A 71,476-nucleotide genomic window follows, 5' to 3' on the forward strand; every position below is an offset into this window, starting at 1 on the left:
GAAAGCATCCAGGTCGTAGCACATGATGGTCAGCAGTGAATACCCTGCTGTGATAAAGAACAGAAAGAAAAGAGCTGAGCAGCACAAGCTGAGTAGGAGATGGTGCTGGTGTCCCGGAGGGAATTGTGCATGGCTTTGGGGACAGTGGTGCAGATGGAGCCCAGGTCGCTGAGGGCCAGGCTGAGCAGGAAGAAGAACATGGGCATGTGCAGGTGGTGGCCGCAGGCTACGGCGCTGATGATGAGGCCGTTGGCCAGGAGGGCAGCCAGGGAGATGCCCAGCAAGAGGCAGAAGTGCAGGAGCTGCAGCTGCCGCGTGTCTGCCAATGCCAGCAGGAGGAAGTGCCTGATGCAGCTGCTGTTGGACATTTGCTGGGGCTGGCCATGGGGACCTGTTCATGGAGAAAGGACAGTGAAGAGTTAGAGGAGATCCCTGTAACCAAAATCAAAGCCATTTCCCATACACTCTCCCCAAAACACACACAGACACATCCTTTTGTGTTCAAGAGTTCTGGGGTTTTTCTTATAAGCTTCCCCACATCTCTTCTGGTGTTTTTGGATATCAGAAACCCTCAGCATTTCTGCTGCACTCAGGGAGAACAGAGCAAGTTCTGTGAGGCAGAGTGATGAGTGGAGACTGAGGAGAGATGGTCTGTCATTGTGACCTGTTCAGAGTTTCTCTGGGCTTTAACCTGTCTCAGGTGGAGGGTGATCACCTTCCCATGCTTCCCCTAAAATGTCACCAGGTACTGCTGAGAGCAGATGGATCCACCCCAGCCCAGCTGCACATTTGTAGCCAAGGACTGGCATTGCTCATTTCACCAACCCAGCAGCATTTTCAGAGTCAGAACACCTCTGCCTTTCCCCATCAATCTCATGACTCAGAGATGCTCTAGGACAGGTTTGCACCCTGGATTGGAGCTCCCAGCTTGGACTGAAATCTCAGGGAGACTCCCAAGTGTCCTTCGGATGGCATTGGATGAAGGGAGATGCAGCTCCTTCCCTGGCTGCACTGACAGCATTGCCCAGAGCCGGGCCCTGGGGACAGCGTCACCCTGAGCCAGCTGTGCCCCCTCCAGAGCCCCCAGGGCCGGGCAGCTGCTCCCAGCCCTGTGCTCTGCAGAGGGACCTGGGCCCGGGGCTGCAGAGCTGCCCCACGGCTCTGCTGCAGCTCTGCCTGCACAGGAGGGGCTGAGCGCCTTGGAGCCCCGGCCCTGAGGGCAGAGGCTTGGCTGGGGCACAGGAGGGAGGGGGCTTGTTCAGAGGGAGGGGCTGCACTGGAGGGGATCCTGTGCATATCTCTAATCTTAGCCTGCCACAGCATTGCTGGGTTTTGTTTTCTCTCCTTCCCTGATCTTCTCTCTTTTTCCTGGAGACTTTCCTCCTGCAGGTGTTTCCCTGTGCCCGATCTCTCCCTGCCAGCACTCACAGACCCCAAATCTCTGTGCACTCCCTGTGCCTCTACAGCCTGTTTGCAGGGCATGGGCTGGGGCCAGGTTCTGTTTGCAGCTTGGAGAAAGGACAGCTCAGACTGAATCTCATGGGTCCAGCAAAGGTGATGCTGGTCCGGCCATGGGCAGAGGAGTGGCTGAAAGCACATTAGGGATCTCCTGTGAACCTATTGATCACTAAAAGTAACAGTTCAGGTGTCTCAGGCACTTGTCAAAATCCATAATCATCCTTTAATATTTATCCCTCCTCCCTGCCATTCTCCAATAGTAGGAAACTGAATACAAAGTCTTAGGAAATTTCCTCATTTTTATCAAAATCCTTGTCTTGGGAATATTCTGTGACTGATCAGAACCCCTCAGTACATCAGAGCTTCATGAGCATTTCACCTCCCCTGCACCAGAAATACTCAGAGTTGTACTCCCAGAGTCTGCAGGCATTGGGATGTTGCAGCTTCAGGAGATCACTGCAGGAGCTGCAGCTGCATTGTCCTGCAGCCAGAGGTTGCTGTGCCAAGGGCTGGCAGTGATTGTGCCCCAGGCTCTTCTCAGCCCCTTCCCAGCCCTGAGTGCTTGAAGCTCTCTGTGCCTCTGTGCTGTGCCCGGGCTGGCTGCAGGCAGTGCCCCAGCCCTGCTGGACTGTGCACAGGAGCTGCTCCTGGCCAGAGCTGTCTCTCTGCAGCTCTGCTGCCCTTGCCAGGAGCTGCCTCTGGGCCAGGAGCCCGGCCCAGCTCAGCAGCACAGACACAGCACCAGGACTTCAATGAGCCTCTGGGGCTTTGTGCTGAGGCCCTGAACATCAGTCCCTGAGGGGGAGCTGAAGAAACCTCTCCAGAACTCCGAGTCAGAATCCAACTCCAAAGTTTCTTTGATTTTTAATGGGTCCCACTGAGGGACAGGACTGAGCAAGTGTCCTCAGGCCCCAGGCAGAGCAGAGAACTGGAGGCAGTGATGACAGGAGGGGACAAAGAGAAGCCAAGTCTTGGAGCTGTGGGGCACAGCAGGGTCTGTGCCAGCAATGGCTGGGAGGAGACACCTTGTCCTGAGGCCCTGGGGCCTCCTGGCACAGCCCCAGCCAGGCTGGGCACTGCCAGCCCCTTGTCCTGCCCTCAGCATCCCCCCCTAGCCCACATCCCAGTGGCCTCAAGGATCTGCTGGAAGGAGTCCCAGGGGAGCCTTGCTCAGGAATGGCCCTGGGGGCTTCTGAATGCTCCCTGCAGGGACTGCAGGTTTTTCAAAGGACTTTGGGTTTTGCTTTTGCCTTGGAGTCTCTGAGAGGTTTGTGCAATCATGGCCCCAATTATCTGCTGTAATTAGTCCCTGGAGAGGCTTTGTCAGCAACAACACTCAGTGGGTCTCATTACTACTTTGAGATACTCAAGATTTTTAAGGTACTTTGTGTGGAGGCTGGAGAACTGGCCAAGGAAAAGCCTGCTGTACTCGCCTGGAGGACCAACCCCTAAGCCATAACCTCTGGTTAGGGAGAGCAAAAAGATCACCCCCAAAATCCTTTGTTGCTTTATGTTGATCCCTTACAACCCATTGGTCCTTCCCCTTTGCTCTGCCCCCGTGCCCTGATCCCATTCACTCTAGTGTTCTGTCCTGCCCTTCGAGATCCCAATATAAACCCCTGCTTTCCCTGCCTGAGTGGCTTTTTGTCCCTGGACCCTTTTGAGGATGAAGCTCAGGAAAGGTTCTCCTTGGAACCCCACACCAAGACCCCGTCTCTCCTCCTGCGTCGCTGGGATCACAGAAGAGCTGAAATCCCTCGGCATGAGCACAGACATTGCCTGTGCCCCGAGGTGTCTTCTTCAAGAAGTTTCTTCGGGAAGGTTGCAGCGCTCTGAGCACCACCTGCCACAACCTGTGGCGCCCAGCGTGCGGCCTCTGCAAAGAGATCCCTGAAGAAGTGTCTCCTGCAGCCTCCCACTGCAGGACAAAAGTCGCTGTTGGTGCAGCCGCTTTCCCCAGGAGAAGCCCTCACGTTTTAGTGGGGGCTGTCCGAAGGGCGACCGGGACCCTCCGAAGACTGAAGAGGCCGAAGAGCTCCCGGAGTAGCGGAGGCCAATTGAGGGGCTGAGCACCTGCCCAGCAGATTTTCATTGACCCAATGGGCAATGGCCCAAAGAGCAACTGTATGTTTTATATATATATATATATATATATATATATAGGTCTTCTGCTTTTTCATTTTCCTTGTTCTGCTGGGTGTGGGAACAAAGTCTGAGGATGGGCAACAACCTTAGTCACCCTAAGCTGAGTCCTCCTCAAAGACACATCTATTCCAAGGTTGTGGGTGCCCTTGTTGATTGGAGAATTTGTTTTTCTAAACGAAATTGGAAAGCTTTTGTTCATTTTCTTTCCAAATACTTTGTGAATGTTATGAGGGAATCGGTTTTATTTCTTGAGTTTTGGATGTGGTTGGGATCAAGTTATTTGTTTTAAAAATGGAGGGCAATTTTAAAGTGGGGAAGTTTTATCCTCTTTTCCATTTATCCTTATTTTCATTCTATTTATGATTCAGTTAAAAAATTGGGGGAAAATTCAGGAAAAGTTTTTGGTCCCCAGTTCAAAACCACTTCCCCTTCTTCCTGTCCCCATGTACCCAAAACCCTTCCTCACCTGAGGGGCAATGGGCTGGCAGTCGTTGTCACTTGGCCCAGGGTTGCTATCGATCCCCTGACGCCTCCCGATCCCCTCTCTCCCTTTGCCTGGACAGAAAAGCGTCTGCTGCCCTGGACCTTCCCCTCATCCTCCCTCCTGTGCCCCTTTACCCACTTCCCCCTCCTGCTGATTCCCCACAAAACAGTGCCAGCAACGTATCCAGCCCCACCATTTTCTTGCCTCCATTTCCAAGTTTTCCTGCCCTTACACCCCAAAGTGGCCACCTCCCCACCTCTCCTCCTCCCTTTTCTGTGCCCTCCATTGCTCTCGTCTCCCCCCTTCCCCCCATGTTGATGGGTGTACCCACACCAGGACCCCCCATTGGTCAGGAATCCCCTGCCCATCGTGGACCCCATTGCAGTTGTGTATAAACAGGGGAGAAGGACAACATCACCCAGCTCCTGGGACCCCATCCCCTGCAGGGACACCTCCTCAGCAGAATGTCCCCAGGTTGTCCAGAGCTGTGCCCCTGCCCCAGGTGGGGATGGCGAGCTGGGGGGTGCCCTGCTGCTGCACAGACCTGCAGGGACAGCCCCTGCCAGTGCCCGTCACCAGCGGAGCACACTGCCCCTGGAGCAGGCAGGTTGGAGCTGGGAGACATCCTGCCCCGTTTGGGATTTCAGGAGGCAGCACCCACTCGGGGTCACAGGCCCATGGACATGAGCACTGGGTGGAGGAAAGATCTAATGTTAAAAACATCACCCAGGCAATGCTCTTTTGACAAGTTCTGCCCTGAGTTTTCCTTAAGAAGGTCTGAAACATTCAATGTCACCAGCAAAAGCTCCTGCAATGGCTGCAGGCCAGCAGAGCAGGGCTGTCAGCTGTGAAACAAGTGCTGCCACAAGCAGCAGCTCCCCCAGGGCAGCAAATCAAGAGCTGGGAAGGAGCTGATCTGAAGGCCAAACCTCCTTAGCTCCTTCTGAAAGAGCAGGAACAGTTCCTCATTCCAGTGAGGTGGAATGCTGGGCACCAGAGCTCCAGGTGAGGACTGGACACAAGTTTGCTCCCACTGAGTGCTGTGATGGGTTCTGCAGGAGCTCTGGGCTCCTGTGCTTGCCAGGCACAATGAGCAGAGAAGGAGCCAAGTGCACTGATGTGGGAAATGGGTTTGTAGAAAGTTTTTAGGGCCTAATAGAAGGCCCACACAGTATGAATCTGTTTATAAACCTTGAGACAAGAAATGCTAACTTAAAAATGCCATGGAATAGGACAGATATTGTTGAGAGAGGAAAGGAGCTGGAAAAAAGTTTCAAAAGATGGCCTTGCAAATAAGACTTTGGAAAAATAGAGCTATGAAAGATGCATTGTAGAGGGACCCACAAGGGGTAGTTTTAAATAATTGGCTTTAAGGCATCTACAACATGGCATGGCAAAAGGCTGATAGACCAAGAAACACTTATAATGTACTGTAATTAGGAAATAGTCAGCTTCTGATTGAATTATAACATCTGTATTGTCTCACCCTTCTCATGAGACTGAAAATGGAATACAAGTTTTTAAAACACCTCTCAGTGTCCCCATCTCTAGGTCAAGAAAAGAGTATTATCCAACACACTGACACACCTTTGCCTCGAGCACAACCCAGCCTGGACCAAACACACTGAAAGGTTTCCCCTTTGGGCCATGACTCGAAACGTCAGGTCTGCTGTTTGACAACTCAGGTTGGTTTGGTGTCAAGGAGTTTCCCTCAGAAATACATGACCTCTTCTTACCTATGGAATTGTGATTGAAGACACCTGTGAGCCAGATCTGTGGGAGATTGCAAAGGAGCAAAGCTTTGGCATTTGGGCACACTTCTCTTGGTTTCTTTGCTCAGGCCTTTGGTGAGCCCAGAACACACCTAGGTAGAAAACCTTTGACTAGACAGGATCTTTTGGATCCATTGTCCCCCAAACAGGTCAACAGGTGACCCTGTTGTAATGCCAAGTAACAAAGAGCAGCACAAATGACACAAAGAAAACACGGCCAAAGAGGAAGAGGAGAGGCCCAAAGAGGAAAGGATGTGGTGAGACACTGGCACATTGAGTGAGCTGCACTCCCATAATCTCTAGGCTAGCAGGTCCTGGTCTCACATTCTCCTTTTGGTTTATTTAAATTTTATTTATTTATTTATTTACTTTTTTTTCATCATCAAAAGAAAATATATACAATTAAAAATATGTCATCAAATTTTAAAGACAGAATCAAAACACATTAATTCAAAACTACATCTAAAGATCAGAACATATGTACAGCTTTAACTACGAAGCCTAAGGCATCAATCCTGTTCTTCAAACACTCTTCATACAGGTGGCAGCTTCTTCCTGAGCTTGGAGGAAAGAGAGCTCTTCTGGACGGGAGGCGAGGACTTTGTGGGTGAGGGAACGTCGGAAGTGTCCAGAGAAAACTTCTCGGTAAGACTGTAACCAGCCAGATCTGCAAAATGGAGACACAAAGTTTAACAGAGGCCACCATGCAAACCTAAAGCAGCTGCAGCTCCATATTTCATGGGACACATTTCCTGCAAACTTCTAAACAGCTGCACAGGGAAGCATGCTCCTGCTGGCAGACACTTGAGGCAGGCCAGGGCAAAACCCTGAGCCACTTGCCCAGAGCTAGCACAGGCACAGCCTGGCCTCTGGGCTGCCCTGGGACAGCAGGGAGCCCAGAGCCCTGTGCTCTCCAGGAATGGCTCAGCTGCACATGCACCCTCCTGCTCCTCTGCCTGCCCCACAGCTCAGCAGCCCTGCAGCTCCAGGGGCACTGGCAGCAGCACAGCTCCTTGCAGGGCACATGCAGGGCACAGCTGTTCCCTGGCAATGTGCACAGCCTCTCTGCGCTGCCACAAGACCCTTCCTCCCAACAGAGACTGGCCCAGCTCCCCCCTCACCTCTGTGTGAGGCTGAGCCATGGTTCCCTTCACCTTGTCCTCCATCTGGAGCTGCTCCAGGCCCCCCATGCCATGACCAGGAAGGGCAATGGAGAGAGCAGGGGCAGATGCAAACCCTTCCTTTGGATTTGGTCATTTTTGGCACAGCTAAAAAGGCAAATCCAGAGGTGTCCAACTCAGCGCTTCCTCAGCTTTCTGGAGAACATCTCGCCCTCACCAGCCCAGCATTTTGGAGAGGTTTTCCCGCACGTGTGCAGGCTTGCTGGCAGCACATTTCTTCAGCTGGGTGCCCATCACCTTGTAGAGGGCAGAGGCGAGCTTGGTGGCCACGGTGCGGACATTGGCGCTCCGCACGGGCAGCGCCTTGTTCTCCAGGAAGGACCAGAGCACGGGCAGGGCGTCGCGCTGGACGACTGCAGGGCTCCTGGCATGGACCCACTGCACAAGCACTGCCGGGACAGAGACACAGCTCCTTAGCCACAACCTCAATGCAAACAAGCATCTACCTCTGCTTTTGCTTCTGGCAAGCCTCTCTGGGCAAGATCAGCAAAACAGCACACAGAGCCCCTTGATCCAGAAACGGGCAAAGCAGCTGATCATCCTGGAAACAGAACCACCAACCCCTCAGGACTAATTGCTCCAACCAGAGCCTTGTCCCTGTGGCTGACTTTGCACCTTTACTAAATTATTTCACAATCTCTTTCTGCAGGAACAATGAATGAAATGTCCAACTGCCTTTTATTTCCATTAAGAAGTTGTCTAACCCCACCCTGAAGATTTGGAACTGCACCACAGAGAGGAAATGGAGAGATTTCTAATAAAAGGGATGATTCCATTTTTGTACCTTTGATGCCAAGTGCCAAATGCCTAATCTGGCTCTTCCCTTGGCTCAGTGGCACACAGCAAAGGGCAGGATTAGAACACACCTCAAAACTCCAGCCCACCAGAGATGGCTGCTGCCTGACAGCTGGATGAGAAACATCAGGGACCAGCTGGTGTCTTTGGCTGAATGCTTTTGGGGCTTCCTACAAAGAGCTGTTTCAAACCTCAGGGTGTCTTAGAGAATTACCCAGACCCCATTGCCCTGGCATTTGGGCATCTCCACATTTTAATGCCACTTCCCCTCCCAATGTTAATGGCATTTTTTCTTATACTGTCCACTGAAATAGGGGCATAGAGAAAGAAAAATGCTACACAGGGGACTGAAATGTAACCAAAACACAAGTGTTTTCTCATATTGTCTCTGAAATCTCTCTGCCCGTTTTCTGAACTGAACTGTATCAAACACAGACAAAAAGTTACTACCAACAGGCTTCTTGCATGGCAGATTTGGCTGAGAGATCAAAACCTGAAATGCTCTGGAGACCATTCTTATTTTCTGATCAGACAAAATGTTATCTGGCAGCCATTTAATATTCTGTGGTGGAAGAGACTTCATTTTCTCAATGCTGTTAATCCACCAGCAGTCATCAACATTGAAAGAGTTCCTGCAAGTACCCAAAACCAATTCTGCTAAGCAGGAAAGAGTTATGGTACCCATTTTAAAATGGGAATTCATTTGAGTTTAAATGCAATTAAAGACATTGGTGACTACTGAACGTGAGGAACAGCTGTCTGTTCCTACTAAATCTCAGAGAGAACATCTGCTCTTTCTAAAGTACTCCTAATTTATGGTTAATTCCTTTATTTGAAAAAGAGATCAAAAGAACTGCTAAACTAAATTCCCTATTGCTGGAGATCTACTTTATTCAAATGCTCTTTAAAGGGCCTTTGACATTCCCAATTGCTGAACATGCCCTTTTGAGATTCCTAATGAAGACACAAAGTGTATTAAACCTTGCATTCAAAGATGCTGGCATCATTAGCAGTGGATTTAGCCCCAGGTAAAGCAAGGCTATCAATCATCTTCTCTTCTATATATTGAGATTATCCTTTTTCCATTCCTTGGCTGTTGCTGACATAGCAAGCTCCTCTGAGGAATCAATTCTCAGCTGCATTTGTAGCATTTTGGACAGCGCTGGCACAGGCAGACACTGTTTGCACACCCTGAAAGGCTCAGTCCAAGGCCACTTGGACAGCACAGGCAGGGAGCCTCAGCCCTCTGCTTCTGTCCCTGTGCCCCAGAGGCTGCCTTGCACTAAACCCGTGCCTCTGATGCCTCTGTTGAGTTTTGACCTAAGCTGTGACCCCCAGGCTCTGCACGGTTCAGCCTCAAAACTTTCCAAGAGAAAAACAAGAATTCCGTGAGGACAAAACAAACTGATGCCCTGAAAGAGCATTTGCCACCATTTCCCCTCAAAGATCACAGATGTCCCTGAGCTTCCCAGAGAGGAGCCAGCTGGGGTATTTGTAGCCCCTCCCTTTGCTGGAGGTGGTTCTGAGATGCCCCAGTGAGAGCTCAGCCCCGAGGCCGAGCGCTGCCCCCATCTCAGATGCTGCCCAGCTCTGCAGCAGCCAGGGCAAACCTGCCAAATCCACCTGCCTGGGCTATTGGGCAGCAGGGACAAGCTCAGCACCTCCTGATGTGGAGGAGCTGCTCTGCTGTCTGTTCCCAGGCATTCCCTGTCAATACTCCCTGGGCAGAGCTCTTGCCTTAGAAGGGGAGGCCATACCTGTGATACGCTCGGTGACATCCAGCAGAGCTTGGCCACTCAGGTGATTCCATTGGTAGCTGAACTCTTTCAGCAGTGACACTTGATCTACAAGGGAAACACATGGTTCTGCTCACTTTTCTCAGGTCATAGGGGAAAGGACAGTGGGGAGGCAAAGGGCAGGGCCAACCCCATTTTATAAAATCAAGTACATTTCTGCTGGGTTTTGAATCCTTTTCTTCATTCCTTCCAGCCTCCTTGGCAGGGTTTTAAATTCCAAAAGAAAAGCTCTCCTTTCACATTTGTAAATGCAAACTTGTCTGCTGTAGCAGGAGCTGTGTTAAAACATTTCACATCAGGGACCTCAAGAGTTCAGTCACATGGAAGCAGTGAAAAGGTTTTGCATCCCAGAGCAAAAAGGAAGAAGCCCATACTTGGGTCACAGAAAGGCACTGAGTCAGGCAGTTCCTGAGTTCACAGAGCAACTGAGGAGGAGAAAGTGGAAACTCCCCTTGAAGACCTGCCTCTTCAACACTCCTTTTTCCAGGCATATTTCCCCAGTGCAGCATTCTCAGAGCTGACATAAATCTGTGTGGCAGAGGAATTTAGAGCAGCCCTTGCCTATGTAGTTAATTGCTGTGGCCATCTTGCCCCATGCAAAACAACATGTGGAACAAGGCATCATTGACAGCGGGGTTTATACCTGTTTGTTCTAAAGAAATGAACTTGGTGAATCATCAGTTCCCCTTTGAAAATAGAAGACAAAGAAGAAAAGTGGAAAATAGGCAGCTGATGCCTCTAATGTAGAGCCTTGCAGGTGGCTGCTCTGCAGAAGCTCTGATGGGTCAGTGTCCCTTCATGCCAACAGCAAAGCTGTTCATTTGGGAAGTCAGACGGGGCCCAAGCAAACTCCAAACCCCCTTTGCCTCTGAACTGCAGCAAAGCTGTAGCCCAGGACTTGCTCTTCAGACAAGCAGCACAGAGCCAAGGGCTCCTGGGACTGTTGGGAAATGCTGATCACATTCCAGCCTGTTGGGGATGGTGCATAAGGACTGCAGCTGCACAGCTTCTGGTGGGTGTCAGCTGCAGTGTTCCACAGACAAGAGCAGCTGTCAAGGCACTCAGAGCTCTCTTGTGCAGGAGAGACAGAGACGAAGTTGAGGAGAGTCCCTGCCAGGGCTCAGCCTTACCCAAATGAGCAATGGATTCTTCCAGTGCTTTCACAGCTGCCCCACGAACCCTGGCATCCTTTGAATTCAGGTTCTTTGTTATTCCTTCCACCAAACCAATGATCACCGGGTTCAGGGCATCTTTCAGGGCTCCTGTGATTTCAGCCAGCACGTCCAGCGCCCTCTGCTTCACTTTCTTGTGGCTGTCAGATATTCTCAGGACAAAATAATCAAAAATCTGTGAAGAGAACAAGCAACGTGAAAGCTGGATTCAAATGTCCTTGTTTGAAGAGTGGCTGTAGCAGTCAGCAATGTCAAAGATGAAAGTGATCCTTTCTCTCAGGCCAGCACTCGCTTGCACAATTGCACTGTTTTCCTGTGGGCCACTCACTGGAATGGTGGCACAACCTCATGCTGGTTGAAAGATTTTCTTCTGTTTTTAGGAGGTTTGGCTGGGGACACAATAGTTCCTATGGCATTTCTCTCCATCTCTAAATCATTAAATCAATTCCATTTATTAATGCTAAAGAGTACCTTTGCTTTGAATGGAAGCAGATGTTTACAATGCCGGTTTTCTATACAGTTGCCTCAAGTACTGAGGGCAGTTATGATTTTGCCAAAACTATGGCTGGAGGAGATCTGTGTTTTCTTTTGTTTGTCTCAGAGCCTGTGTCTGGAGAAGAGCAGGGCTCTGATCAACTCTTCCAGCATCCAGACCATTTCTCTAAGTAACAGGTGGACTTCTGAAATGTCATGTGCTGTACAGCTCTCATTAGAGCAGGCTCAGTCCCTTGACAGCCTCATTGTCAGGCACCTTTTCCTGGAAAAAGGGAAAAAGCAGCTACTGGGAGGAGAAGGCAGAGATGAGTCCTTTGCTGTTTTCCTCCTATTCCAAAGAGTAAAAAAGACCCCCAAGAAGGGTGAGTACTGTCTTTACCAAGAGGAATAGGAACAAGGGTGGAAATGAGTAGCCAGAGCTGTGCCTGTGTAAGACAAGATGGAGTTTACAGAAGTATTCTTTAAAAAAAAACAACTGGGTTTAAATCAACCAAACCTGATACTTCTTTTCCCTATGCAAACCCATTTTTGGTCTAGAGAACAATTGCCTTGCTTTCAGGGGCTGGATTCCCTTAACCCAACTGGGAGTAGGAGAGAGCAGCAGTTACACCAGCAGAAAATTCTGCCATCATCTGATGAACAGCATCAATAGGCACCTGCCAGACAAATACAGCTGGACTGAAATAACTTGTCCTGAAGCCTGGACCTGAATTACATTTGTCTGGGTAAGAGGGACCAGCATGTCCCAAACAGCCAGGACGGAGTGCCAAGACACACTGAATTAACTTTGCTGCTACAGGCTTAGGAAAGAAGCTAAAGGAAAGGAGCAGTGAAGATACCCTACATACTTGGACAATGTTAGTGGAGATGAGCTGGGGGTTTGTTCTGCACAGGTCTTGGAGGAGTTCCACTCCTTCCATCCTTGTCTGAAACCCCTTGGCTTCCAGGAGATGGTAAAGCTTCTGGAGCAGCTCCGTTTCTTCTACAGCTGGAGGTGACGTGACCTGGGCTTTTGCACGGTGTAGGAGGTGCCCATCAGAGAGAGATTTCACCCTGGAAAATAAAACCAAATGAGGACCTGGTGGTGATCATTATCATAGCATGGCATCCCTGTCGAGGAAATAATTAGCATTGCCTCCATGATTCCAGAAGGCTGAGGCTGATCAATCACTTTATTATACTATACTGTACTGTACTATACTATACTATACTGAAACTCATCACCCTTACAGACAGTCTGATATAGACAGACTAGGTTGGTCAATTGAATCCAAAACACCATCACCAGTGGCCAATTAAGAAACTACCCTTTGGTAAACAAATCTCCATAACACATTCCACATGTTCACAACAAGAGGTGCAGCAAGTGCAGCTAAGAATTGTTTCTCATTCTTTTCTCTGATCTTCTCACAGCCTTCCCCAGGACAATGCCTGGAAAAGTTGTGCCTGCTGCTCTCTGTGGAGAGAGCTGCAGCCACAGACAATACCTTCAGTTAATTGTGAGCAAAACATCTTGAGCAGATTTCCTAATTATGTGATTTCAAGCTGGAAAATCATCAGGCTCTGAAGAACAACGTGGACCTCATGACAATCATTATGGCAGACAATCTGCAAGTGACATTCTCAGCACTGCTCACTCAGGAAAACCAAGGATGAGATGCATCTGATCTATCTTCAGATGGCTGCCAGGGCACACAGGTCACATTGCTTTGTGGAGAAAGAGAGACACTACTTCCAAGTTTAAATGCCTCCTCATATGGGACGTGTGTGTCTTACAATAAGGAAACTCATCACTCTGGAGAAGTGTCTCTACAACCAGGCATGACAATCTGGAAAAGCAGCTCAGATGCATCTGAACAGGTAAACAGGGCCATATTTGAAGGATTCAGAAAATCAGTAAGAGAGATAAAAAGAGAAGCCTGACATGCCAGAACTACACTCACATTTCATTTGCTTCCCTAGAGACTAGATGCACAGCTTAACAACCCCACTGGGAACAATTCCCCTGATCAACCTGTCTCTTCCATGAGCACAGGAAGATGCTAGCTGTGCTACTGAGGCATGTGGTCACTTTCCTGCCTCTGCTGAGCAGGACAGAGCTAAAGAAATCCCCTCTGCTATCAGAGGAGAACAGGTACAAGTAGCTCTGCCAGTGGCATGAAGAGACAGCAAGGAGCAAATTCCTGTCTTAAATGCTGATTGCAGCACAGGGGGAAATAAACCAAACATGCTGTCCATCAAGCACGTTACATGAAGGACAGGAATATCAAGACAAAAAGTCCACATTCAGACACCTGTTGACTGAAGTTGTTCAGAAATTGCCTTGCTCCTTACTACTCAAACTTGGTACTGTTTGAGGGGAAGAAAACCATGATTCAGCCAGGCCAAAGCCCATGGATGAGAACTGCATCTTTGTGGAATGGCATCTTGCATCCAGACTGAGATTTCTCATCAAAACACCCATCTGAAAAAGACTCCACTCAGATGGAACAAAAGCCCTGGTTGAATTTACTTGTCCCAAGTCAGGCAGCAGAAACTTGGCCCTCTCCCAGCCTCCACAACACTGCCCTTGCCACTGCACTGCATCGTCTGAGCTGCAACCAATGGGTGTCTTTTTGTCTCTCCATTTTTGTGGAAACCCCTCCAGAGAAGTTGTGTTCAGCACAATGCAGAAGTCGACATTTTTTATCCTAGAGCATTTGTAGGGAAAGGAAACAATCTGTGGCACTGGTCATGTCTTCCAGGAAGATTTTCCTGAGGAAGAGACATGTAAAGCTTGTCATGTGCTTTGTCTCATCTGACAAAAGTGCTCAGTACCGTTTGCTAGAAGACAATGTGGCCTGGGGCTTCTTTGAGCCACCGTTCCTCTCCTTCACCGGCTCCTTGACAGATGGGCCTTCAGCCTTCTGGTTTGCCATGCCCTACAAAGACATAGAGAAACCCCATCCATCTTTAGAATATAAAACAGGAAATTCCCTGTTGAAAACACAAGTTAGAACCAGGATCACTGCTACCAAGGCTTAGGGAAACATTTCCTAACTTACAGATGGAAACAGAGCAGAGATTGAGTGATGCCAACTCTTTGTTTTCAATAGCCCAAGGCAGGTTATGGGTGCTACCAGACTGAGCAGCAGTCTAAAATCCCAAATTCCTTCGTCTTGAGCATAAATGGGAATAATGCAAACTGGCAGGCAATGAGTGTTTGTGAAGGAAGCAGCAGAACAAACTGGACTCTTTGGGGGTTGGCCCATTGTGTTGGAAGTTGATTTGGTTCAACAGTCACTCTCCCTGTGCCTGCACAAAGGCAGGCTTCCTTCTGTAATGTCAATAAAAAAAAAAAATCCTCCCCCTCAAACAAACAAAGGATTTTCCACTGGATGCTGCTGAATTCACCAAGCTTCTTCCAGCTCCACAGGGCTTGACAGCAGGGCAGCATTCCCAAAAGACAGACAGTCATTGTAGTAACTAGGATTGACTTGGACATCTTTTGTAAATTTGGAAATTTTCTTGGTGCTACTACTTCCAGTGTCCTTTGCAAAGACTCTGTTATCTTCAGAAGCACAATTCTCACTTAATTGCTTTACAGGGGGCAGAGTAGGGAGAGCATGGTGGGGGTTACTCTTAAATGTAAACCCATTTTCTCCTCTTTCCCTTCCCTCTTTGTGACCAATATTGAAAATATTCAAAACCCCACTTTTTCCCTAATAATATCAGTTCCTTTGTGGCCTGCTGATGAACAGGCTGAGGATCAACAGCTCATTCCCAGAAGCAAAATGATTCAGCAGAAGAGGAATGAGCTAAAGACAGATTGGGTATGTTTGATCTCATATTAGCAGTGGCAATACTTGCACAAAGGAGACATTTCTCCTGCCAAGCACTTACTTCCTTCTTAATTCTTGTCAGAATATCTTCCAGGTCACGGGGGGAAAGAGATTGTTCCAGAAGCATTTTAAATTGTTGATGAGTGAGCAACATCTTCACCATCTCCTGTCCATAATGCCTAAGGAAGGAAGGCAGGAAGGAAATGAAAAAAAAGTGAACAAACACAGGAAGAGTGTTAACAGAAGAGGCTGATACCTTAAACTCATCAGGTGTAATCCCTGCATGAGAAGGCATTACCTACTCAGCAAAGAGGGAGATTTACCTCACTTGACACTGCACAGTGCTGTCAGCTGAACACAAGAGGCAGGAGGAGAATGTGGGGCAACAGAAAAATACCATTTCACTCTGAAACTGGGGGTGTGCTTCTGTGGCATCAAGGGATCCCAGGGAACAAGCAAAACACATCTGCTTTGTTGTCAGAGCCTCTTAGCAGTGTCTTGCTGCCATTGCACAATAATTTGCCTTTCTTTAACTGGCAGGGAAGCCAGGACAAAACACCTCATGCATCCTCTTGATTATTCTATACTCTGTGTATGCACAGGGACAGCTAGTTGCTCTGGTGTTCTTGGCAGCTATTCATGGGAATTTCATCCCCAAAGGAAGGAGATTTTGGTGGTTTGGGTTGATTTTGCCACTAGGAAACCACAGTTTTCTTCAAGAAGAAATGTGGAGCTCACTGAGCCACAGATAACAGCATTCTAGAAATCTGCAGAACAAGTTTAGAAAGACTGAATATGTTGGCTAAAGACCCCTGAAATATTTCTAGGAAAGTCTGAAGTTAATGAGAAATGGATGTTTGGGATCCTTCAGTGATGAACATTAGCCAACACTTTGGCTTTGTGTTGTGCACCTAAGGCCAAACAAGACTGTTGGACTGGCTGATCTGAGCTCTTTTGATCTCAGTAAAGAATCCTTCAAGCCACAGGAAAAAGTTGGCAATGCTCCTTTTTGCTGGCCTGTGGTAGGCCAGGGACAGGCGTTCGGAAGATTTCGGGCTGTAACGGAAAGTTACAGGAATCCTTCTACCCCCCTCCCCATAGATAAGGATCACCCTTGGAATGTAGCCAGACGTGTAGCCCCCCTAACCTATGCATGCCAGTAACTTTCCACTCCATACTAACCCTAGAAAGTATAGCCAAACCCCTGTCTGACGTAGAGAGACCCCTTAGTCCATAAATACCCTAAAGACCCCTCAATAAAGGCCTTTAACCGTCCACCACATTGGTGTCAGCGTCCGTTATTGGCCACAAGGGATCCCACAAAGGAGATCGAAGTGCTGGGCCCCTGAAACCAGGTCATCGCGGCCTTCACAAGAAGGCAACATAGTGGTGCCGAAACCCGGGATCAGGACGGAGGGACGAGTCCGGGCGACGGGAGTACTCCTGGCCAGGGGACAGCACTCAACGCCGGAACGGCCATAGCGAAGAAGGGGGACGCCCCAGAGACCCGCGATTCGTATGGAAGCGATAGCGAAGGTCGTAAGTTTGATACATATGCAATGGGGAATCAAATGTGAACTCAGGAATTTTAATCTCGCTTTGACGAGACTCCTAGAAGTTGGGGTCATTTCTCGACCCATAGATATATTACACCCTGGGGTGTGGCAGAAATGTACTGTCGCGCTAGCAGAGGACACAAAAGCCACAGGCAGCAGCAAAAGCCTGAAAGCGTGGGGGAAGGCAGAAGCCGCCCTACGCAAAGCATTAGAAGAACAGGAGACGTGGAACGTTGCGCGCTCCTGTTTGTTAATCGCGCCACAGCAGGGGGAGGGGGCGGGAACGCGAAACCCCCCTGGTGGCGACCCGATTGAGAGCGGGGAGACGGGGGGGCCGGGCGCGACCCATCCCTCCTCCAGCCCAAAGCCCCCGGAGCTCTCAGAGCCCCCGGGGGACCCCCTGACCCCTTCAGGGGACCCGCCGGGGCCCACACCACCTCCGGAGCCCCCCGGGGTGCCCACGGACCCCTCGCCCAACCCTTCCCCGCCGCTAGCCGACTTAGCGCAAGAAGCGGAGGGACTCGCACGGTCCTTTTGGGAGGGGTTGGCGGCAGAAGCCCGAAATATCGAGAGGGCTGGCGCGCGGGCGAGCGGCGGAGGGGAACCGCCGCCCTACCCGTTTGAATATGGCGCGGGTGGCCGGGAAGAGGGGTGGAGCCCGCCGGCTCGCGGCGGGACGAACCCAGAACCGCGGCCAGCCGCGAACACGCATGCGCGGGAAACCAGCGCTGAGCCCATGCCCGGCCGAGAGCCGTGGATCCCAGCAGACGCGCATGCGTGGGGGTGCAACAGAGGGCAGGCACTCGCTCGGGAGCCGCGCCCACTGATGCCACCATATATGGGAGAGATCCCTCCCTGCGGGAGGCAGGGCGAGCCCAGGGGGCGGCACCGCCAGCAACATCAGCACCGCCCCCGAGGGGAGGAGCGGGGCCGTAGCCGGACAAAACGGCAGCAGAGACCGGAAGTATATTGGCAGTCGACTTCCGACTCTGAAGGGAGCCACAGCTCCCCGGATCGCTCTGCGGAGCCCACCGAGTCCAGCAGCGACTCGGACGCAGAGAAAACAGAATCAATGCGGTTTCGGACGAAACCAATTAAAACTTTTAACGCAACCGGGAACCAGCCCCAATACGAACTCACCGACTGGGGTAAAATCAAAATCGAATGCGCGGAATGGGCATCCGCAGCATCGGTGCATGCCTTTCCGGTGAGAATTACGGGACCCCAGGGGAACCAGCAAAGAACGTATACTCCCGTTAATTCCAAAGATGTTCAAACAATAGTAAAAGCCATTTCAGAAAAAGGAATTAACTCAGGGGTGGTTTCCACTCTCGTGGATGGTCTTTTTAGCAATGATGATTTACTCCCTTTCGATATAGTGCAAATAAGCCGTATGCTTTTTGATGGGGCGGGTTTGATAATATTTAAGCAGGAATGGACGGACCAATGTGCAACCATGCTCGCTCAGACGGCGGGGGAAGGGCAGCCACTCCACGGGTCGAGTTTATCTAGGTTGCTGGGGAAGCACGACGAAGTGGCCACACCCCAGCAACAAGCTGCCCAGCTCCGGATTGAGGAAGTCAGGGCGACTTCCCGGGCAGCCAGAGAAGCTATACGCGCCGCATCCAGGGTGGTGGCCAGACCGACACCATGGTCGACCATCAAACAGGGGGAGAGTGAAAGCTTTACACAATTTGTTGACCGCCTTCAGGCTGCCGTGGACTCTTCTAGTCTACCCGCTGTCGCAAAAGGCCCGGTGGTAACTGACTGCCTTCGGCAACAATGTAACACCATAACCAAAGATATATTGCGTTCCCTACCAGCCGGGGCCAGCCTGGCTGACATGATTAAGCATGTTGTGAGGGAAGAGCAGCTGACCCCACTTCAGGCAACCGTGCACACCCTAACCAGCGTGATGGCCTGCTTCAAATGTGGTCAGTCAGGTCATGTTGCGGCTAACTGCCCCCAGCCGGCACAGCGTCCCCAGGCAACACCCTCGCCCCAACAGCGCCCCAGAGGGATCTGCTGGAGCTGTGGGAAGAGAGGTCACCTCGCTAGGGACTGTAGATCCCGGCCCCGGGGAAACGGGAGAGGGGGGGGGCGTGCGGGCCATATTCAGCCCCCTCCCACTATGGATGCGAGACGGCCCATCTATGCCAACCCACAGTGGGGCAGGGGATCCTCATACCCTATGCTCCCACAGGAGACAGTCAGTATCGCACCCCCGCCAGCGATACAATGGCAGAGCTATGCAACTGCACCCTCGCACCCCCCATCATCACAAGCCACGCAAGCGCAACAGGGCCAGCAGGGGACGCCCCAAACCGGGACCCCTGGGTGGCCCTGGCCATGAGAATAGGGAAGGAACCCCCGAGGGTGTGGGGGACATGCCGCCTCTATGGCAGTCAGGACCCCCACACTGTAGGACTTCAGTTTTGGGTAGACACGGGATCAGACTGCACGATTCTCCCTCAGCGACATTGGCCCAGACATTGGCAGTTTAAGGAAGTCCCCCCAGTGAACGGGGTGGGGGGACAAACCCGGGCGTGGAAAAGCACCCAGCTGGTGGCTATCACACTTCACACAAACAAGGGACCAGAACAGACAGTAGCAATTTACCCCTACATTTTGCAAAACTCTCCGCCACTAATAGGAAGGGATGTCCTTGCTATGCTAGGAGTCAAGATTACAAATTTATCATAGGGGCCACTGCTGTACACCCTCAGCTGCCGATCAAATTGACTTGGAAATCATCAGATCCTGTTTGGAGGGAGCAGTGGCCTTTGTCAGAGCCTCGAGTGGCAGCTTTGCTGGAACTGGTCAACCGTGAACTGCAAAAGGGTCACATAGAACCCTCCACCAGTCCATGGAACACCCCTGTGTTTGTAATCCCCAAAAGGTCCGGAGAGGGTTATCGTCTCGTCCACGACCTGAGAGAAGTGAACAAGACGATTCGACCCATGGATCCAGTCCAGGCGCTGCTATGAGAATTGTGAGTTTCTATTTACAGGACATGCTTATCGGCCGTCCCCGGGATGCGTACGTTCCCCTCCCAGAGGAAAGTGACAGCCCACCGAGCCACCGGACAGCACCTGAGAGACCCACACGGGCGAGACCCAAGCAAGCGCGGTGTTTCTGCGTGATCATGCTATTGGGGCTTGTCACCGGAGGACAAGCCAGCCCAGACTACTACCCTCATCAGCCCTTCAGGTGGGTCATGCAACACGTCGCTGGTGACAAGGTGCTCAGAGTCATCACCACGCCGAACGCCCCGTCCTTCATGCTTCACATCACCGACCTGTTTCCGGGACAACCAAAGGTAGACCCCTATTCTTCACACGCCACGCACATGTACCTATCTTACTGGTGCCCAGCCTCAAACCCAGGAAAAAGTTATTGCAATCGCCCAGGGTGGGGATACTGTGGACACTGGGGCTGCGAAACAATAGTTACAGACGCCAGGCCGTCAGGACCTGGGTGGGACCCACAAGAGCCCGACAAATTCCTACAGTTCACCTGGGCACCCACAGGCTGCAAAACACCCGTCTTCCTCCAGGGAAGTTTCTATCGAAACCAACATAAAGTCCCCAAATTTCGGAAATGCACTCACTATAACATGACAGTTCTGCAGCCGAATCACCCTAGCTGGGCCGTGGGCAAAGCATGGACAGTAGTCCTTCAAGGGTCAGAAAAGTGGGTGAATGTGCGAATTACCAGATTCCCACCGTCAGCACCCAGAGCAGTCGGGCCCAACAAAGTGATCAAAAGCACACAGAAAGGGAAAAATATGACCTACCCCAAACCCTTACCCACAAGGGTCACCGACGTCCTGACTGGCGATGAGGAAGCCTTCCAGATAGGCCAATCAGCCAGCTCAGGCTCGAACCCAATCCTTCGCATGTTAGAAGCTACCTTTTTATCCCTAAATGAATCTAACCCGAACCTAACTGAGTCCTGCTGGCTTTGTTACGATGTTAAACCCCCCTTTTACGAAGGAGTCGCTTTAGATACCCCTTTTAGCTATTCCACAGCCGATGCCCCTCGCCAGTGCAGATGGGACACACCCCGCAAAGGAATTACCCTGAGTCAAGTCACAGGTCAGGGCAGATGCTTCGGCAACGCAACCCTAGCTAAGCGGAAAGGTGACATCTGCACCGAAGTAGTCGAGCCCGACAGAAAAAATAATAAGTGGGTAGTCCCATCCACATCTGGGATGTGGGTTTGCCAGAGATCTGGAGTAAGTCCCTGCGTGTCTCTTGCCAAATTCGATAACTCTAACGACTTTTGTGTTCAAGTTCTGATCATCCCTAGGATCCTGTACCACTCAGACGAAGAGGTGTATCACCTTTCCGAAAATAACAACCGGCTCCACAAGAGAGAAATATTAACAGGTATAACTATCGCAATGCTGCTCGGCCTAGGAGCAGCTGGAACGGCAACAGGTGTCTCAGCCCTGGCAACTCAACACCAAGGACTGTCCCAGCTGCAGATGACCATCGATGAGGACCTGCAGAGGATCGAGAAATCCATTTCCTTCCTAGAAAAGTCAGTCTCTTCACTCTCAGAAGTGGTCCTGCAGAACAGGCGAGGACTGGATCTCCTGTTCATGCAGCAAGGGGGCCTGTGTGCCGCCTTGAAAGAGGAATGCTGTTTCTACGCTGACCACACAGGAGTCGTTAGAGACTCCATGGCAGAACTCTGAAACAGACTGGCTCAGAGACAGAAAGACAGGGAAGCCCAACAGAACTGGTTCGAATCCTGGTTCAACCAATCACCATGGCTAACCACCCTGATTTCTACCCTAATAGGTCCACTGGCAATACTGCTTTTAGCTGTTACCTTCGGACCATGCCTGCTGAACAAGCTAGTCTCATTCGTTCAGGCCCGCATAGAACGGGCTAACATCCTGTTCCTGGGGCAGCCACAATTCCTGTGAATTCAACAGGAGACGCTGCCAGTCACGAGAGACTTGCCTGGCAGAAACTTACTCAGGTTTCCCAAGACCCTTTTCCCTAATCAGATCTCAACTTCCTACCTCATTTCAGTGCCTATGTATAAGACTACCTCGTTCATTTGTGAAAGAGGGGGGGGAAGTGTGGTAGGCCAGGGACAGGCGTTCGGAAGATTTCGGGCTGTAACGGAAAGTTACAGGAATCCTTCTACCCCCCTCCCCATAGATAAGGATCACCCTTGGAATGTAGCCAGACGTGTAGCCCCCCTAACCTATGCATGCCAGTAACTTTCCACTCCATACTAACCCTAGAAAGTATAGCCAAACCCCTGTCTGACGTAGAGAGACCCCTTAGTCCATAAATACCCTAAAGACCCCTCAATAAAGGCCTTTAACCGTCCACCACATTGGTGTCAGCGTCCGTTATTGGCCACAAGGGATCCCACAAAGGAGATCGAAGTGCTGGGCCCCTGAAACCAGGTCATCGCGGCCTTCACAAGAAGGCAACACTGGCCAACCTCAGGTTTCCCAGTACAGCCATTTGCCCAGGCAGCCCAGAGCGGTGATCACAGCACCAAGGCTGACAGAGCTCAGGAAGTGTTTGGACAATGCTCTCAAGCACATGGAGTGACTCTTGGGGTCACTGCACATGGCCAGGGGATGGACTCCATGACCCTGATGGGTCCCTTCCAACTCAGCATATTCCATGATTCTGTGACCCTTATTCACACCGTGAGGTAACTTCATATTCCCTTTAGTTTCCACTCTTGTGTGGTTTCACCTTTATAGCCAGACACAAAAGGGTTTTCCTGTTTTAGGAGGTGAAATGAAGATCATTACCTTGTGTCCTTGTGACAGTCCTGAGCAAGCTTCCCTGCCATGTGTGCCAGCCTCTCAGCCCAGGCTGTGCCTGCGAGCTTGGTGACTCCAATTGTCTGCATCAGGGACAGGAGGAGTTGGGCCGCACACTGCCGCACCGGGGCGGGGCGGCTGCTGGGGAGGAGAGAGCAAACCCTGGGCCACAGGGACCAGGAGCAGCAGCAGCACAGGCCTTGGCCAGAGCCTGCTCCCTGCCCGTGCTGGGGGAAGGAGCCTGGGCTCTCCCTGCACCTTCAGACACCTGCAGAAGGTTCTGTCCTCAGGTAAACACAAAGTTAGCATTGTACACAAGGCCTGCCTGCACGGAAGAGGGAGGAATTCAGTCTCCCTGCACTGTCTGATACTCAATTTCTTTCACAGTATTTACTCGGAGAAAGATTCAAGAAATAGATGACATATGAATAATTTAGAGATTAAGGACAATTGATGCTGACTATCAGAGGGCACCCAGTACACAGAGCTGCAGCAGGATTGAGGCTCTTTCCACCCCAGGATGCTGTGGCTGTCAAAAGCATTCACAAACCCAAGAGGCAAAGAGAGGGGTTTCAGAGTGGCCATTTAAGAAGACAGCCTTTCTGAAATCTCTGGCACATGAGGCCCCTCTGTCACTGCTTCCTAGAAGCTGTGAGACTGGGCCATGCTGCTGTTTCTTGTCACCTCCCTGTACCTGTCCCTGAGACACAGTGCCACCGGGCTGTTATTGGGGCATTTTCCTTCTTTGTCAGCCCCAGCAGGCATTCAGCAGGGAGAGTCTGCACTGCCACTCTGGAGCTGAGTTTCCACTCTACAATCTCGGCCTCTCTGTCACCCCCTCCACTCCACCTCATACATTCCCCAAAAAAGCAGCAGGATGTCCCAGGAGATTCCACCCCTGGGCAAGAACTGTTGAAACTCTGGCTTTTCCCAAAACCCACTACCTAAAGCAAGCCCCACAACAGCAACAGGTTATTTAAAAGGTGCAAACAACTCTGTCTCTGAGCACTTGCTTTGTGCAGGCCCTCCGCCACAGGAAGGTCTGTGAGGCATCAGGGCTGCAGCCCAGGGCTGGTGACCGATCCCACGGGCACCCCTGAGGGTCATCCGGACCCCCACACCTGCAGAAGCTCTCTGCACCTCAGAGGGCACCAAAGAGAAATGGGGAAGAGAAAGCAGAAGAGAAAGGGCAAAGCAAAGGTGACTGCACGAGGAGATGCATCATGGCAGATTTTTCATGCTTATCCCAGTGGGAATGGAGTCCTTAACCCCGTGTGAATGAAGCATCCACCAGGGAGTGATCAACTGCTTCTGGGACTCCCATGCAGGAGGTCACAGGGAGACCCTGTCACCTGCCATTGCTGTCAGCAGTGGGAGCAGAGAGGAATCTTACTCAGTCCCACTGGGCCAGTGGCCCGAGGCACCCAAATCTCTACACTCAAAACTTCTGCCATCCTGCTTCTGCCTTCAGCCAGCAAATCATCTCCTTCCAGAGCTTTCTCTCTTCCCTCAAGGTTTCCTTTGCAGCTCCATGGAGCAGCAGGCAAAGCGAGGAAACAGCACAGACCTGCTGCAGCTGCAGCACTGCTGCAGAGCAAGGCCAAGAAAAGGCTGCTCTCCAATCTTCATCCTCTCCCTGCTCTGCAGTGGTTTCACCAGTGCCCTTTGGCCCTCTGGGCTCTCGGGGCTCCGAGGCACGAGCAAGACACGCTTCTGACCGACCTTAACGCCGAGAGGGACACAGAGGGAACGGGGCCTTTCTTACCAGTCATCGCTGCCCAGCAAGGAGACTGCCTCCTGCAAGGACTGCTGTGGGTCTGAAGAGGCTCTGTCCTTCTGCCCACGCCCACAGAGCGGCTCCTCTCGGCGCTTGGCACCAGGGCCCGTCTGCGAGGTCACTGTGAGGAGAGGGTCGGCCATGGGCGCTGCAGCCCTGGGCAAGGCCCCGCCATGGAGCGGCCTCAGCCCCATCTCCCAGCCAGGGCTCCGTGCGCTACAAACTGGCACTGGCTCAGAGGCTTCCCTTGCTGTCTGGCTCCTGGGGCTCCTTGCTTGCTCCCAGCCTCCCCCAGCTGGGCCCAGCTCCGGGCTGAAGCTGACAATTGCCCCCGCAGCGCCAGCTCCCAAGTGCCACAGGTGCCACAGCCAGCGGCAGTTCCTGCGGCCGCAGAGCTCCCGCTCCCTGCGAGGCAGCGCTGACCAGCAGCACTGGCTGCCCAGGAGGGAACCCCTCAGGGGCCCCTCTTGTCTCAGCGCCCTGATTGCCCCCAGCCCTGAGGACAGGGGCCCTCTGCAACTCCCTGAGGAGAGACCTGCAGCTGCCTGGAGACAGCACCAAGCCCAGCCTGAACAACCCAGCCCTGCTGGGCCCGGCTCAATCCCCGCGGAGCAGCTGCCAGGGAACAGCCACACCTGACCCTTCCCACCTGACAGCGCCTCTGTTCCCATTGACTGCAAATATTCCAGACAGAGGCAGCTGAGTGCACATACATTTTAGCCTGCTATTGGGAAGGGAGTTCTTTATGGATTTTCTTCTTTCCAAGCATCATGAACCTTTCCTCTTTCAGAGGTACACACTGCCTGTATTTCAAGGATGCTGAGGTGAAATTGATTTCCCATCTAATGGACCTCTTTGCAAACACAGCAGTTTCTAAGCTTTCTCTTATGGAAAAACGCAATTTCCAGACTAGACAGTTGATAAAAAAGCCTTCCAAACGCACTCGGAGGATAAAAATATGCAAATATAGATCCACACTGTTGACAGATGCACTCTCTTGTTAATCAGTTGATCTGGGTTTGCCTTAATTGAATTTTTTGGTAAGGAAAACAATTTACAAGGTATGAAAAAAATCTGATGAGAAATGCATTCCTTATGAAACCCATTTGTCATCAAAAGCACCGTCAATCAAAAATTTCATGTCATGCACTCAGAAGCTCATTTTCTAATGCATAGATGAAAACATTTGAGATGTCTAAAATGATGGAGTATAAATATTGCACAGAATCTAGATGAACTGCTCTGGACTCTGTAGGGTTTTTGTGCTACCTTGCATGTTCTCACAAAGTATGGAGGAAACATAACATCAAAAATATTCAGAAGGGAGCTAATCTGGATGTCACTGAGGTACCCCAGCCACTGACACCAGTGATGTAGGCACACATCTGGATTCCCTGTGAATGGAGAGCCACGCCAGGCTAGTTCTGGTCAATTCTGAACATGGAAGTAGCATCACTAGAAAAGAGCATTCAAGTATCACTCCTAGCTCCCTTCTTCTTATCTCACCCTACTTGGGATCACAGCACAGGCAGGCTGCCCACAAAGGAGAGACCAGAGCCATAGGGACTATCTGCTGGGTATTTGCTGCAGGCAGCAAACAGCCTGGGAGCAGCAGGCAGCCCCTGCTGGCTGCCATCTGCTGCACAGGGGTGCTGTATTTGCTGGGTGACACAGGAGGCACTGCTTGTTCCCTCCTGGCACTGCAGGCTGTGGGATGGCGGCAGCAAGGAGCCATCGGGCACCTCTGGCAGCAGCAGCAGCACGACTGCACCGAGCCACTGAGTGCCCTGCAGAGACAGCCCTTGCTGGATAGCAGGACAGCTGGCTGCAGAACTGGACAGCAGCACAGGCACAGGGCCCAGATGGTGAGTGAACAACTGATCGTGGTGGTTCTCGTAGGAGCACAGTGAGCACAGCCTGGCAGAGTGCCCTGCAGCTCATCCCTGCAGTCCCAGCTGCCTCCTGGCACCAGTGCTGTAGTTTGGACTCTCAGCATGGGCAAAAGCCAGAGCTCAGGCCTTTACCACGACTTTATTCAGCTCAGCTTTCCAATGGATCTCTAAGAACCAACTGCTCCAGTACTTCCAAGCTGGAGTAACTCAAAAGTACATTTGCTATTCACTCTCAGGACAGACTATGGAGCCAAGATCCCAGCAGTGCTGGCTGAGGCAGGAGGCAGTTTGTGCTCCTTGTGCAAGGACAAACCCGAGTGGGAAAAGCTGCCATGGAGCAGGCTTACCTGAGGAGCTGTGTGGGAAGCTGCCATCCCCATGGGTGATGGGTGTATTGGGCAGTAAGGGAACGTTGTCCTGCTTCCTCACAACCTCCTTCTTCAAGGCACCACCAGGGTGTGTTCTCTGCACTCTAGAAGCTGTGCCATCAACAGGTGGTAGGCTAAAGGCTGCAGGGACCAAAGAGGAGCTTGTAAGGGGAGAGTGCTGGACAGAAAACTTGCTGGAGCTGGGTAACATCTCTTTGTTATCCCAAAGAATTTCAAGTGTAACAATGAAATACCACTTTATACCAAGTATAACACTAACATGGGACAATGATCACAGAATCCTAAAAGAGTTTGGATTGGAAAGCACCATTAAGCACCATCTAGTCCAACCCCTGTGAGCAGGGACATCTTCATCCTGATCACGTTACTCAGATCTCCATGTAAGCTGGCCTTGAACACCTTCAAGGATGGACCAACAACAGCTTCTCTGGGAAAACCCTTCAAGCTTTTCATTCCCTTCATTATTAAAAAAAAAATTCTCCATTACATCTAATCTAAATCGACCCTATTCTAGCTTAAAGCCAAACTGCAGTGATGCTTCCCCTAAGAAACAAGGAAACCCAGCATTGCTTTGCCTTTGTTCTCCTGTTGCAGAGGCTGGCAGGGGCAGCTGCCAAAGCAAAGTGCAGATAACCTTGGGTGCTGGCCTGGGGCTGAGTGCTGCCTCCTCAGGGCCCCGCTGCCGCCCTCGGGCAGCGCTCACAGCCCTGCAGGCAGAGCCCCTCAGCCGGGATTCAGTCGGGAACGCTGCTGCCTCCTGGGGCTACAGCAGAAGCCCTGGCTGGGGCTTCAGCACAGCTCTACAGCGCCAGCTCCTCAGCAGGGAGTGGCAGGAGAAGGATCTCTGGTGTTTTCATTACAAGGAGCTGAATTTTGTTTCTTCCAGGTTGCAGCCTGGTTGAAAAGCATTCTTTTGGACTCCCCTTCCCTGGAGGCTGCTCTCCAGGAGAGAGTCTAAAGCCCCAGTGTACTTTGCAAGACAGAATTTTCTACTCTGAAAGACTTTAGAGGTGAAGGGGGCAAGCTGATATTCTCTTACTGACTCAGTGAGGCCATGGGCAAGACACTTCATGCCTCTCTATTTTTCTTTGGGAAACAGAATGCAATCCTAATGCAAGCTTGCACTAAGATGCAAGCAGAACAGCTCCCCAGTCTGATTGCAACACTGTGCAAAGGGCAAGCAAGTGGTCAAAAAGGACCACCACAAGTGTAGCCACCACTTACTTGCTTCAGCTGCATCCCCAGGCTTGACTGTCTCAGGAATAGGTGGCAATGATGTTTTCCTCTGTCTCCTATTCTTCATCTCTCTCTCCAAAAGCTCTGCGTCCTTCCGCCCCAAGTTCTTTTGAGCCAACATGCACAAAGCAGCACGGATCTGGGTGCAATGGAAATACATCATAGACTGTAAGCAGAGACACACAAACCACACACAACATCTCATCAGGAGCACAGAGTCCACACAGTGCCATAGGCTTCAATGCAGCTCCAGCCACATTCCAATAGTTTCAGAGGAACGTCTCCTGTCCTCACCTTGGCAATTACACACAGTGAGGGGGAACACTTCAGTGCCACAACCTTCCACTGCTGCAACTGCAACCTATGTCAGGAAGCCCTGCTTGAAGCATCAAAGTCATAGGAGTGCTCCAAGACAGAGGAAGAGCTGACATGGCCAGTGAGCAGGCAGTTCAGTTCCTACAGGCCATGGCAGGAGAATAAAAACCATGTGAAATACCCAGCAAGGAGGGCTAATGAGCTGTTGCTTAACACTCATGGCCAGGAATTGCAGCTGTTTCTCACTTCCTGGCTTCTGAACAACTCAGCTCTGAAGGGCTCTGAAGGACTTGGTCTCTGAGACCAGGAGACCAAAAGGAGGAGTCATGTGAAAACAAATTGCAGAAACACTGATGGCAATGAGCAGAAAACTTGAGAATGAGAGGGCTGTGAGATACAGCCACAAAGGTGACCAGGAAAAATCAACCTCTCCCATTTTCTTTTGCAGCCTTGCTTACACCCAACATTAGAATCTTTGCTTCTCTGTTTCCGAGGGTGCACTTTGCCCACGGTCACTGATGTGTAGCTTGCTCTGCCATTCAGAACTTCTCTAAAACAGCCTTTACACATAAAGAATGCTTCTGGCATGACCTTGGCACCATCTCCAAACCAGGGACCTTGGCACCACTGGAAATAGCCAAGCAATGGTTCTGTAGCTGTCCAATATATTCCCAAGGGAATCCCCATCCCCCAAGAGTGGCAGATGATGATTTTCAGTGACATTTTGGGCCAAGCACTAAACAGCCACAGGAAAGGAAGTCTGCTCATCCCTGTCCTTATCCCTTACCTTTCCAAAGCCGTCCCTCAGCTCTTTGTCCCTCGTTAGACCAGGACTGGTGGGATGATCTGTCTCCTTGGCCTGGCTCAGTGGGAGGCCTGGGAATGGAAGCAAAGGTTCCTGGAAACCTCTGGCAGACTTCAAGCCCCCAAAAACGCAATGCTGGGCAACAGGCAAGACAGGTTCCAGAGTGCAGAGCTCTCAAGACACAGAGATTGGGATGGAGAGCAGCAAGGTACAATGCCTAGACCCTCTCCCAAGGGAGGGGCTACTGGCAGCAGACATGCCATGGCTCTGTTGGCCAGCAGGCTGAAACCTGCTGCATGGTGAAGGCCTCAGCCCCTGCATGCTGGAGAGCCTCTGTGTCTGATAGAGAAGGGCAGAGATGGAGATTGCTCTGGACAGAGATTCTTATCTGCCCTTATTCATGCTGATTGTAGTAAACATCATCTTTCCTGTTCCTGAAAGGAGCCCCAGGTTCTAATACCTGGATGCATTTAGATCAACATTGTCTTCTCTTTGTTGGAAAATTTTAGAGGACATCCAAAGAAAATCTGAGCATTGCAGGAGGGCAGGAGTGTTACCCAAATGTGAACTGTGTTCTTGACACTAGATATTTCATTTTCCCCAAGGATTTTCATTCTAAACTGTATGAGATTGGGCCACTTTCGGGCCAGGCTGACTAAAGGCTGATTTTCTAATTGCAATTCTATACAACAGCTTCACAGAGGATAAATTAAGTGGCAACACAGTAGAAAAATAGCAATGTCTTAAATCACGATTTTTTGCCCCTGCAGAATGGTCAGCATAATAATAAAAAAGGAGACTTAGATAGTGGCTATGTGAAAGGAGGGCCTTGGAAGGTAAAAGCATTTGGGATGTTGGCAGGGAAACTGCAGATCCCAAGGTAACCTCCTTGGGACCACTGCTGTCAGTCAGGCCAGCAAAAGGGACACACAAAATGTAACAGAGGCGGCGATGCAATCTAAAGCCTCTGAAGCTCCGTATTTCATGGGACACATTTCCTGGAAACTTCTAAACAGCTGCACAGGGAAACATGCTCCTGCTGGCAGACACTTGAGGCAGGCCAGGGCAAAACCCTGAGCCACTTGCCCAGAGCTAGCACAGGCACAGCCTGGCCTCTGGGCTGCCCTGGGACAGCAGGGAGCCCAGAGCCCTGTGCTCTCCAGGAATGGCTCAGCTGCACATGCACCCTCCTGCTCCTCTGCCTGCCCCACAGCTCAGCAGCCCTGCAGCTCCAGGGCCACTGGCAGCAGCACAGCTCCTTGCAGGGCACATGCAGGGCACAGCTGTTCCCTGGCAATGTGCACAGCCTCTCTGCGCTGCCACAAGACCCTTCCTGCTGCCAGCAAGCAGCCCAGCTCCCCCCTCCCCTCTGTCCTTGTCCTCCCTGGCAGTGCCCCTGGGGCCAGCGCGGCTCCGCGGCCTCTGCCGGGGCTCCTGGGCCAAGGCCCCTGAGCCGCCCGGGAGCCCAGACCTCCATTCCCAAGGCCGGGCTGCGGCACAGGAGGCTCCAAGCCCAACAGGTCAGCCAGTTCCCTTGGGAACAGAGCCATCCCAGCTCCTGTCTTGCACCAAGAGCTCTTTCCCTTCTTCCTCTGGGTCTTTGCTGTAGGCTCAGAAGAAGCTGACATTCAGGTGCAAGAGAAGAAGTGAGTTAATTGAACTCATGCCTTTACAATCAACCCATCTAATGGGTGAGGAATTCAAAGCGTATTCTAGTTACTGAAAAGATTGCTTGGTTTTTTATTTTTCATGAAACTAGCATCAGTTTAATTTCTCTGAACAATATGGAGCTGGCAAGCCAAGAGAGAAGGGCTCTACTAGTTCATGTGGTGCCCGTTGCCTCCCCACTACTACAGGATCCCTTTCCTTCCAAACAGTTGGGAATTCACAGTGCTCTCTAGAATCTGACCCTGGCAAGGAAGTAATTGTTTTCAAAAGTACTTTCCAAGGCCTTTGTTTCTGTAGGTCCCACTCAATTCCAGGTCGGGTTTTGCATTTTTAGGGTTTTTATATTACTCTTTGCAACAAAAGAAGTGCTGGGACACAAACAATGGCACCACATTTTAGAAAGCAAAAGAAGCTTTGCTTTCTGCATTAGATGTGCCCAGTATTCTGTGAGCCTGTCTTTGTAGGGAAAAAAATGCTCATCTCAAAGTTCCACTTTTGCTCTACTTACTTGTTCCAGGGGTTTATTCCCTGCTGTCTTTTCAGCAGAGACACCCAAACCCAACATAAACATGACCTGCCTCCAAACATTTCTGATCTTGGCTAATACTGTCAATTCAAAATATTCCTAATGGAAATAGCAGAGGGTAGGTCATTTTGAAATACTCTCCAACAGAGCAGTTAGAATTAAGAGAACAAGTTCTTTACATGGCTGCACAGAGAATAAAATCCTATGGCAGCCAAGCAGGATGAGTGTCTTAAACCTGGATTCCTTCACCCTGGAGAATGCTGGGGTCAGTAATAAAAGTGAGATAGGTAAGGTTTAATGAGATAGGAAATTTCTAGTCCAGAATTGATCCAGCAAAAATGTCACCTTACTTACTGAGCAGGACTATTCTCTGGCTGCATTAAGCATTCCAGATGCACATCAGCAAGTAAGGAGTCATTCCAAAGGGGCCATAGCCAGGATTTGGCAGAACTAACCCTGAGCCCCAAAGGGACCAGGGGATCTGATCCCTTGTTCTGCATCAGCAGAATTATTTCTCCAAGTCTCATCTCTCCTATCATTACACACCCAGAGATGCCTAAGGAACAACAACAGTGTCATTGAGGCTTTCAGCTTGAAAGCACTGCCTGACCCAGATGCAGCAGAGACTGCATTTTGTCTGGCACAATTCCACTTGTCAGGGATCAGGCAAGGCAGGGACAGGGACAAGGCAGAAGGCATCTCCTGCCCCAGCCTCAGCCTGCAACACTGACACAGGCAGAGACAGCCAGGGAAGAGATTTGTCACTGTGAACCTGCCATAGGTGGCTTTGGGCTTGTGCTGTCACAGCATGACAAACTCACACCCTGCCTAGGCTGCATCCATTTGGAAGCCTCCTTCTCCTTCACTGGAAAATTCTAAAGGACTTTCTATCATAGGAGGTTTCCCTATTTCTGCCAGTGCAAAACCAGGCAATGTCCATGAATCCCCTTCAGATGTCAAAGGGTTCAGCTCAGAAACTGCCCCAAGGAAAGCTTTTCTGCTTCAAAAGCAGGAGGAAGGAGTGGGAACATCTCTCATTTCATGCTAAATGCCTTCTTTTTCCCTACTAGTTGTGACACTAAAAAGGGTGCAGGGAGATAAAAAGAATGAGCAGGATGGAGAGGAAGGTATCCTCTTCCAGCACTGCATTTCAGGGGCCCCCAGGTACCACTCAACACTTCACACTGGAGGAATTTTCACTGTGCCATGAGAGAACACTCCCAGTGACTGGGCTCTCAGAGAGTCCACTGAGCCCACAAAAGAATTGAAACGAATTTAAAGAAATTTTGAAAAGAATTGGTTTAAACCAAGCTTTCCAAATGTCAGCTCTGAGTCAAGAATACAATGGTCATTCTAGGACAGACATGCCCTGTACCTACCTGCATCTTCAGAATTCTCTTTGCTTCTGCTGCTGGGTCTTGGCCTTGAGAAAATGAAGAACAAAAGAACATGTGAGGAGGTAGAAAGAGAAGGGAGGGAAAGGGCTTACCATAAGAGGAGGCAAAACTTTGAAACATGGTCACTGTGATGAAGAGGGAAATGCAACACAGAAACCCAACAAGATGCAAAGCTGATTCATTGTCCTTAAGTTTGCCATTGCTGGAGTCACACAGAGCTGGCCAAACTCTGGCTGAAACACAGCAGTCATTGTTCAACTTGCATCAGAACTCCCCAGTTCTGCTGCCTCTCCTTTTGGAGCCAAGTGGCTCCCACAGCCTCTCTGAAGCAGCAAGAGCTGCTGAGCTGAGACACGAGTCTGTAAGGAGGGCAGCTACTTTTGTACAGCTGCCAAAGCTTGACTTGGCCTGCCCGTGCCTTACCCTGGTGACAGCCTCGTGCTACATGTGGTCAGAGCACTGCTGTCTCCTGAGAATGATATTACACCTGCTGGCTCTTTCAGGAAAACAAAGGCTGTTCCCAACTCAGCTGCTAGGGAAGGATGTTCAGATCACACCTTAAAAGCTCCACCAAAGATTCTCAATTGGCATGATACTTCTGTGACTCCCTCTTTACTGTTCGCACTTGGATAAGGGTAATAGCTATATTTTCTCTTGCAGATCCAAGCCAATATTTTTCCATCAGGTACAGTCCTGTAACTCTTCTCTAGCACCTTGCCCTCTTTGACCTTAAACCCAAATCAAAATATTAAACATCAATTGGATTATACGTCAGATTTTACATCTATACTGCAAAATTCATCTGGCATCTCATTTCACAGTGGAGGCCCAGGCACAGTGAAGTTACACCTGATGTTTACAGAAGCAACACCTGAATTTGCAGACACCTCTCCAGTAGCCAATATTTGCCCAAGCATAATATCCTGGGTGCAGAATTTGACAGTCAAGGATCACAGCATTCAAAGTTCGGCAGGATCCAGACCCATGCAATTCAGTTCCCAAATGACACCACAACCATTACAGAGGGAATCAAGTGCCAAGTCCAGCAGAGGACCCATCCTGAGGTGCTTTGAAGCCCTGCCTCCTCTTCCCCACCACCACCTCTGCTCTTGGGACATTGCTGTTGCCTTTGCCATTGTGCTGGATGATCATAGATGGCCAAAATGGTGAATACACAGAGCTTTGCCTAAATACATGGGACAGCTGACTGGGAAAAATAACCACACAAGAAGGGAAGAGAGAGGTGAACAGCACACTGGAGTAACAGACACCTTGGCTTACCTCATCTCCTGGGACTTCTGGAATTCCAGCTGGGGAGAGCTTGGCAGGGACCCTGCAGCACTGCCCACAGGGGGACTCACTGCCCTGCGGATGGGGGGGATCAAAGGCAGTCCCAGTGACCCCTTCTTCATATCCCCACCAATGGAGTAGAGCAAGGAAGCCTGGAAAGAGAAGAACACAGTGCTCAGATCAAGCATCCAGCCTTGCCCCCATTCATGCCTCAAGACATTTAGCCATGCATTTAACTGGGACCTGCCAGGAAAAGACAAGGCAAACTGATGGAGCAGCTTGGCCCAGGATGGAGAATGGAAAGGGAGGTGGTTAGGGACAGCCCATGTCCACATTTGCCACCTCTGCCCTTGTGCTCAGTTTTCACCAAGTGTGGCTGCATTCCCAGCTGGCTTCCACGTGTTTGACATCAAGATGTCCTGGGGTGCCACTGCCTCCACTGGCCTTGTGGATGGCATGGGAATGGCTTTAGATCAATATTCTCTTGCTGTCCCTGAGGTACCAAACAGCCAGTGCTGATCTCCAGCCATGTCCCCACAAAGCCATTCTGCAGGATGTCCAAACCTGCTTTTCTCAAGCCCCTCATTTCTTCTGCTGCTGCCCTTCCCTCCTACACTTCCCCAGCAGCCTTTGAGCCCAGATGCTGCTGAGTTCTCGGGATGCTGGCTGCTCTCCAGCTCCCACACATCCATCATCTCAGCCTCCCTGGCACTGAGGAAGTTCAGCAGAGCTCCCTGCCCTGCTGCTCTCTGCAAGGTCTCTGCCGGCCCCAGTTGCTCCAGAGCCCCCATGCCATGGCCAGGAATGGGGCTGGAGGCAGCAGGGGCAGGTGCACACCCTTCCTTCATATCCCATCATTTCTGGCCCAGCTAAAGAGCCAAACCAGGACCTGTTCAAACTTCACTGAAAGGGTCAGTTCCTGTCAGGGAAAAGGTCTCACAGCTCTTCTGACAGGACAAAAACTGAAAATTTATCACACAGGACTTTGCTTGGTCTCCTACCTTACATCCTTTTCCCTCTGAATTCAGCTCCTGTTTTTTTCTACTCTCCTCATCCCAGCCAGTGCCATTTTTCCCATTCTCCTGCTCTCTGATGCATGTTGGGCTTGGCTCGGTAGAAGGAGAGCTCTTCTGGATGGGAGGCAATGGCTTGGAGGGAAGGAGCATGGAGGGACTTGCCAGGGAAAACCTCTTGGCAAGAGGGTAACCAGTCAGGCCTGCAAAGTGGAGACACAAAATGTAACAGAGGCCACCATGCAAACCTAAAGCATCTGAAGCTCCGTATTTCATGGGACTCATTTCCTGCAAATGTCTAAACAGCTGCACAGGGAAACATGCTCCTGCTGGCAGACACTTGAGGCAGGCCAGGGCAAAACCCTGAGCCACTTGCCCAGAGCTAGCACAGGCACAGCCTGGCCTCTGGGCTGCCCTGGGACAGCAGGGAGCCCAGAGCCCTGTGCTCTCCAGGAATGGCTCAGCTGCACATGCACCCTCCTGCTCCTCTGCCTGCCCCACAGCTCAGCAGCCCTGCAGCTCCAGGGGCACTGGCAGCAGCACAGCTCCTTGCAGGGGCACATGCAGGGCACAGCTGTTCCCTGGCAATGTGCACAGCCTCTCTGCGCTGCCACAAGACCCTTCCTCCCAACAGAGAATAGCTCACATCCAATCTCACCTCTGGGTGAGGCTGAGCCATGCTCACAAGAAAGGAAGTGGGTTTTGGGAACTCCCACCTTTATCATCAACACATCTATTGGGTGTGACATTCAAGGGTTTTTTTTATTTCTGACACAATTTCTGTGGGTTTTTTATGGAACTAGCTTGTGTTTAATTCTTCTGAACAATATTAAGTTAGCACGTCTGAAGGGAAAGATAGAAAGCTCCAATGGTAAGAGGGGAAAAAGATTCCCTCTTGAGGGTGGCCTTCTGTGAATCCACAGGAAAAATCCACACAGATATGACTGTTATTTCTGAAAACCACAAAGACCTCTCAGCCACCAGGCAGGCCTTATTGGTGTGTCTGTAGCACCGTAATACCATCCTCAATGTTTGACCTGATCAGCAAGCAGAGGAAGAATGGGAAATTTATCTGTAGTGAGACCCAACATTGATGGCAAAGAAAGCAACAGGACTTGCATCTCATGCCCATGTCCTATCTGTGGTCAGCTGTGGCCACAGTCCCTGTCCTGGCTGACAGTATGAGTGATTTGGCTACTGTCAAAAAGGAGAATGCAGAGTAAACTAATGACAGAATGTTGTGATGCCATGGGTGTCCTTGCAGGATCATCTGTAGCTGTCAGCCACCTACTCTGACACAGAGCCAGCACTGACCACCATGGAGCAGTTTTCCCTGAAATCTGGGGGGATTATTTTTCCATTTTGTTCTGGCCTTTCAGCTCCTTCCTATCCTCACCTTTTCCTTCAGGGGTCTTTCCTTTTCCAGTGAAATCCATGTTTGAGCCCGTGCTTCTGCCTGGCAGAAGTGCCTGGGTTGGAATTTGGGAACGCTCTCAGAGCAGTCAGCGCCGGGAGCTCGGTGCCAGCCTTTGAACAAGGCCGGGTGACTCCAATCGCCAGCGCTCGGCACAGAGAGGCAGAGCCAGACGCGTCTGCTGCCACTGGGGCCGTGCCAAGCACAACCTGCACCGCCCCAGTGTGGGGCTGCCCCTTTGTGACACGCTCACCATGGTTCTCTCGTTTCCATGGCTGCAAAACCCCAGCCCAACTCCATCCCCTTCCATTCCCCTCCCAAGGGCAGCCAGCCCTTAGCCCAGCCAGGCCAGGCCTGAGCGTTTCTCACTGTCTAGGAAGGAGACCCTTTCCAAAGCTACTTTTCAAGGCCTTTATTTCTGTAATTCCCACTGGGTTCTGGGTTGCAGCTTGTTGGTGTGGGATTTTGTTTATTTCTCTTCACATCAAACCAAGTGCTGGGGCACAAACAATGGCCCCGGGCTCTCAGGACTCTAGCTGGTCAGAGTGACCCTGAGATACGTTAGAAAGTCTCTTTTCCCAGCCAGGCGGTCGAAGAAGGAGTCAGAGCTTTCATTCCTTGGTCTCAAGGTTGTTTCTTGGCTCTTATCTATAAACTTCTTTCTCCTGCCTGCCGAGATCCACTCAGCAAGAATGTCAGAGGCACTCTGCCTGCCTCCGGGTGGTGTTACCTTTTTTACTAAAAACTACGTGTACAATATTTACAATTACTTTCCAATACCTATCACCTATGTTAGACAGTGAGCTTCTACTCTAAACCAATCTAAAAGTGCCAACATCACAGCTGAAGATGGAGGCTAGGAAGAAGAAGGAAAAAGGACAAGGCACACCCAAATTCCTCCATCTTGGGACCCCGAGCCCCCATTCTAAAAACCTCAAAAATCTATTTTTCACTCAGTGATAAATTCACTATCGTAACACTTAAACTTGCGTGGCTTGTAATTCTTCATATAAGGTTGGTAATTGTTTTCTCCAAGGGCTAAATCAAAGGCACTGGGGTCTTGGGCTCTGGGCCAGGGTCTCTGAGCCCCCTGGGCAGGGGCTCAAGTCCTCCAGGGCAGCCAGAGGAATTTCCTGGGTTCTGACACCAGGCGGTGGAAGTAAAAGCAGCTTTGCACTCCCCTGTAGATGACCCCAGAATTCAGTTGGCTGAGAGGTGTAGGGAGCAAACTGACCATCCAAACATTCCACTTTTGCTCTACTTCATTGTTCCAGGGGTTTATTTCATGCTTTCTTTATTGCACAGACACCCAAACCAAACATAAACATGATCTACCTCAAAACATTTCTGATCCTGGCACTTCCTGACAATTCCAAATTTTCTTAATAGAAATGGCAAGGGGAAGTCATTCTGAAATACACTCCAACAGAAAAGATAAAACGAATCATGCTTGATTTGGCAGAACTAAGCCAAATCTATGGGACCCCTGGGGCTGATCCCTTTTTCTCATCTTCAGGTCTCATCTCTCCTGTCTATTCAAAGAAGCTTTGCACTCTGCATTAGATGCCCCCAGTATTCAGTGGGCTGATATGATCAGTGTATCTGTAGGGTGTAAATTGGCCATGCAGAGTTCTCCTTTGTTGTTCAAGGGGTTTATTCCCATTTTCTTTCCTGCAGACACACCCAAACCCAACATTACAACATGCCTCAAAGCAATTCTCATTTGGACTGTCCCTGAAAATTCAAACCTACCCTCAGAGCGTTTCCCTGTCCCCAGGGACAGGCTCCAAGGCTGGGCTCTCACCTGCACGGAATGAAGAAGAGCTGCTGCCCTTGCCAGCGGCTCCGGGCTCTCGCCATCAGCGCTTTGAATGCAGCTTTTGTACACACTCTGCCTCTCTGAGCCCAGCAGCATTCCCGGGCATCAGCAGTGCTGCTGCAGGCCAACATCCTCCAGGCCCAGCTGCAGCAAGGAGATTGCAACAAGGCCTGGCTGCAGGAGTCTCCAGCCTGCAGCAGCCCTTCCCCTGCGGCGGAATCATCTTGCGCTGCCATGGGGGAGCAAAGGGGGTGAGGGGATCTTTGCAGATGAGGGTCTCCTCCATGTGCTGCTGCTCACTGGGCTGATACAGCTGCTGGTGCCCTCCTCCACAGCTGTACCAGGAGCCTGCCTGGGAAAATAACACGGCCAGTGCCAGTGCCAGCCACCCATTTTATAAAACCGTGCAGACTCTGATATCAAACCTGTGCTGTAGAGATTGACCTTGGCATCCTGGGGCACTTTCTGGGTGGGTGTTTGAATCTGCTTTTCCAGGCCTTGGGCTGAGCATGATGAGGCCGAGGCCTGGGCCCCTCCAGGCGGCGCCGGGAGCCCCGGGGCAGCGGCGAGGGGCGGCCCTGAGGGGCGGCACAGGGGGCATTTCCCCCGAGCGGGCGGGCGGGCGAGCGGCGGGGAAAGGCGCCCTGGCCACAAGGGCCGGCACAAGGGCCCCGGCTCTCTGCAGTGCGGGCGGCCCAGCGCCAATCGCTGCTCCCGGAGCCGCTGCCAGGGCCGGGTCTCCTCCCCGCCGCTGACCCTGCACCTGCAGCGCTGCCTCCGCCTCTGCCGGGCTCCCCGGCACGGACGGCAAGGCCGTGGACACGCTGCAGCAGGGGCCCAGCAGGGACACCCAGATGGTGCCGGGGCTGCAGCTCCTCTCCTGCAAGGAAAGGCTGACACAGCTTGGCTTCTTCAGCCTGGGAAAGAGACCGAGCCTTGATCCAGCTGCGGCCTTCCAGTACCCGAGGGCAACCTACAAGAAAGCTGGACAGGGACTTTGTACGAGGGCAGGTAGGGACAGGACCAGGGAGAATGGATCCAAATGGAGAGAGAGTCAGTTTAGGTAAGGGATTCAGAAAAAAGACTCTCCTGGAACAGTTTGCCCAGAGAAGGTATGGGTTTTGAGAAGAGGAAATCAGGAGAAGAGGGAGAGAGAGATCCACAGTCAGCCTTGGATTCAGGATGGGTCCATTTGCCATGGATCCATCATCAGGTGGGAGGAGCTGTGTTGGAAATGGGCTCCATGAGCCTGGATCAGCTCCCAGTGCCCAGACAGCAGCAGAGCAGAGGTGGCTGAGCCCCACTGAGCCCAGGCTGTTTGTAGAGGGGGCAGCCTTGGCCAGCAGCTGCTTCTCTTCCTGTGTGGGAGCTGTCACCTTGTAGCTCTCAGTCTGTGGAAACAGAACACAGGGCTGAGTGTCAGAAGGGGAGCACTTGGGCAACAAAGTCCTGTGCTCCTGGGCCAGGGAGTTCGGAGGGCCCTCTTCTTAAGGTCTCATCATTTTGGCTTATGGCATGGGATGCTGTGCTTGAAAGAAATCAAGGCCTTCTGGGAAAGGCCACCTGATGAAAGGTGGAGAAGATGGCCCTCCCACTTGCTGGTCTCAGCAGCTGGAAGCCAGGGGACCGCAAAGGGCCCAGAGCTGCCGGCAGCGGGGCTGCCTTTGGGAGGGTGTGGGGAGCGGCGTCTCTGTGTGCGAGTGAGCGCCCTGCGCTGCTTTTGTCTTTCAGGGAGCATTGTGAGTCCGGGCCAGCCAATGAGCAAATACACGGCATTTGAAGAACTGGGATGAGAGTAAGCGTGGCGTTGGCTCCTTTTACAAAAGTGTGGGCCAGGTCTTTGGCTGGTGCAAGATCAAGCGTGAAGTCAGGCAAGCTCCAATCACGGTCAGGCTCTGGCTTTACCTCCTGTCGCCTGCCTGGACTGCTGGGGCAGAGCAATCCGAAGGCCTCATCAAAGACAAGTTGATGCTGGCATTGTCTTGCTTGCAGCAAGGAGGAGCAGGAGCTGGGAAGCCCTCTGCCCCTGCAGCTTTCTGGCCTGAAAGAGCACCTTGCCATTCAAGAAATGTCAGATTCTCAAGGACAGTCTTCTGACTCTCATTGTTCTCACTCTTTTGACACACACATGCATGCACACCCGCACAAGGAGGACTGTTCCCCTTAGGTTTGGAAATGACCTGCCTGAGCGTGCGCCTTGGTGATTTCCAGCAGCCCTTGGTCTTCATGCTGCACCTTAGTGTTCCCTTGGACAGGCTGCCCCGCAGGGCAGAGGGCTCACGGGCCCACGTGCTGTTGGCCGAAGAGACGCCGCAGCCAGGCGTTTTCTAAGGAAGGCGTGCAGGCAGCCTGGGGAGATCTGCTGCCTAGGCTTGATTTCAGTGCCAAGGGATAAAGGGCTCTTTCTGCTGCTTTTGTCTTTCCAGGGGCTTTGGAGCTGTTTATAAAGCCCTTGACACCAGCAGCGGACAACAGGTAAAGTGCCAACAGCCCCATGCCATTTTGCAGCTCTGGAGCATTTTCCCCGCTGCTGTGAGCCCTGCCTGGAGGTTTGGGTGGCAGCTCCATGTCTGCAGCAGAGGCTGTTCCTCTGAAGTACACTCTAGGCTCAGGGGGCAGAATGCATTTGGGATGGCCTTTGGTGCTTCTGCTAAGCTCTGCTGTCTAGTGACAAGGCCCTTTGGCCCAGCCCGCTGCCTCATTGCAGCAGCACTCGCTCCGTGCTGCTTGTGATCTCGAGCAGGGGGCGTCTTCTCAAGGTAAACGGTGGCCAATGTCATTTCAGGTGGCAATCAAGATCATGTCGCTTGAGGAGGAGATGTCCGAGGAGCTGGCTGCCAATGAAATCCTGGCCATGAGGGACAACAGGAGTCCCAATATCGTTACCTACTTAGACAGGTTGGCGTATTCTCCTGTCAATGTAGCTTTAGCTAGTGCAAGCCCGAAGAGACGATGCCCTTTGGTCACGGGCAGAGAAGGGAGCTGCTGGTGATTTCTCTGCTGGTCTCCAGAGCGTGGCAGGAGGTGGAGCTGGTGATCATGAATCTCGTGTGGCACACGTAGCTTGGAGAGCAGTTGCAAAAACCTGGCTCGGGCCCTCGGCTGACTGAGGCTGTGCCCATTGCTGTCTCTCCATGCCGTGGTTTTCTTCTTTCAGCTACCTGGTGGATGCGGAGCTCTGGCTGGCCATGGAGTTCATGGATGGCGGCACCTTGTTTGATGTGCTCAGCGCAGTGTACCCGGAGGAAGGACAGATAGGCGCTGTCTGTCGGGAGGTGAGGGATCCCGCTTGTGCTTCCCCAAGCCTGCCCAGGATGCTGCTTGCCAGCTGGAGGTTAAGGACAGCCGGGATTTCTTGCTCTCACCTTTCTTTTGCTGCTGCTGCTGCTGCTGTCACCACACACAGGAGAAGAGCGAGCATGAGAAGTGAACTGCCTGCCGCTGTCCCCACACTCCTCAGGCTCTGTTCTTGCACTCTTCCATCCTGTCTGTCCTCTGGCGCTGGTGCTGGCTCACTCGCTTGGGTTCACTTGCTTCCTCTTCTTAGCTTTGCCTGGGAATGTTAGCCTGGAGCCTGTCTGTCTGTCCTACATTCCTTGCCACGGGAAGGCAGCATGCAGGCGGCAGAATTTCCAGCTAAGGCCAAAGAGCCGTCCTCAGCTGCAAAGGATAGCGTTGCAGCCTGCATGGTGACGGATTCTGGAAGAGCTCTAAGGTGCTGCTTCCTCCTCTGCTGCCACTAGGCTTCCCCAAAAATCTTTGCCGTGCCGCCTCCCAGCCAAAGGTGACGCACTTCCTACCCAAGGCCGGCGGAACTTTTGGGAGCCTGGATGCCTTCGCTTGGAATCGAGAAAAAAACTTCCAAGAGTGTTGAAGCAGCAAGCTCTTCTTCATGACAGCACCATGATGCTGTGCCCTCTCTCACAATTCCCTGAGAAAGCCGTCAATCCCGTTGAGCTCTTTCCTTTCTGGTGGGATGAAATCCCATCCTGTACGTTAACTTTCCCTCCCTCCTTTTTCTCTCTCAGTGCCTGCAAGGACTGCATTTCCTTCATTCCCGCCAAGTCATCCACAGAGACATCAAAAGCAACAACGTCCTTGTGGGCATGGATGGATCTGTCAAGTTGGGTGGGTATCCCTGCTGGGCTGCAGCATTTCCAGCACCTGCCGTGCGCTTGCATTTCGGTGACTGCCACTTGGGCAGAAGCGCCGCTTGGCCAGTGCGTGAATGGTGAGGGTGTTGTGGAAGTGGCTGATGCCTTCTTTGCCTGGCTCCAGGCACGTGGAAGGAGAGCTCAGCTGCTTTTTCAGCTCGATTCAGCATGGCCTGGTCAGGCTTGGAGTGGGCAATGGTTTTGGCCGCTTTGCCAGTGGGAGCTGGCTTTGACAGGCTTTGTTTTTGGCCTCAGGTGACTTTGGCCTCTGTGCTCAGCTCAGCCCTGAGCGCAGCAAGCGCAGCTCCAGCGTCGGCACTCCCAGCTGGATGGCACCGGAGGTGGTGAGAGGAGAAGCCTACGGCCCCAAAGTGGACATCTGGTCCCTGGGCATCATGGGGCTGGAAATGGTGGAAGGGGAAGCTCCTTACGAGCGGGAAGCCCGTCTCAGGGTAAGGTGCAGCTTAGCAAGAGGGCTCTGTGTGGAGAGAGCTGATGTGGCTAGCAAAGGAGCAGGTGCAGTGTCCTCTTGCATCCATGTGCTGTAGGTTTTTGAACTGATAGAAAGGAACGGGCCCCCAAAACTGCAGAACCCCAGGCACCACTCGGCTCTCCTGCGCGACTTCCTCCGCTGCTGCCTGCAGGCAGACGAGGACAGGCGCTGGTCTGCCCAGGAACTCCTGCAGGTAAGAAAAGCAAAGGGGCAAAAAGCCCTGTCAGCTGAGGACACCTGCATGAAGGCATGAGGAGGAGTGTGGGCCACGTGGCGCAGGCAGCTGCCAGCACAGGAAGGCGCAGGGGGACATGCTGCCCTCGGTGCTCTTTGTGTGTCTTCCTGGTAGCCAGGGAATCCTGCTTGAGCCTGTGAGGATGGGACCCTGGAAAGTAAGAGTTCCTTTCTTTGTTCTTTTTCCTCTGGGCAGCATCCCTTTGTGACCTCTGGCGATCCTGCCTCCAGCCTGGCTGCTCTGATCACCTCAGCCAAGCAAGTGCAGGAAGACTGGAGAGGAGACACCTGCGCCTGGGGAGGCCCTTATGCCCCGCCAGCCGAGAGGAGGGAAAAGGGGATGTGTCATCTTTGGGCAGAGCTCCAGCCATCCCCCGGGTATTAAGAGGAGCTGTGCCATAGATAGGAAATATGATTTTTTTTTTCGTATTTGCTCAGTTTAGGTGTTTGGTTAGGTTAGGTAAGGTAAGGTGAGGTAAGGTAAGGTAAGGTTAGGTTAGGTTAGGTTAGGTTTGGTTAGGTTAGGTTTGGTTAGGTGTGTGCTAGGTTCAATTTAAAGTTCTGTTGTTTTTTCTTTCTCAAAGAGATGAAAGTTTAAAAGAATTAGGAGATATAGGGATCAACATTTAAGGGCTATGGAAGGTAGATAGCTTAGATAATAGAGGATTGTTTAGCTTAGAATAGAGTGTTGTTAATTTAAGGAAGCTCTGAGGTATCTTTGAAGTAGAAATGAAAGAATTGTCATAAGAAGAATTAAGCTGTGAGAGGAAAAGCTGGGCTGCAGCCGAACTGGAGCCTGCAGGTGGCTCCAAGCTGTCAGCCTGAACAGGCCACCTGCAGGACAGAAGGATGAGGATGGAGAAGTAGCGAGGGGATACTTTGTTTCAGGCCGAGTGAGAATAAAAGTCTAAAATATCCAGAGTGTTGTAAGACTCCCTTCCTTGCCAGGCTGTAGCTAAGTGGACGGTCCCCTTCAGAGGCCCAAAGAACATAGTGAGGTAAGCAGCTTTGCTTGCCTGAAGCGTGGAATGCCCGCGGGAAGCTGCCAGACTTGCGGGTAATGAACGCCAGGTAATGAGCTCCCATTCAGGACAACACCAGGAGGCAGATGTGCACTCCTTTCTGGGCCTCTTGTTGTGAAGATGTCAGGGTGATCAGCGGGAATGACCATTTTGTTCCCAGCCTCCTCTCACTATGTCACCTATGGGATGGAATGGCATTCTCATAGCGGCATCTGGCCCTTCCTCCCTGCTTCTCTTTTCCCCCCTTTTCAGCCCAGAGCCCCAGGGACCATCTGGGCCAGCCTGATCCCCCACGGCTGTGTGCAACCACCAGGGCCTCCTGCACAGCCCCATTGCCACTCTGCTGCCTCCTTGGCCTTTTCCCACATCTGGGCCAGCCGGCTCTTGCCAGCTGTTGGGCACACACACACACAGAGCATACCGCACCTGTCAGGGAGCAATTTGATGCAGGAGCCCCTGCTAAGCACGGCTCACCAGCCCGGCACTTTTCCCACCGAGCTGTGGCTCCATTTGGACTCCATCTGCAGGGATACCCACTGTGAGGGACCGCTCAGGGACTGGATGCTCCCTGACTGGTGCCCACAGGCCTGATTTCCACGCCTCCCCATTCCTCCTAGCCCTAAGGCTGCCTCAGCCTTCTAAACACAAGTTTTCTTACTCTAATGCCTTCCTGTGCTTTACTTCATACTCTAAGCAGGAGTACACAGTTTTGATTGTCTTTATTCTAGAATTAAGAAAAATAAGTTGGAAGTGCTGCTAGAGTTTGTCATTTTAAACTTGAAGCAACTGCAAAAAGTAGAGAAGCTTTCGCTGCAGCTTTTCAGTTAATTTGAAGTCTCCTTCCTCTTCACTCAGTTTCAGCATATCTGTTGATTTTCCTCTGCTGTCATCTTTTAAGCTTCATCACTTGTCTATGGATCTGTAAAAAACCCCTGTCAACCCAGCGCAAATTTACTAGCCTTTGTATTTTTCCTCCTCTGGAAAAGCTGAAGCTCCTGTGATCTTCTCCTGTGATCTAGACTTTGATTCCCCTCTTGGCTCTGGCTAAGAGCAGAACAAATGGAATTTATTACCTGCTAGTAAGATCTGCTAGCAAAGGCCGCAGTTAGAGCTAAGCATAAGGCTTCTCTCCCTCCGCCGAATACACATCTTTGTGTCTAGGCCTGGCGATTTCCAGGAGCACCTGGAAGCTACTGCCAAGGACAAAAGTCTCACTCTTGCTGGTTTTGACACGGATTTTTTGGTAGGATTTTGATCTACATCTACAGTCATCTACAGGTACTGGATTTTTAGATACAAAGTGCCTTCAAGCAACATTTCTAAGCATAGTGGGCAAGGAAGTCTGGATACTAATGAGTTGTGGTTGGTTTTAACTCTGTGTAACATCTGGTACAATATCCCACAACGTGTTATTTTTGACTCTTTCAGGCATTTAAAACTTAGGCTTATTCTTGTCAACACTTTTCTTTCCTCCCTTCAGAAATCTGCATGCCCAGGACTTGTGTTTCCTACTTCATCCTGGGTCATTTAATTTGAAAAGTTTTAGACTTGGATTTTCAACAGTGAATTGTCATTGGCCCAGACTTCAAATTCTCTCAGCACATTCATGTTTTCAACATGACAATTTTTACACTCCAAAATAGTATCTTTCACAGAATTTTAGTAAAAAAAGAAATGGGTGAAGAGCCCTCCACTTAATGCTTTTGCTTCATGAAAATTCCATATTGGTCCAGAATAAAGTGGATTTATCTGGATACTCCTGGAAACTCCATGCCTTCTTTCTCCCCTTCTGCAGGAGCACTGGCGGGTGGGACGGTCGGGACGGACGGAGACGAGAGATCTCTGCAGCCAGGCCATGGAACCTGCGGCTCATTGCAAAGGGCCTGGGGGCAGGGCCCTGCTTGGAGCTGCCAGGCACAGCTCGGAGCAGGCCCGAGAGAAGGGAGGGGCAGAGAGGATGAGAGAGGGAGAGAGTAAGAGGGGAAGAGCGTAAGAGAGCGAGGTTCCCGCTACAATACAATAAATCTTCTTCTCTGTTGAATATTCTAATTCTCACTAACCAATCTAGTCCAAGATACAAATCCTATAGCATTTACATCCAGCCTGTAAGAATCATTACATTACCATACTGTGTTACATTTTAAACCCTAAAAACTCCTCTTTGGACCCCTCTGCTGAGCTAGTAGGGTCTGCTCTGAATCTTGGACCTGTCTGCAAGCAGAGGGAATTGTTTCCTCAGAAGGGGATTACCTTCAGTTGGGCCACACCATTGTTTTCCAGTTGTTCACTAACTAAGGTATCTCAAAGCTTGCTTTCTTTCAATCTTGCTTATAGTTTCTATATTCTCAAAATCTTTTGCCAGACAATCATATTTATAAGGCTTTCCTGTTTCATCTTCCCCAATACCCTTCCTTTCCTCAATACAAGGAATACCAACATGTTTGTTTGAAGATCATGCATTTAGTAATGCAAGTTAGTTAAAATCATCTGATCTGGAATCCCTTCCCCACTTCAAAACCCACACACTTCATTTTTGACTCCAGCTGCAGCAGACCTAGACATCTCTTTCACCTGCTTTCTCTCTTGTAATTGACCAGTCCTTTCTCTCTTTGACTACTGATTTGGTCAAATAAAACTAAAATGCAATGATCCCTTGAAACATGGTGCTCTAGTCAGCATATTTCCTATTTTCCCATTGATTAGGCAACAAGACTTCATTCTGACAGGTAATAAATACAGACCTTCAGCTTTAAGAGGCAGAGCACATGAATTCCATTCAAATGGGCTCCTTCATATTTAGTTTCTCTTCAGAATGACTCATGAACTGTTTCAAGTTTGGATAAGCAATTAATGCATCAGTGACTAACACACAAGGAAGAGATGATTGTCAGCAAGCAAATAATGGCTTGCTTAGCCACACAGCAGGCTCTGCACTTTTGAAAGAGAATTTCATTACATTTTGTGAGTTTTAAAGAAGCAAACGGAGAACAAAAGTCTCTATATGTTTGGAAGTATCATATCTAATTCTGCAAGTGTTCATGTGAGAATCTACAGAGTATCCTGCTTAATGATACATGTAGTTGTCCAGTTTTTATATTTGTTCGTGGGTATGTTTGTGTAAATAACCACATGTGAAGGAATTTTTCTTACATCTTGCAGGAATATTTAAATGGGATGAATATTCATGCTCTAAGCTCTGTGGGCTGTGGCAAGAACACTAATGCCTATATAGCAAGGTTTCCTTTTACAAAACTCTTTTTTCCTACTCCTTTCCAACTTGTTCCCTGCTCTCCTTGGGTCAGCAGAGCAGAGCCACTCTGCCTCCACCTGGAATTTGTCTGTCCCTTTCTTCTTCCTGTTCCAAAATCACCCTTAATCCCTGCCTCCCACAGCTCTGCTCACTGACAAATAAGTGCAGCACCAACCAGTTCATGGTCTCCACACCTGTGCATTATTTGCTGCCATTCTGCAGAACCCAGTGGAGATGTGTGGGCTTTGCTACCATTGGTGGATTTCTGTATTTTCACATCTCCACAATTGTCATGGATTTAATGCTGCTTCTGCTCCTGAAGTCTCTCTATGTCCATTTATCTGCTGCTATTGCTCAGGGTACCCAGTGCTTTTCAGCTGGAGCAGAATTGTTTTAGCAAACACCTGTGTGAATGCTCGTGCAGATACAGTGTAATAGGGACTTAGGAGAGCTGCATCATACAAAACAACATCAGTGGGCATTTTTAGGAGAATCTGAAGAAGAGGGGATGTAGTTCTTACACACTGGACAACAGCTCCAAGTGCCTGTTGTCACAGAGCACCCTGCAGATCATCCTGTGCTCCTTTGTGCTCGGCCTGAGGTGCCCGTGCTGCTCTCTGGGCTTGTGCAGAGCCAAGGAGATCCCCGTGGAGGCCACTCTACAGCCTCATGCATGCACAAGAACTTTAGGACACATGTAAGCCTCACACACATGCAAAAAACCCAAACCAAACGGAAACACCACAACAAACTCTGAAAAACACCAATCACTTGTTTTTAAAATTTTAAAAGTTTAATAGTAATAAAATGGTTATAAAAATAGTCATACAATTAAAAAAGTAATAATTTGGAAATTTGAATTAGGACAATATGAGACAACAAATACAAAGAGTTACGGACGTCCGGGTACCTTTTACTGGGCAGCAAAAGCCTGAAAAAGGACACCTGTTAACACAGGATTAACCCTTAAAAGCAACAGCCTGTTGCATATTCATACACCTCATACATGATGCATAAATTCCATTCAAACACAGGATTCTGTCTGGTCATCGTCAACTTCTTCCTCAGGAATCCTAACAGCGCCTTTGAGGCGGGAAGAAGTTCGTTTCTTCTGATAAGAGGGCCATGAATCCTTCTTCTCTGAAAGATTCAGGTGTCCTGTGGCTGCTATCTCACTGGGAGCCCTTCCTTTAAAAAAAGTATCCTACATAGCATCGTTTCTATTTTAACAATTTTTATAACCTAAAACTATATTTAACACAGTACTTAAGAGAATTAATACAGCATTACTTTCTAACACAAGACATATAATATTCATTTTAATATTTGTGAAAAGCCAATCATAAAATACATGCATTTTTCACAAAACCAAAAAACCCATGGAAATTTGTTTCCAAGTTATAATCGATTGTCTCGTGTCACCTCCATTCTGTTTTCCAAAGCAGTGTCAGTGTTCAGACAGAAGGACAAAGAGAGGTTTTAGCAGGACTGACCAAGTTTTGGAGGGATGGAGCTGCTCTCCCCCATCAGAGCCTGCTGGCTCTGCCTTTCTGTCGGGATGGGCGGCACAGCCGCGGCCATGGCAGAGCAGCCTCCTGTGCCCCCGCAGTGGGGCTCAGCAGCACTTTAAGCCACTCTCACCCTGCACTGCCCAAGGGCTGCTCTGGCAGCGTCCTCAGCTCTCTCTTGCCCCTTTCCCTCCGTGCTGCCCTGGCAGCTGAAAGCCCGGCTGGCCCAGGGGGGTCTGGGCTCTCAGCCACAGTTGGGTTCTGCTGCACCAAGCCTGGAGCTGCCACGCTGGGGAACCCACAGCTGAGAGCTTCCCTGGAGTGCAGCAAACAGAGGGCCTGACACGAGGGGAAAGGGCCCTGAGGTCAGGCCAGAGATGAAGGAAAAGGGAAATGGCAAAGGAGAGAAGAGAAAATTCACAGGGCTTGAGAGCTCAATCTTCCCTGCAAACTTTGCATACAAGTCTGGATTCCCAAAAGATCACTGGTGTCTGAGTTTATTATGAAATAAAAGAGATTAAAAAGAATATTGATTAGTTGCTTATCGGCTATTCTGAGCACTGATGATTTTGGGATCGGAAGGAAAATGGAGTATGTGACCCTGCTATTAAAAAAAGGTACATATGCGTATAAAAATGTAGCAATCAGAAACACAACATAAAAAACCAAAGATCAAACTAATTCTGGCATTTCCTCATTTGGAAAGTAAGGAATCTGAGCTACAGGTTTCTAAAATCCTTGCAGGTACTTTTATATGTAATACAAGCATACAAGACTTCAGAATGGCATTTTCAAAAGCACTGTGTCTTCACCATGTTCTAACAGTTTTCCAAACAGCTGGAGACAAGAAAATATCAAAGTTCTGGAACCTCTCAAGTCCTTTCATCTCAGTCTAATCCTGAAAGAAAAATCTAAGTTATTGTCTTCTGAATAATAGGTATATTATATTCTATTAAGGAGACATTTGCCTTGTTGTTTTTTTTTTTAATCAGCTGTCCAGTACTGGGAAGAAAACAAGGAAGAAAACAAGATCTTTCTGGAGGCCTAGAATGGTAGCAGAAAGAAGAATTTAAGAGACTCCATTTAGAGCTTCATTTTTCTTACTGGTTATTTTTTCTGGAATTGCCTAGCTAAAACCAGCCAGAATTGCTCTAATAGACTGATTTCTTCCAAGAGAGTAAGAAGGAGAGGAAAATACAGGTCAGTCAGCCTTGCCTCCATCCCCTGACAGGTGATGGAGTAACTAATCCTGGAAACCGATCCAAACAAACGGAGAAGAAGTTGGTTGGTAGTGATGGTTAAGCTACCTGATGCCCGTGATAGGACAGCCAAACGGATGGATATGGGTGGAGCAATGGATGATGTCTACCCCAGCTTTCCCCAAGCCTTTGAGACAGTCTCCTACAGCATCCTTAAACACAAACTGCCAGAATGCCCAGCGAGGAAGGCTGAAAAATGGATGAGGACTGTCATCAGTGGCACAAAGTAGAGCTGGAGGCAAGTCACGGGTGCTCTGAGCCCCAGGGGCTGATGCTGGGGCAGATGCTCTTTAATGTCTTCATTCATGGCCGGACTGGAGGAGCAGCTCACCCTCAGCAAGTCTGCAGACAAAACAAAGCTGGCAGGAACAGCTGAGAGCCCAAATGATTGCGCCATTCAGAGGGACCTCGGCAGGCTAAAGAACCGGCCTGAGGGGAATCTGATGGAGTTCAAGGATGGGAAATGAGAAGTCTGGGACCTGGGCAGGAATAAGCGCAGGCATCAAGAGCTGCAGGAGGCTGACTGCGAGAGAAGCGGCTGTTTTCTCTTCCTTGTCTTGCTGGTTGGGGGTTGTAGCGCAAGGCCAAGGCAGAAGGATGCCTGCAGGCAGAGAAAGAGGGGGTTCGCAGCTGGCCCTGCCGAGCCGAGCGCGGCCAGCCCCGGAGCCGCCCCGCCCGCGCTGTGCCCGCAGCCCCGGCTCTGCCGCGCTCGTCCCCGCCAAGTCCGGCCCGCGCCGGGGCCGCGCTGGGCGCGCGCGGGCCCCAGCGCAGCGCCCCCCTCAGGCCGCGCGCCGCCGGCGCAGCCGCGGCCGTTGCGCTGCGGGCGTTGTGGCCACAGTCGGCGATGGACGCCATGGCGGAGCTGCCGCTGCCCGCCGGGCTCAGCGCCGGCACCTTCCCCGCCAAGCTCTGGCGCCTGGTGAACAGCCCCCGCGTCCGCTCCGTGCGCTGGGACAGCCGCGCCCAGGGGCTGCTCATCGACCGCTGCCTCTTGGAGCGAGAGCTGCTCAGCTCGGGCCACGCCCACAGGGGCCGTGGCCATGGGCCGGCCCCGGTGCCGCACACCTTCAGGGCCACGCAGTTCCGCAGCTTCGTGCGGCAGCTCTACCGCTACGGCTTCCGCAAGGTGCCGGGCTGGGTGGGCTCGGCTGCGCCGGGCGATGCCGGGGCCTGGCTCCACTACTGCAACCCCTGCTTTCGCCGCGACCGCCCCGACCTCCTGCTCCGCATCAAGCGCCGCAGCGCGGCCAACAGGCAGCGGCCGGCGGCGGGCCGGGAGGGCCGCAGGCGCCCGCCCTGCGGCTCCCGGCAGCTCCCCGGGCCGCGGCCGCTGCCGGACGGGCGGCGCGGGCGCGGTCGCTTCCAGCCGCTGCCCAGGGAGCGGCCGCCGCTGCCGGCCGGGCGCCCGCCCAGCGGCTTCCTCCTGCTGCACAGGGAGCGGACGCTGCCGGACGGGCGGGAGCTGCGCAGCCCCCGGCCCGGCCGCCTCCAGCAGCCCCCCGGCGAGCGGCCGCTGCTCGCCCGGCGCCCGCCCTGCGGCTTCCACCTGCTGCACAGGGAGCGGCCGCTGCCGGCCCGGCGGGAGGGGCCGAGCCGCTTCCAGGAGCTCTACGGGGAGCGGCCGCCGCCCGCCGAGCGGGAGGTGCTCGGCATCCCGCCCTGCCACTTCCTCGGGCTCCACGGGGAGCGGCCGCTGCCGCTCGGGCGGGAGGGGCCCCGCAGCCGCTCGCAGGAGCTCTACGGGGAGCAGCTGCCTCCGGCCGAGCGGGAGGTGCTCGGGCTCCAGCCCTGCAGCTTCCAGCAGCTCCACAGGGAGCAGCAGCCCCCAGCCTACTACGCACGAGGTAGGAAAAGAGCTGTAGCCTTGTTTTTCCAAAAGGTCGTGAAAAGTGATCCTTTCAAGTCGTTTTCCACAAGGCTCTGTCATTCTCGGCCAGAGGCTGTCAAGCCTACTAGCAAGGGGCACCTAGGAGGCCGAAAGATTCTCTGCCTGCTTTGCCTGTGTGCTTCCCGTGATGTTTGATCCACAGCAGCACTAGAGCTCTGTGTCCCACAGCCACGTTGTGGAGCCTGACCAATGTGTTTGGATTCTTGCAGCCAGCCCGGGCACTTCAGGGCCCAGCGCTCCCGCTGGCAGTGCAGCTTGTGCAGCATGGACGGCCTCCAGCTCAGCACAGAACGCGCCTGGGGAGGAGGAATGGCCACCAGCAGATCTAGGCCTTGCTGTAGAGAAAATGATTCGGGAGATCAGGAGGTCCCTGTCTGAAAGATCTCCCTCTGCTCGGGTAATTCCATTGGATGGGGATCAAAGGGGCTGGACTGAGAGCTTTTGAACCTTGTGACACGGTTGAGAAGCAAAGGCTTCTTTAATTTAACTTATTTCATTATTATTTAGTTATTGAATTATTCTCGGTTAAGAAAGATTTTTAAAAGAGGGGATGCAGAAGAAATGAAGAAGAGGTTTTACTTGCTGGGAAAGAGGAGAAGAGTGTTTGGGGAATTGGCACTGAAGGCCAAGTGTCCCGTGCAGGGAGGGGCATGCCAGAGGTGCCTCTGTCCCAGCTGCAGCAGATGTGGGCTGTGCCTCTTTTGGGTGGGAAGGCCAAGGCAAAGCAAGGGCTGGGCTGCAGCTGCTGCTGCTGTTGTTAGCGTTCAAAAACACACAATCACATAAGCGATTATATGCAGTGCTTTTTATTTAAGAGCTCTGGGAATCGGGGTAGTTTCCACCCAAATCTGATTCCGACCATACATTCGAGGCGAACGTGTTTTATACTCTATCATTATATAGCTTCCATGTTAATTATTAAACTTATATTGTTCTATTGTATGCACAGATTTCAGCTAAACATAGCTTCTCATGGTTCCCCCTTAAATTTCTAACATAGTTTCTCATGATTCTTCTTATGATTATACAATAATTATATTTAGTTACTAAACAATCATCAAATCTAACAATTATATCATTTATCATACTGCTTACACAGGTGCAGTGATCTGAGAAAACACAAAGCCCAACATTTTCAAAGTCTATCTTTAACATTTTCCAGGGCTCCACTATCACTGTGTGAGCCCTGCCGTGCGTGTAGGCGCTCCCAGAGCCGTGGCTGGGGCTGGGCTGCAGCTGCAGCTCTCTGTCCTTTTGCAGATTATGACACATGTTGGCCAAAGAATGTCTCTCTTTCTGTTGATGTGCTGACCCATTGCCTGCAGTACATTTGTGATTATGACTCAAGGGGGGGAGTGGGATATTTTGCATTTACCAATACCTTATTCTCAAGCGGTATGACTTTTGTCTTCTGTAAAGTCACACATAGCAGTTTAGAGAAGCATTTTATTCCATAAGAAAAGGAAACATTGCAGGCTCTGAACCATCTTTAGAATCTTTAGGGTTCTGATGGATGAGCTATGGCAGAAGAGATGAATATCCTGAAACTGGTCACAGTGAGAATATCTTTGTGTCCAAAGGTAATTTGCTTCACTGTGGACATTTACTTCCTCAGTGGAATAGAAACACTACTTGGTTGTCTGGCTTTTCCTGTCTTTTGGGTTGTTTTTTTTCCCTACCCTAACGATGTACAGATTTTTGCCTCTGATCCCAAATGTGATCCTGGAAATACCCAGGGTGCATAAATGTTTGCCTGGATGACACCCGTGGGGCAGCAGCAGAGGGCTCCGAGAAGCAGCACCTTGTGATGGGTTGTGTGAGCGGTTGGCTGGGGGTGCTGAGACTCCCAGGCAGAAATGTGTGCTTTGCCTGTGGGTTTGCAGCACACAGGGCAGGGCTGGGAGCGAGCTCTGCCCTTGCTGGCAGCCGTGCTGGCAGCAAGGAGAGCCCCTGGCTTTGTGCTGGCTGATTTCTCACAGCTCTGGGATAAGGCAGGCTCAGAGCGTGGGGGCACGTCCCCTCACTTGGTGTCTTCTGGTTTGCTGTGTTCATGTTTTGTCTCAAAGGTCATTTTGGAAGAGCTTCAGTTTCACCTTGGCCCCCTGAATCCTGAGTTTAAAAGGCTTGTCATGTGAACCGTGGGGGCAGTGTTCCCTCCTCTGTGCTCCATGTCCTTTGGGAGTGGAGAAGGAGAGTTATTGTATCCCTGATATGATTCCAGCAAAATAGTCAGTGATCTTTGGGTTCCTTTCTTTCTGTTTTTCTGCTCAGGACAATGTTGGTGCTGGCCCTGATTCTTCAGGAGGGGAGCCTGTGAACAGAGCTGCAGCAGAGGAAGCTTCATCTGGCACCGAGAGCTGCAGGAACAGTTCCCAGGAGCCCCAGGAGCCTGGTAAGGACAGAGCCCACACTGATTTAGAGAGCTGTGAGATGGCTGCTCTGAGCAGGGTTGGTGCTTCCTGGTGCCTTGAGTTCAAATCCTGCACTGGCACAACCTCCCTGAGCCCTGCCCTCCACGCTTCTCCAGAGGCTCTGACACTGAGTCCTCTGCTGTGGCAAGAGAGCAGGGAATAAACCTGACCTTGTGGGAGTTGTGTCACCAAGCCGGGTGTCCCAGTTTTGTGCTGAAGTGGGTGGATAAATTTGCTGCAGGGTGCCAGGGGAGGCCAGGCTGAGCGACTCTTGAAGGAACAGGGGGAAAAAAGAGCAAAAAGTCAGGGTAGAAGTCCAAATCACTGACTAAATGTAATACCAGTCTGCTGGTATTGGGCCTGACCCACAAGAAAAACAAGGAGCACAACATCAGAGGCCAACCAATAGAAAAATCACAGTAACCTCAGTATCAGAAGGAAAAGCTGGAATGACCCCTGATTAGGGAGGCCTAAGAGGAGAGAGGGAGCACTATGGATCCATTCCTTAGCCAAGCTGGTGCAGCCTGCAGGCCTCGTAGGGAGCTCTGTCCCTCCCAGCCCTTCCTGCCAGAGCTGATGGTCGAGTTGGAGCAGCTGCTGCTCACTGCAGAGGGCAGTTTGTAGATGCCAGGTCATGGAGCTGGTTCATGACTCAGCTCCCAGCACCTTCAGCTTCAGCCATTTCAGTGAGGGCTGAGGTCTCTCTGTCAGCTCAGAGAAAGAACAAGGCTGGGCTTCCTTGTGGCAGCTGGGACTGTCTGTGTTTCAAGCTCTCCTGGGTGCCCTTTGCACTGCGGGGGCTGAGACTTTATCAAGATACTTCAGTGTTTTGAAACACACTTTTGAACACTTGGAATGGTCCCTGTTCTTTTAAGGGCAGATTGCTTCAAATTGCCAAGTGAGAGTCTGCCTTTCAGGCCATCTTGGACAGCCCCTGGTCGAAGGACAATTGCTGCCCAAGGGAAAGGGGCAGAAGGGCCAATATTGACTGAGCGTTGCCTTTGCTTCCCAGATGGCATCTGACCAACATCTCCAGGAGGACTGCCCTGCATGGCAGGAAGAGACAGGGGAGAGCCTGTGACCATCGGGCAGGTAGAACTCCTCTGTTTGTAGATATGTTTATAGATTTCTATGGTTCTATTTATTAGTGGGTATAGTTCCATTTATAGATGATAGTGTTCTATTTATATGGACATATATTGATAGATCTGTATAGTTAAATGTGGATATGTATATAGTTATAGATGTGATATAATTATATTTTATTATATATTTACATGTATAGATTTTCAGAGTTAGATTTTTATATGTGTAGAGTAAAATATTTTTTTATATATATATATACATATGTATGAAGTTAGATTTATGAATGTGTATAGTTATTTAGTAAGAGGAATAGGAATGTTTAGATGGAGAGATGGATGGATAGATTGCTGTTTGTGTAGGCCTAGGCTGCATTTTTAGCTCTTTCCCCCCTCGGCTGCCTTTTTCACCTCTTGCTTTTGCCCCGGTGCCCCCTGTGTCCCCTGTCCCTGTGCTGGGTCCGAGCTGGCGGCCGGGCCGGGCGGAGCAGCACTTCCAGCCCCGGCTGTCCCTGGAGCGGTGGGAGCTGCCGCTGGCCCCAGGCACTGTCCCCTGAGGAGCTGCTGAAGGACGGTGAGACAGAGGGGGCTCAGGGGGCGCTGAAGGGACGGTGACCCTGAGCTGCTGCTGGGGCTGAGGGCTGTGGGGCAGCCGAGGGCCATGGTGGCACTGAGGTGACAGGCAAGTGGCACAGGCTGGCAGGGTGGTGGGTCTGAGGGGACGGGATGGGTCAGAAGGGACTGAGGGGGGTGAGAGGACTGTGAGGGGCTGAAGAAACTGAAGGGGGCTGGGGGTTCACCGAGAGCATGGCGGGGCTGAGGGGATGGAGGGGGCCAGCAGGGAGCACAGAGGGCTCCGGGACTGCAGCTCTGCCAGGCCTTGGAAGCAATTCCAGAGCCTCCACTTTTGCCACAGCTGCCATGAAGACCTTGAGGACAGCCGGAGACTGACGGGAGCCAGCAGGGAGGAGCTGAAGGCCAGCAGCAAGAGCAGTGAACGGGGACCTGCTGCTGCCCGCCTGGAGAGAGCCCGGGTGAGGCCACAGGCCCGGGGAGGCAGGTGGGGCTGAGGGTGCCGTGGGCTGTGGCCGTGGGCACTGCCCGGCGGGGCAGGAGCGGGCCCTGCCCGTGCTGGGGCTGCTCAGCGCAGCTGCCCCGGCCGGCACAGGGGCTGTCCTTGGGCAAGGCAGCTGTGCCGGCAGGGCCGGGAGCTGTGCCGGCTCTGCCGGGCTGCCGGGGCTGCGGGACAGTCCCGCCGCGGCTGCGCTCACCACAGCCTGGCCCGCTCGGCTGCTTTCTCTTTCTGACCCCCCTGGGAGGCTCTGACATTTCCTCTTCCCTGATGGAAGTGCAGCTGCTGCCAAGGGAAACGTCCCCATACTCACTCCGTGTTCCCTTTGCTTGCCAGGTGTTCCATCTGCTGTCGCTGTCCAGGAGAGCTGCTCTGCACGGGAGGAGGAGACCGAGCGAGAGGCTTTGAAGATGGGGCAGCTGGGGTCCCTCTGCTTCGAGTGCTGTTTAAAGATACACAGACTCGAACGTAGCCATGGTTTATTATATGTGTATTTCCATATGTGGGTTGCTATTTGTATGTGTTTATTTCCATGTGTATATTCTTATATTTATGTATATTTATTTTGTTATGAATGTATGCTATGTGTATATATATATATTTGAAATTACATATATGTGTATAAATTTATCTATGTAGACATGGATATTGTTATATCTGTGTTAATTTCTATTTCCTGTGGGTAAAGTTGTGTAGGTATCTCTTTTGATACAATTTTTGTTATATGGCTTTTAAAATAGGAATATTGGTATTTGTATAGGTATATAAGTCTATTTTTATATGCATATTTATCTGTTTCTGGATGTAATTCTATTTACATATCTATGGAGATATTTTTGTATTCCTAGATGGGCTTAATCCTTGTAGCAATATGTAATAAATTAAGCTGTTAAACACCTAATTGATCTTTGTGTATAGTGCGTTGTTGTGGAGGTTGGCAATAAATTAACTGAAGTAGGTATTTGTATATTATTACATAGAAAGGTTGTAATAATAGAATAAATTCCTGTTTTTAACCTAAATTGAGATTTGTATAGTTCTGTATTGTTGGCGTGGGTGTAGCACTTTGTAATAAATGACATTTTTCAGCTGAAATTGATTCTCGTGTATTTGTGGATCAGCAGTGCGGCTGTAGCAATCTGCAAGAAATGCCATTTGTCAGCTGCGATGGGTGTTGTGTGATTTGTGCTACCCAAAGCCATGAGCAGATGGAAATGCTGGAGGATTTTGGCCATGCAAGTCTCCGGCCATGCCCAGCACATGCCCCACCTGCACTCAGGCTGGGCAGGGGAAGCGCAGATTTGGGCTGGCAGCAGAGCCCCACCTTGGCTCAGAACTCGCTGCAGAGGCCTGCTGAGAAAATTCCGGGGCTCCACTGAGAGCAGAACTCCAAGCAGGAGCAACCCTGGCAGGAGAAATCATTCACAATGAACAAAAGAGAGAAAATGTGGCCAAGCAGATGTGGGGATACTCTGTGAGGCTGATAAAATGCTCTGAATCACCCCTGCCTGGCCACGTCTTCTGCAAAAATGTTTTGTTAAAAACTGAACACCTCCCATGAAATACAGATTGCACTTTCCCCTTCACTTACCTTGCTGTGGGAGTGGAGACACTCTCTCCTTAGCACTGAGAATTTTTGCCCTTCAGCACCTCACATTTAATCAAAGATGGTGTACTAATACTTGGCACCATCAATGAAAACAGCCCTGCCCTCGTGGCAGCGTTTGCAAAGTCTTCCCTCCTCCTGTCCCCACATCTGACAGATGGAACCATCCCCTTCTGTCCCAACTGTGCCTGAGCTGAGTGAGGGCTCCAGGAGCTCAGGAGGCTGCAAGAGCACCGCACGTGGGAAGGTTTTGCAAAGCTTCCTAAGCACCAGACCAGTAACCTCTGGGTTTGCCAGTCTTCCCCTGCAATATTGTCCTACTCAAGAATGATCCTGGAGGACACTGTGCCTCCAGCTTACTCAAGGGAAGTTTGTTTTCTTCAAGGCTTGAATAGAGGAAAATGAAACTTGTGGTTTTTAGAGTGAAATTTGGGGGTTGGTGCGGCTGGGTTTGCTCCACTATTTGCTGTGGAAAGTAGGGTAAAAGCTTTGAATTCCCAGCAGAAGCTGACTACCAGCCCACACAGAGCTGAATGAGGCCCAGGTGGGCTTGCTGCATGCTGGGCCAAGGGAAAAGCTGGAACAAAGTCCCCTTTTATTGCAGTTGAAGTCTGTACTGGTGTCTCCAGGGCTGTCTGTGGTAAGACACGGCAATCCAGCCAGAAACTGTGGATAGGAGAGTTCCAACAGCAACCTGCTTCTCCAGGGTGAGGGACGAGGCCAGCCCGAAAGCCTGGAAGGTGCTCTGGGCACTGGAGAAGGCCAGGTTGTCCTTGTGCAGGGACGGCCTTCAAAGGGCACCTCACACCTTGTGCTGCTGACCAAGGGCAGCTGGTGGCCTTCCACAAAATGCTTCGTTTGTCCAGCTCTTGGAAAAGTTCCAGCCAGCAACAATTCCTGCTGCTCACACCAGCCCTTTCCAAGCAGGAGGAATTCCAGCAGCAGCCTGACAGCTTAGTGGCAGGAGAATAAAATACTCAGCTGAGCGTTATCAGCTCTCTGTCAGAAGCCACATCCTCAGCCCCTCATCTCCTCCAGTTGTCTCAGACGTGGAGGAAGCAGCAGGAAATCTCTGATCCTGGAAGGGAAAGCAGAAGGAGGAGAGGCAGTGGCTGGTCCCTGGGGCCTTGGGAGCAGTGAGAGCCATCCAAAACAGGATCTCTGCTGGGCTGTGGAGATAAGAGTGACCAACCAGCAATGCTCTGTGCGAGACTGGAGCCAGATTACCAGAAGCAGTTACACTGATTATTGACCTCCACAATTAGAAATGCACAACAACCACTTAGGTGACTTCATCTGGCCATGATCTTTAGCTGCAATGCCAAAATCTCATCAAATATGTTGCTATCCTTTAAACAAGGAAGGAGAGCACAAATACCAACAATTCTCATCAGCCTTCTGGCTTGGAAAGACCATTTAATTTATGCTCCCTTAGCTGTCAGCCTAAACTCTGCTGTGCAAACCTTAGGTCTGTGTTGGACCTCATAAACTTCTTGAGCATCAACTTAGGTGCAAACCTGCTACAAAACCCTTCAGGCACCACACTGATTTAGAGTGGCAGGACTTCACTGTTCCAGCAGAGAATTTTATTCACTTGCTCCTGCAAGTCATTTCCAGAGTGGAAGTGAAATCAGTGCCTTGCTATCTGGATGTGATAGGATTTTCCTCCTGTCCCAACAGACAACAGGGGAAAAGATTGGTTTCTATTATACCATTACATCGAAATCTCTGGTTTGAGAGCAAACGGAAAACGTTCCTTTAAGAAGTAAGTTCTGCCTGGGCTTTTTGGCATGAGGACAAACTGGGGTGTGCTGGCAGGAGCAGCACTGTCCCTGTGGGTGCAAACCCCCTGAAGGATGAACAGGCTGCTGTCACAGGGGCCACACCTGCAGCATGAAAAGCCACCGTGCCATTAACTTGATGCAAACTAAACACAAGTGACACAGCTCTGCATCCTCAGCAAGGACTTGCCTCTGCAGAGATGTTACTGACAGACTCAGCTCTTGTGTGCAAGTGCTGTTAAATTGTCACACAAATCAACCACCCCTCCCTCTCTTGTCCTTCTTGGCGTCCGGCTGCTGAGCTGCTGCTGAGAAAGAAGAGGCAGAGTCCTTCAGGGCAAACGGGGACTTTGCAATGGGCAGAAACTTCCTCCTTTCTTTTGTTTTCAGTGACAACAGAGGGGTTTGTCTTCAGTCCCTGTGTCAGCAGGGAAATTGTGCCTGCCTGTCACACCTAGGATCTGAACAACCTGGATTTTTATTGGTGGAAAACCCACAGTGACCTGGCCTTCTGCAGGAATATGGAGAGAAGAGTCAAAAGGGATTCCTGGAATGTTGCAATAAGCAGATAGTGGTCTTAAACATATATAGATAAAAAGGCATAAAAGCTCATAAAAGCATGTGGAACTGATGTAAACCTAATAAAAAGAAGCATTTTATTGTAATAAAGAGTGAGGGTTGCAGACCACAGTGTGAGAAATAGCTACTCACTTTTCATAGTTTAGGAAGGTTTATTAAACCTTATCAAAAATACAACAGAAGACTGAATAAAGAAAAAAGGTTACAGCACCGGCAGCAAAAGATTTTCCTCGCCATGTGCTCAGCCCCCTCCCGCTGGAGGCTTTCCCTTCTGAACCCTTTAAGCCCTCCCAAAGTTCTGTCCATCAACCCCTTCTTCGCTGTCCAGTGGTGGAGATCTCTTCCTCAAATTCTGATTGGGGGGCTCAGGTGTCGCCATAGTGACAAGCCAGCCCTCCCAGATGTCCCAGCCCCAGTTTTCCCTTGATAACCAGGGCATGGGGTGCAGCATAACTATAAATCTATAAAACTTTCCTTAAGTTATATACATGATATTTGTCTATTAATTGTGAGAGTCAATCATCACATTACTCATCTTTCACAACAGGAAAGGAAGTTTCTGGTGGGAGGAACACTGGTTTTCAAGGTAGGACCAGCTGTTGAGGTTTGATTTGTTCCCTCTTTCAGATTACAAGGAAGTCATGGTGTTCCAGAGTAGAAGCTGGTGCCAAAAGTTTGAGAACAGGGTGTGATAAGATCACCAGAGTATTTTATCTGTATCTAGTGTTATAAGTTGCAGTGAGGAACCAATCACTGACAAGTGAGTCCAAATAAAGTGTAATTTATTAATTGATAGAGCAAGTGATAACAGGCAAATTACAGCACTGGGTGAAGCCAACAAAAGGCTTGCACCCACCGGGAGCGCTGGGTGTAGCCGGGGAGTCACCGCTCCACCATCGGCCCACACCGCCCGGCAGTTCAGTCCTCCTTTTTATCTGTTGTTGTTGGGTGTCCTTCCAGTGTTCTCTGCGTCTGTGCCGATAGTTGCTAGGGGGTCTTATTCTGCCTTCTGGTGGTCGTCTGGACGAAGGCTCCCATCCTCTTCCTCAAGGTCTTACAATAGCCTTTACCATATATAGGCATATAGCTACATCTAGTTACACATTGCTTATTTAGCCTTTCAACATATTAGCCTCTGACATTTTGCGGTTTAAGCCTTATGACAGTTATTTTGCAATATATTAGCCCGTTATATTCATCTTGCAACATATTAGCTGGTTACAGCTATCCTTGCAGTTTTTCTATTATTGGCTTTTCCCCTTTTTATAGTCTTTTTAGCAACTTGATGAACTAACTAAGACATTAACTCATTACATCTGGGACACTTTTCAAAAGGTTCTCTTTGTGGTCAGCCTTGCTGTGAACTCTGTCCAAATTCAGGATCTTCAGTTCTTCAGCTCCTGGCTAGAATCCAATTCTGTGGTCACTTGTGTGGTGACCATCAATGCCACACACTCGGGGTTTACCCAGTGTAGCAGTGCTCCTCTGGGGTCTCACCAAATGAGGAATTCTTCAGTCACTCAAGGTCACAAATCACAAATTGTGACGGTGTTCGCAGGGGTCTTAGGATGAGGGAAGAGACGAAGATCTGACTCCATGTTTCAGAAGGCTTGATTTATTATTTTATGATATATATGATATTAAAACTATACTAAAAGAATAGAAGAAAGGATTTCATCAGAAGGCTAGCTGAGAATAGAAAAGAAATGGATTGAATAACAAAGGCTTGTGTCTCAGACAGAGAGTCTGAGCCAGCTGACTGTGATGGCCATTAATTAGAAACAACCACATGAGACCAATCACAGATGCACCTGTTGCATTCCACAGCAGCAGACAATCATTGTTTACATTTTGTTCCTGAGGCCTCTCAGCTTCTCAGGAGAAAAAAATCCTAAGGAAAGGATTTTTCATAAAATGTCCCTGTGACAGGGATGAAATTCAGGTTTGATACAGAAAATACTTCTTCCCTGTCAGGGTGGTGAAGTCCTGGCACAGGTTGCTCAGACAAGCCTAGTAAATAAAGTTTCAGAATTCTTCCTTTCTGTCCCATTCCTATTCCCTAAGTCCAGGTTTGGTTTCCAGAGTGCCACCTTCTCGGCTGGTTGCCATTTGTGTCCTGCTTTCTCTCCTGTCTTCCTTTGTCTGCTCCTTTTCCCTTCCAGTGTCTCTCTTTACCTGTGGCAGCTCCCAGCCAAAGACCCTCCCCTGATTTTTCTTTTTTTTCCTTCCCAATCCAGGTGCTCAAACAGCCCTGGATGAAGTTATGGAGGCTGGCAGTGAAATGTCTTTGTAAGATCTTGCTCCGTTTGTGTCTTGGCCCCTTCAGAATTTTGCCTTGAAGGGCAGGACCATCTTTTCCTCGCTGGCAGCTGGAATTGCAGCCCATTGCAGTGTGTGCCAGAGCTGTCAGAGGGCAATTGCTGAGGCTGCCAGGGTGCTGCTCCTGCCGTGCCTCCCAAGGGAGCTGTGCAGGGGCAGGGTCAAGCTCCAGCAGCTGGCTGGGCTCCCTGAGCAGACAGCAAAGGCGGCTTTGCTGCACATTCTGCAGCTGGAAGCAGAGGGAAGAAGGGAAGGGAGTCCCTGACAGAATGCTGGAATGCTTGTGGCTGGAAGGAACCTGCCCATGCTTCCATCCAGGCTTAAGGTGCCATGAGGGAGAGGCGCCTCTGCCCCAGTGAAGGCACAAATGAGACATAGGAGAACAAAACCAGATTGTTTTGGACATGGATTTTATTGAACAAGAAATGGGAGCTAGGGAGATCGAAGTACGAAAGAGAGAGAGAGCTCAGAGGATGATCAGTTGGAAGTAGATACTTTTTAAGGTCCTTTCCTGCATTCTGGGATTCTAGAAGACCTGTAGATGTGCATTTTGATTTAATATCCTTCATCTTATTATTATTTCTTCTTTCTCTTCTTCTTTCTCGTCTTCTTCTTCCCCTTCTTCTTCTTCTTAATTGCTGCTAGTATTCTTTCTTCTTCTTTAAAATATTCTTCTTCTTCTCCTTCTAAGTAATCTTATTCACTTGTTATGCTTACTTACTATGTCATTCTTATTTTTTTAATATTCTGATATTAATTACTAGTTGTTCATCATCCTCTTCATCTTATTCCTATTTTCATTCTTATTATTCTTACTAAATTTACTACTACTATTTCTTCTTCTTCATCTTCTTATTCCTATTCTTTTTTTAATTTTTAAAATACTTTTCATCTAAGTTTTTTTTTTTTTTTTTTTTTTTTTTTTTTTTTTTACTACTACTATTTCTTAAACTCAGCTTTAATTTGTTTTGGAGGAATGGTGTGAATCAAAGTCCTGCAGTCACATCCATGGAGCCATGGAGCAACAGCTCCCATCTGTGCCCATTCTTCAGGGATATAATCCCAAAGGACCAGCGTGGAATCCTTTCAAGATGAGAGGAAATGGCCTTTGATGGCACCAGGGGAGGTTCGGATTCAATATCAGAAGGAATTTTTCTCTGACAGAGGGGTGAGGCATTGGAAGAAGGTGCCCAGGGAGGCGGTGGAGTCGCTGTCTCTGAGGCATTGAGGAGTTGTGCAGATGTGGCCCTTGGGGATGTGGTTTTGCAGTGGTGATGGTACTGCCAGGGTGCCAGTGGCACTGGGTGAGCATCAGGGTCTCCTCCCACCTCGATGACTCTGGGATTCCCTGCTGAGCGCTCTGGCACCAATCGTGTGCCACGCGTGCTGTTTAGGGCTGGCCCCAGCAGTGACTGTGGGTGCTGGGGAGATGCTCCAGGTTGGCCGGGGCAGCTGAGGCTGCGGGGCCGTGTCCAGGCCGAGGCCGCCCGTGTGGCTCCCTGGGGCCCCGCGCAGGGAGCAGCCGCCATCGGCCGGCCCGGGCTGGGCAGGGCCACGGGCGCTGCTCCTGCAGCTGCCGCGCCAGGCAGGGCCAGCAGAGCAGCGCCCGCAGCGCCCGCCTGAGGCGGCCGGGCCGTTTGCCTGGGGCAGCCGCTGCTGCCTGCGGGCCTGCGCTCCCGGCTGGCCAGCTGAGGCGCCGCCAGGGCTCTGCGGGGCAGGCCCCGGGCTCTGTGGCCCTGCCTCGGGCCCCTGCTGGCCCACGGAGCCTTCGCTGCACAGCCAGGGAAGCGAGGCACACAGGGACTCCGCTGCCTGCCCCTCAACCCAGACCTGCTGAGGGACGGGCAGTGGCAGCCCATCTGCCGCCAGACCTGCCAGCCTTTGGGCCCTGCCTTCTCCTTCGTACAGCTCCTGGACGTAGACTTCATGCCAGCTGTCGTCTTCCTCTTCCTCCCACAGCAAGGGAATGGGCCCGAAGCTGAAGAGGCTGTTACCTTCACAGCAGTCCTGTGGCAGGTCTGTGCTGCTGCTGTCTTCCTCCGTGGAATCGTCTCGGAGTTCTCTGAGCTCTGGTTCGCTGCAGTCTTCCCAGCTGGAGAGGTCTTGGGAGCTGCTGAACTCTCCTTGGGACAGCTCTGGCTCTGCCTCACGTTAGCACTCTTGGGACAGCTCAGTCTGGCTGTAGGATTCCCAGTCTTCATCACTGCCAGCTGAGGTGCCCTCCTCACTCTCCTTCTCTGCCAGCACTGAGCCCTGCTCTGCCTCTTCCAGCTGCTCACTGGGGCTTTGGGCTCCCAGTGGGCTGGGTGAGGGGCTGGGGGGCAGCAGGGGCTGTCTGGAGCAGGGACTGGGCTCTGTGTCCCTGCTGATGGCACCTCCTCCCTGGGGGCAGGAGAATGTGCCTGCTTCTCCCGGCTGTTCACACTTCCTTCCCCTCGCTGGCTCAGCTCTGGCTCAGTCACCTCCTTTTCCATTGGGGGCAGCTCCTGGACTGTTGCCCTTTGTTGCCACTGGCAGGGCTGTTGCTGTGCCCCATCTCCCCACATCACCCTCACAGCCGCCTTCCACTGGTGCAGCTTGTGGGCACTCCTTGCTCTGCGTGGGGACGCTTCCTTCGCTGCCATTGCTGGCACCGACTGGGAGAATTCACAGCTTGTGGCCTCTTCCCTCAGGCCAAGCTCTCGGGCCCCAACATCTCCCCACTTGTCATCGACGTCAGGTTTCTTCTCTTCTTCCATGATGACAAAGGGTCTCTCCTCCTGACTTTTGCCACATGCCGGTTCTCATCGTGCCAACGCAAGAAGAGAGGGAGGAGGCTCCGGCTCACAATTCTCGTGAGAGGCTTTTCCCCCTCTTCCACTACCAGCTCCATCACTTTGCAGAAGAGCTGAATGGAGAGCAGCTGCACGTGGCTGTTGTCCTGGAGGAAAGGAAAAGACCTCAGCACCAAGTATTCCAGGCCCATCAGGGAAGAGGCCCAAAAGTGTCGGGTTCGGCTGTCTGTCTCTGCCCCGACACGGGTAGAGTGGTTCTTGGGTGGCACGCGTTTCAAAGGACGAGTCTGGACTCTTCAGCTTTTCGATCTTCGGATTGTTTATTATTTCTTATCTACAAAATTTTCTGTCTGCCCAACAGAGGTCTGATCTGCAAGCAGTCACAGGCACTCTCTGACCACCCACGGGGCGGTCATGTCTTTTTATACTAAAATCTACGTACACAATATTTACCTTTATTTCCCAATGCTTTTCACCCATGTTAGCATGTGCACCTTCACCATAAACCAATCCCCAAGTGCCAACATCATCACAGGAGATGGAGGACAAGAAGAAGAAAGAAGAAGGACAAGACACGCCCTGATCCCTCCATCTTGTCACCATAACCCCCCTGTACCAAAAACCTTAAAGTCTGTATTTCACCCTCTAAATGTGTCTCTTTTACACCTTTTACTCTAAAGTGATTCTCTTGTCCTCAAACTCTTGTTACTTCTGTGGATGGATCAAAATCAAGCCACCAAACACTCTTGGCAACATTCCAGGATTTTCGAGACCCCCAAGGGTTCTCCTGGCATCTCTGGACATCGGGAACGATGTGCTGAGTTCCCACACAAAAGTGCACAAGGCACAACATTTCTGGGCAGTGTCCAGTGCCCGTGGCTGGGGGCACAGAGCCTTACATTCTCCAAGCGTGGCAGGAGTGGCTCAGCCAGCTTCAGGGCGGTGGCGCTGGGTATCTTGAGGTCTTCCTCCTGGAGCATCTGTGTGAGCACAGAGGATCATGCTGACTGTAATAAGTAGCAATACGTTTGTTCATTAATTAAATCAATAGCTAAATAATTATACAATATCAAAGCAATGACTAAATAGCTAAAACTGCTTGATTCTTAAAAGTGCAGCCACATACGGTTGCTTGGCTTGCAGGAATCGTATAGTGCTTTGGGAATTCCATGGTAAAGATATGCCTTATAAGGAAAAGTTCACCCAGAGGTCACAGAGGAAGGCTGTAACAACAATCCTTAAACTCGCAAGAATTGCTTAGGCTTGCAGGAATCGTACAGTGTTCTGAAAATTCCACTGTCTAGATATGCCTTATAAGGGAAAGTTCACTCAGCGGTTAAAGAGGAAGACTTGGAGCCTTCATCCCACGACCACCAGAAGGCAGAAAAAGACCCCCTAGCGACTGAACGAGCAAGCACAAAAGACAGACCACGTCATCCCTGGACCCGGGAGAAGAAGGCAATAAAAGGCGAACTTTGGGGATAGGAATGGTGCCAGCCTAGAGGAGACTCCCGGCCGCCCAGCGCTGAACTTTGCTTATTCTCACTTGCATAATAATAAAAATAATTATATGATCCTTAAATCCAGTGGACTCGTTTATCACAGAAGGGACTCTAAAGAGCTTGGAAGCTTCTTCTCAGCAAAGTCCCCAAGAGGCAAGGCCGGGTGGGCAGGCTGTGCAAGATGACCCATACCGGACCCTTGGGAAGGGTAGTAATGATGGCTCTAATTGCTGGTGGAGCTCTGGGGAGCCCAGAAGAGCCGTGCAGTGAGTGCTACCAACCCCTCTGTGAGGAGGAAGTGAGCTCCTTGTCTAGAGTCCATCAATTCTAACCCTAATTGTGTTAACCTCTCCCAATTGGTCCTTTGTCAAGAAGATAAGAGAATGTATTGGATAGCCCAGAATACTGCCACTTTTAGGCAGCAACTCCTGGGACAGTGCCCTGTAGGAGAAGCCTGGTTGCGCTTTGAATGTGATGCTGCTGAAGCAAGCCTGGTAGATCTGGTCAAAGAGAAAGAGTTAGTAAAAGCAATAAGAAAACAAGATCATTTAGAGATACCCCGAGGTAAGAACCTTTTCATAGATTCAGTAGAAAGAGGCAGCCACAAACTAAATTTAACCGATTGTCGAGTTTGTACCCAGATGACTGAAATTTGGCCATGGGAAAAAATTAATCTAAGGCTATTAGAAATCTTAAATTGGATACGGAATAACTCAGAATTTAGTATTAAAGGGTACAACAGGCCAGTCAAAAGAATGGTCTGTAAAAGGTATCTAGCAGTAAAGAACTCTGCTACCTGGTGGATCTCAGGAGATCCAAATAGATTTTGCTCTGTTGAAAGGAAAGAAAAGAACAAGTGTATCTACCATGAAGCATATGAATTTTATGAATGTATTGAAGAAGGGATAAACCCCTTTTGGAGAATGAAAGACATTTCTAAATATTTGGAATGTCCAACAGAAGCTAAAAACACATTTTTGGGGAGCCCCTAAACACCTGTTTTTGATCTATAGTACTATAGAATGCACTAAATTGCCGAGAAGCTGGTCTGGCAGCTGCACCGCTAGAATGATAAAACCAGCTTTCTTCTTATTACCCAAAGAAACTGGATCAAGTTTAGGAGTTCCTATACACAATAATTTAAGAGAAACCAAACAGAAGAGGCAAAATGCAATAGAAATTGGGAGAATCCAAGATTCTAAGAGCCAGGTTTGGACCCCAAGAAAAATTATCAAGACTTATGGCCCAGCCACCGGGGCTCAAGATGGGTCCTGGGGTTATTGGGCCCTGATATCCATGTTAAACAGAATCATCAGGCTTCAGGCAGTATTAGAGATGAAGAGAGCAATCATTAGAAACCTCTCCAACAAGATAAAAAACTAGCATGTGTAAGTAACCAGGAACGGACTCCTACACTTGATTCCAGTTGCTGGAATAACCTATGGACTTTCAAAGGAGATTGGTGGAAAAAAGTAGCTTTCTTCACTGTGTGTACACTTGCTGGTTTGCTCTTTTTACTATGCTTACTTCCCTGCTTCATTAAAATGGTAGTATCTGCCAGGCAGACCAACCTAAAGATCTCTAAAAAAGTTAACCTGAAGAAACCAGGAAAGGGAACAAAGTTAAGTAGCCATGATTATCAGAGTGTTCAAGAAATTTATAATCAATACAAAAAATTAAGGAAATTCTGTGCTCATGAGTCAGAAATTGCAAGTTGATGCGAGCTTAAGTTTAAGCCCGATCAAAGAAAAAGAGGGGGGACTGTTATAAGTAGAAAAAGCTGCCAATTTTTTTTAAAAGGTGGCAGAGTGAACAGGTTGGACCAGTTGCTGCCAGGGTGGAGTTCTAACTGTTTGTTATTGTAATCAGCAGTCCTTTTAGTTACCTACTCCTTTTGTCAGTACCACCCTGACTGCTGCCAGGTGGATGACATGGCGGGGGACATGGGAGGGCATGCAAATGACCTTGGAGCCAGCCTGCCACGGGAAAGCCACCCCTCCAAACTTACCAAAAGACCCCAAAAACAACGAGCCAACACAGAATTAAGACATCAAAGTGATGTCTGGATGTGAGGAACAAAGCCCAGAGCCTGCAAAGATGCTGAGACCCTTTCTTTGCCCCTTGCCTTAGCCAAGGGAGGACCTGAGCTACAGGCAGGACCCTGGGAGTCAAACTGAAAAAGTGAACAAGGGATTATTCCTGATGCTCCCATGAGGACAGAATCTCCAGCTCTGGCCACAGACCAGTGGACAAAGCTGCACTCTTCCTCCTCCTCCAAGTCACCACTGGGAGCAGTGGCAGCGTGAGCGTGAACCCGTCAGCTCTCCCCCCAGAGCTCATCACTTGCAATAAAGGCATTAAAAAGGAGAAAAGTCTCCCGCCTGTGTTTATTTCACAGTGGTGCTCAGATCACTTTCTCACAGCTGGATTGGAGGTCAGGTGCTGCCATAGTAACAAGCCGACCCTCCCAAGTGCCCCAGCTACTGAGGCCACCCTGTGATAACAATGCAAGGGAGAGAGAAAACATAACTATACAGCTGCAAAACTTCTCTTAACATATACTTAATATTTGCCCCTTACTTGGGAGAGTCCACCATGGCATTACTGATCTGTAACAAAGATATTGACCCTTGTTCTGTCACTGCAAGATCTGTGAGAAAATAACTTTGACCACTGTTTCCATTTTCAAAGACCACATTGAGGACCCAAAAATCTCCCAAGATGGGGTTGGGAGGCCTCATCACATAACCAGGATGTAGAGGCTGATGGCTCTGGGCTCAGTTGTGTGCAGACTGAGGACAGGAGTAGCCTGAAAGGAATTGGAGGGTGGTTCCACAGATGCTGGAGTTTTTCTTCATTGTATGAAACAGACAAAGAAAGAAAGAATGGCACCAAGGGTGTGGAGTGCCCCCGCCCCAGGCGGCGGGGATTCTACCCAGACAGAGAGCATCAGGCAAGGGGCGTGATTTAACAAAGATTCCACCCCTCCACCCTGTGGGGCGTGGCCCTGCTAGCCCGGGAAAAGACACTCCACCCCATCTGGCCAAAATAGGAATGGCCCCAGAATGTTCTTCCTTTCCTGTGCCCTCATTGCTTTAAATTCTACTGCAGTGTCCCCAGCTTATTTTTTTCCATTGGTTGTGCTCCTTGATCCACCCCATTGCAGTCCCCTGCTCCTCCTGCTATTGGACCCTGACCCTAAACTCCACCCCTACCCTGTCATGTAAAACCCATGACCCGACCCCTGCCCCTCATTTCTTGTCTTGTTCCCTGGCACAATAAAGGGTCCTGGATTTTGCTAAAGCCGGACCTGTCCTGTTGCATTCCTGTCCCTGTTGGTCACCGGTGGCTGCCTGAGGTCTGAGACTCCGGGGCTGGGGGAGTTGTTGTGCCCCTTGCTGGGGCAGAATGCAGCACAAGGGCAGCTGGGGAGGCCCAGAGTGGCACCAGGAGAAAGGTATTTCCCTGGCAGGGCAGGGCTGTGGTGCAGCACGTCCCCAGCAGGAGCCTGGAGCAGCCCAAGGCTTTGTGTGGGCAGGCAGGGGCAGGCAGGAGGCAGAGCTGCCAGCAAAGGAAGGGCCCAGCCAGGTGGGGCAGCCGGGGGATGCCGAGAGCCTGCAGGGACAGAGGCCAGGGCAGGGACACCGTAGGACAGCCTGGGCTGCACAGGGCACAGGGATGGGCAGCAGCTGCAAGACAGCCCTGCCAGAGCCAACTTGGGCAGCACCTTGGCCATGGCTGCTGGCCCTGGGCCTGAGCCGTGAGGAGGGGACAAGTGACCCTTGCAGGCCTGGGGCCTCATGGCCTCCTTGTCCCTGCTCAGCAACCTGGCAGGGGCCGCCCCATGCTCCTGCCCTTGGCATTGCCCATCCCCACATGCCAGTGCCCATCCCAGGAAGAGCCTGAGCAAGGAGGGAGGGACAGGATCTGCCTGGCCAGGGCTGGGGCTCAGGCCTTGGCCCTTTGCATTCCTGAAACACATCCAGGTTTGCTCAGCACCAGAGGCACCTCTGCCTTGCTTGTCCCCAGCTGCCATCACTGCCTCCGCTGTTCTGCTCTAACTGGAACCTGGGGGCACTTTCTCAGTCCTGTCCCTCACAGGGTTCTATTTAAAGTACAAGAAATTTCAGTATTTCAATCTCACTTTGAGTTCTTGAGAAGTCTTTGAGCCCACTCTGAGGGACTGGCTCTGATGCAAAGAGCACCAAATCCCCAGAGGGTCAATGAAGTCCTGGTGCTGTGTCTGTGCTGCTGAGCTGGGCCGGGCTCCTGGCCCAGAGGCAGCTCCTGGCAAGGGCAGCAGAGCTGCAGAGAGACAGCTCTGGCCAGGAGCAGCTCCTGTGCACAGCCCAGCAGGGCTGGGGCACTGCCAGGGCCCCTCAGGGACACCAGCAGGGCACAGACAGAGCTCCCAGGGGCTCAGCACTGGCAGGGGCTGTGGGATGTCCCAGAGGGGGCTGTGTCACAGTGGCACCTCTGTGGCTGTGTCACAGAGGCACAGAGCAGCTGGGATGTCAGCAAGG

Source organism: Agelaius phoeniceus, unplaced genomic scaffold, assembly GCF_051311805.1.
Source record: "Agelaius phoeniceus isolate bAgePho1 unplaced genomic scaffold, bAgePho1.hap1 Scaffold_105, whole genome shotgun sequence".
Classification (NCBI taxonomy): Eukaryota; Metazoa; Chordata; class Aves; order Passeriformes; family Icteridae; genus Agelaius; species Agelaius phoeniceus.